Source organism: Schistocerca americana, chromosome 8 (assembly GCF_021461395.2).
Source record: "Schistocerca americana isolate TAMUIC-IGC-003095 chromosome 8, iqSchAmer2.1, whole genome shotgun sequence".
Lineage (NCBI taxonomy): Eukaryota > Metazoa > Arthropoda > Insecta > Orthoptera > Acrididae > Schistocerca > Schistocerca americana.
In genome coordinates, this window is record NC_060126.1 from 146,477,351 (window position 1) to 146,549,439 (window position 72,089).

Sequence of the window (72,089 nt, forward strand, 5' to 3'; positions counted from 1 at the left end):
TATTTAACTTCGTCTTAGGGAAGATCGATATAGAATTTACTGAAACTAATCCATAACGGATCCAATTTCAGGGTATGAACGTCACTAAACATGCAGATGACGTAGCATTAATAAGTAGTTCCAAAACAGAATGTATCAGAATGATGCAGACTTATTACAAATTCATTGAGAAAACAGGATTACTGTTAATGAATAAAAAGCAGAATATCTGGTCATAACTGAGTAAATTCAAAGTGATACACTTTTGATGGATGTGCTTTCAAGACATTTGACAGCTTCAATTACTTAGTGAGTCGCTTTAGTAACAACGGTAGAAAAGATATAGAAAGAGACACCTATGTAGCAACAGCGAGAAAAATAGCTTTTTGTTTTATCAAAATCTGAATTAGTACTAACTTCAAAATCTGCTTCTATCAATCGACTAGTATACCGGTAACATTATACCAATGAGCAGCAGTAATATTTAGAAAGAAAGATAAAGAAAAACTGTTAATATTCAAAAGAAAAATACTAACCAAATTTCTTAGACCGACGTATGATGAAGACAACATGGAGCGGAGAATAAGAAAAAATGAAGAATTAAGAGGGCTGTACAATTACCGTAACATCATCGAAGTGCTAAACAAGAGCAAGAAAGACGGAAAGTAGACCATGTAAAATAGCGTTGTGCACGACACTATATAGAACGAGAGGAAGAGGCAGATCCAGAATTAGGCGGCAATATAACATTCCAGAGAACACTGTTAGGATGGACATCAACACGGAGTGAACAAACAGTGCACTCGACAGAAAGAAATGGAAGAGACTCTTAGAGCAGCCGTATGGTCGATAAGGCCCTTGTCACATGTAAAGTCTTTTACATTTGACCTCAGTCCTGAACTTAGATTTTATATTTTTGATCGACGTATTGTCTTGGGAAAAAACAATGCTGACGAACCAAACTTAAGGGATTGGTTTGATTCATCAAAATTGTAGAACATGTTGCAAGTGAATACTGTTTCTGTTAGGAAATAACAGAAATGTACACTACTCAGAAAATTTAACACCAAACACATAAAAATAATGAAAACAATGCCGATGGAATCTGAAAATATAGTTCGTTTACAGTCCACGATCGCTGTCGCTCTACCTGTCTGAGCCAGCGAGGATTGTCCGTAGATTCACTGCCCCGTGGCTTGTGAAACCCGCTTCATCGGTAAACAGGCAGAGCTGCAACGCATTCTCTGTTAATGCCCATTGACAAAATTGCACTCGATGATTAAAGTCATCACCATGTAATTGCTGATGTAGCGACACATGAAACGGGTGAAAGCGGTGACGATGCAGTATGCGCATGACACTACTTTGACTCAGTCCACCGGCTCTCGCAATGTCCCTTGTACACATGTGTGGATTCATGGCAACAGCAGCTAACACACCAACTGCACCCGCTTCTCCTGTGACGGGCCTGTTACGGACCCGTTTACGCGCACCGACCATACCTGTTGCATACAGTTGGCGGTAGATGTTTTGCAATGTGCGGCACGTTGGATGCTCTCTGTCCGGGTACCGTTCTGCATACACCCTGCAGGCTTCAGCTGCATTTCGTCGACACTCGCCATAGATGAGTATCATCTCCGCCTTTTCAGAGTTCGAATACACCATGGTCACAGTTCCTACAACACTACACTATCACAGACGTCTGGTAACACGGTGTACTACAGTTGGTCTGCGTGCGGAGACGAATGCAGCATAACAATAGCAGCAAGCGCTACATGCGGACACTGCGACAGCTAGACCAAACCACAACAGTGCACTACAGCCACACTCGTAAACACGGTCGTCATCGTAAACATGTCCCTGCAGATGCTGCTCGCCGACCGTGGCCCGTGTTTGTTACAACACGCAACTGAACGTCGGAGGTTTCAAGCGTCAACTTTAGGTTACAATATCTCCGGATGTAATTAACATTTTACAATGCAACAAACGGCACTGATTACGTATTTGTTTATATGTTCAGATGCGCTAACAAAACTAACGTAGTTCCATTTAAAAAAACTATGAGTAGAAAACCGCGACCGAAGTGAACTATGAATCACTCGCTCCGTTCATCTTGATAAACCGTTCCTTTGGACCCGTTAGTTCGCGAACGGCCCATCTCTCATATATACTACAACGAACTGCAGCGAGTTTAATTTACTCCCTGAGATACAAAAACAATAAAATTTGGATGAAGCATACATGCTACGTGATAACTAAGGAGGTTAAAAGAGGTCCTACATTACAGTATTAAAACTACGACTTTTTTTAAACTTTGCATTTATGTGGTGCGGTCCCCAAGGTGGAGTGGCCTCCTAGTTTGCAGTTTAGATATGCAGCAATATTACCATCAGCAATTGTAGAAAGTGTTTTGGTTTTACAGGTGACGTACAGAATCAACACAGCGTACTGGCTGCTGGCTCCCATTGTCAGGAACATAATGGGTGCAATATCCAAGAATACTTCCTCCATCAGCAGAGATATTCCCGTTCCTATATGGCTGCCGTTCGATGCTCGATCCTCACCGGTCTATGAGATACTGTACAGCCTTGAACTGGCTTTTGGATTTGCTATGTCTGAGACTACAGTGCTCATCGACGGCTCCCTGATAGCCTTGATACTGCAAGTGGCCGCCGAACTGGCGGTCCTGAATGACAATCTCGCAGCTGGCGTTACTCCAACTCTAAAGCAGTCACCAAGTGGTGTTACCATCACTGAAAGTATAGTCCAGGACTCATATGTCCAGGTACTGCCGAAATCATCGCCGTTCTTGGTTGATGGAGCCTTTTCTGATTTCCTGCACTGCAGAAGTTCCACAGTCTCGGAAGCCGAAATATATCAACAGCTGATTGGGAATATTCAGCACCACCAGACCATTATAAGGTAAGTAATTAATTAGTATCTTACGTTTAGATACTTTCAGTAAATGCTACTATGAACGGAAACATGGAAGTCGAAGAAATCGGTTCATCAACGAAGGTATTCCGTTATTATTCATCTGCGCCACAACTGAAATTTTCCAACAGAACGAGATTCAAATGCAGGAACTGGACTGCACCACATATGAAGGCGTATCAACAACCATGGTAATCCAATCCGTCCTTGACTCCTGACCGTCATAATCAGTGATTAAACTCTTGGTGGTTTCGTAGGCCTCAAATCTGACGTTCTTCTCCTTTCTTCCTTGGTCATAGAACGCCCCTTCTCCCATGTTTCGGAATTCTGTATTCGCTACTCATCCATTATAGTCACATGTCCTTTTCGCCGCAAAGTGTGGCTGCGCGGTTAGAGGCGCCATGTCACGGATTGCGCGACCCCTCCCGCCGAAAGTTCGAGTCCTCCCTCGGGCATGTGTGTGTATGTTGTTCTTAGCATAAGTTAGTTTAAGTAGCGTGTAAGTCTAGGGATCGATGACCTCAGAAGTTTGGTCCGTTAGGAATTCACACACATCTGAACATTTTTTATCCCTTTCGCTTCTTTCTGTATCTTACTTTTTCTTCTTCTTTAAGATCCCATCTGAGGCTTTTATTTCTCTTCGTAAGCAGTGATGTACGATTAAGGAATTATAAATGAAAAATTGTCGATGTTCTACAGTATTATTTCGACAAATGGTTTTCCGTTTACAAGGTCATCATCAGTCTTTCATTGACTATCGTCTTCAATGAGGGTACAGTACTGATGAACAACATCAAAAAAGATATCACACATGAAGAGTGAGGTGCAAACACCAGTGACATCTATACAATTTGAATGTAGAACCCCAGCTGTCTGAACGCCCCAGCCAAAGATGCTCTATTTCGTTTCTTGCCTAATTACAACATGGTTGCCACGAAATGTCACGAGAGCGTTCAATGAAAATACTTTTTGGTTCTGCTTCCACATCAGCCTATTACATCGGATGTTTTTTTTTAAGTTCAAAGCCAGGAATAAGTAGCAATTCTTTATCACGTACAGACAGACGGAAATTTGTTTGCCTAGTCATAATATGGCTAACTATGCAGATCATAAGAATCTGTAGGCGCGCCCCTTGCTTTGAGATCAGAGTTCTACATCCAATAAGTATAGGGATCCCTGGCAAACAAAGAGTGAATGATATCTTTGACAGTGTAATAGTGACATACTCCAAAACTTTAAACAGTAAATAAATATATAGGGAACAAACCAGAAAAACATTGACACTATATAATCTTTCACAGTGTAAGGGTCATGCTCAAATGATAATGTCTCTTCCTAGTTTATTCCCTTTATATTTATTAACTGATTAACTTTAAGGTATTGAATTACGTTATCATTACATTGTCAAAACTGAAATTGAGTCTATGTTTTCAGCTTACTCCATATGCACACGAGTGCAGGAAAGGTTATGCTGACGTTCTTCTTTGACCAAGAAGGCCCCCTTCTGATTCACTTCCTGCAGGACGGGACAACAGTGAATGCCCAGCGTTACTCGCAAACCTTGACCACCCTTCGCCAAGCGATGAAATCAAAACGACCAGGAAATCTCACCCTGGGGTCATTCCATTCTACTCCACGACAATGCAAAGCCCCATACGGCCAACACGGTCGCGGCACTCTTGCAGAAATTCAAACGGGAGGTTCTCGGTCACCCTCCATACAGTCCGGAGCTCACTCCCTGTGATTACGCCATTTTTGGTCCCCGTAAAAAGGCACTGAGGGGCAAACGATTCACGTCGGACGACGTCGTCCAGCTGTACATGCGGATCTGGTTCACATTGCAGCCCCGGGAATATTATGAGACAGTCATCCACAGTGGGACAAGTGTTTCAATAGCCAGGGTCAATACTTCTAACATACAGGTAATGGTTTCTGTAATATGTCTCCGGCTCCTTTTTTTTTTTTTTTTTTTGAACGGCCCTTATACATTTCTTTTGAGGTTTGTCGCTGCAAAAGAAGTGGAAAAATCCAGTAGATGCTTTTGTGAAAGAATATCGGAAAATCAGCAGTTTCAAAAGTGAAACTTTACTAGATGTACGTTTTTACTGAGTTTAACGAAAGCGATATTGGCCTGATGTGTTCGACGATGTCCTTTGACTACACTGTCTAAAGGACCGTTGTAAGAAGTACCAAATTAAGATCAACCTGAAGATGGCTAAATAAGGCGAAACGCGTAGTTGAAAAATAAACTAAAATTGCAACCAAGACTGTTTTTAACCAATATTGTTAAGCACTGGTTCGCTGTACGCCACAGATGGATTGCAAGAATTTCGAAAATGTTTTTCTTATTAATCTATGTGCTTGATTATATGAAACGTCATGATATTAAAATATTGAAATAAAATAGTAATAATCTTCTCTGATCGTTACCAGCAGCTTTTCTTCAGTGTCTATTCACGAGTGCGTTTGGTATCATTCCAGTTATCGTTCCTCTAATTTTGGAAAGTAGTTCGTCGAAGGAAGACGTTCACATTCTGATGTCATTAAAAAAATATCCTCATAGTTTCTTACTCCTTGTAGAAGGCGATACAAACCCATTGGTAGTTCTTTTCTGCAGGGAAGGATAGCGCCCAGTATATATCTTTTCTGCTTCTGCAGTGTCTTTCCTTCTTCAAACGACGCCCACCGCACCTTCCGCAGGCACTTTCCTTGTGGGTTACTACTTACAATAACTAGAACAAAAAAAAAAAAAAATCCGTCCGTCGGTGGTATTTCGTTCGAAACAACTGAGACGGCAAGCAATGCAACGGGACCTGCAGAGTAGAGGGACAGACCAAGTCCACGCACCGCAACTGTCGGCGGTCGTCTGCAGAGCAGCCCGCAGAAATGGCAGAACCACGTTCCGCACATTGTTCCCGGTTGGCGAACCAGTACGTTGTTCCCACCAATGACCCCCGCCACCGCAGCGGGCGGCGGCCAGTGCGTTGTTGCCCTTCGTTCTTCGGCTGGTCGCGACCTCCAGTCGCGCCGTATTCTAGCGTTATAGGATACCGCTATCGATTAATTTACTCATTTCGGAATGTTCATGTGCTCGACCTGTTTTCAACTGAATACGCATTGAATTTCAAATTTCCTACATTTGGCTTCCTACATAAGCTTTACTCAGAATGACTCGTGACTCCTCTGAAAATCGGGACAGCCCGCGAAAATTGAGAGATTTGGCAAGAGTACCAATCCCCCTCCGCGTCGCATGTCGAAAGCATTGTGCATGCGCTATCTCAAAGGTGAATCGTCCTAAACGGCCTCCATTCACGATATGTCCACGTTCTAGTACCATGTATTCGCCCGCTTTGAATACGTAGTTACAACTGAAAAGCTGTGCAAGACTGGGGCTCTAATCCAGATTCCCTACTTATCGTGGACAGTCACCTTAATCACCTGGCTTTTGCCTCTAGCCTGGTCTCTGGAAATTTCTGAACGTTCTAGCAAAGAGCGTCTCGCACAGACTATATGGGGGTTGTAATTCTGAGGTGAAAGAGATGGTGGAGGGCCGTGACTTACCTTGCAAGGCGTGTTCGGATGGTAAGGTTTCAGAGTGCAAAGCGATCGTGTAGAAATACCTAAAACAACAGTGTCTCCTTGACAAGTAGGTGGAACTGGTGAAAGATTTCGCCTGAAGCTCTGCAGCACACAAAACATAAATGTCATGCGTTTCTTTCTTCAAGACAATTTTCAGCCACGCTCTGCTGGGGCAATGAAGATGCTCCTGCAGCGTTTTAGATGGAAACTGTTTGATCACCCACAAGACAGCCTTTAATTGTCTTCCTCCGTTGTTCATCTCTGCTCACATGAACCTCTGTCTACGAAGACAACATTTTGTCACAAATAACGAAAGGTAAACCAGCGTGGAGAATTGGTGGAAAGCACAAAAAATGTTTCAAATGGCTCTGAGCACTATGGGACTTAACTTCTGAGGTCATCAGTCCCCTAGAACTTAGAACTACTTAAACCGAACTAACCTAAGGACATCACACACATCCATGCCCGAGGCAGGATTCGAACCTGCGACCGTAGCGGTCGAGCGGCTCCAGACTGTAGCGCCTAGAACCGCTCGGCCACTTCAGCCGGCTGGAAAGCACAGGCGCCGGCTTTCTGTCACAAGGGTACTGGAAAGTCTCTACAACATCGCGACAAATGTCTAAGTCGGAGCAGCGACTATTTAGAGAGGTAGTTGGAAGGTGTGGCTAACTGTTGCAGATAAAATTTTTTTGATTTTCATTCGCGACCGATCTGACCTTACGTTCCGAACAGCCCTCGTATATATAGAAGTGATATCAATGAAGATGCTGTAACATTTAGTTATATCAATGTTAACAGTTTATATATGCTGACTCTAAACTGTAATGACACTACTGTATATATTCAAGACATTATGACTTCAGTATATCTCCCTCACTGCCAAGTAACATTGTCCTATGAAACTCTGATCATACATAGAAAGATCCACTGCTGTATATTGCAGAAGGTAGCTGAAAGAAATACGCAATGAGGCGAACAGAAATGATACTTCTAGTCAAAGGCAATAATTACTGTGAAGTCACGGCGATTCATAATTCACAAAAGTGTCAATACACTGATGCAATGATATCCCTCCCCACACAATAACACCCGGATCACCAAAACGATAATGTTCGACGATGCTTGACGTACCCTCGCATCGCGAGAGATGAGAACGCGCTATGCACACAGGAAAATACTATTTTACTCATTACTACTTATATTATGAACAGCATCCAAAGCGTCACTACTATCTCTTCAGTACTGTTTGCATGCAGAGTTGTGGAAAGCGCCGACTAGAGAATAAAAGTATCATTTGTGTGCGTCTCACTGCGTATTCCTTTCAGTTTCCTTCTGTACCACGGCAGTTTCTCCTTTCATAAAATGACCCTTATCTCTGCTGGGAATGATGCGATTCATATGTAGTCTCTCCTCTGTCCAGTACTGTTGACATTTGTCAAGTGCCCAATCTCCAAGATGTAACGTATTAGTTATTCTGGAACCTGTTATTTCTTGTATTTTATTTATATTATCTCGCCGCAACTAATATGCTCTGTAATGCAAGCGGGGCATATTCCTAGAGTGACGAGAAGAGCCTCTGCCGGTATGATACTGAACGCTTCCGTCATCCTTAGGAGAACCCCACGGTGTGTACATCTGAGGGACGCTCTGTGCCGTACCAAACAATGCCTGTGACCCCGAGCACATGCTGCAAAGACCACAATGGGAGCGGCATTGCATTGTGATACAGCTTTACAGCCACCATGGGGTACCTTGGCAGTACAGCCACTGGCTATTTTGTGCATGATTTTAGATGCGTTTAAATAGAGTGTATCTACAGGTTCCGAGAAAAAACTCCTAAATAGCTGCACCCAAGGCTTCGCGTAATTGGGATGTTAGGGAGAGTTTGCACTTAGGAAGCATGTACACTCCTGGAAATTGAAATAAGAACACCGTGAATTCATTGTCCCAGGAAGGGGAAACTTTATTGACACATTCCTGGGGTCAGATACATCACATGATCACACTGACAGAACCACAGGCACATAGACACAGGCAACAGAGCATGCACAATGTCGGCACTAGTACAGTGTATATCCACCTTTCGCAGCAATACAGGCTGCTATTCTCCCATGGAGACGATCGTAGAGATGCTGGATGTAGTCCTGTGGAACGGCTTGCCGTGCCATTTCCACCTGGCGCCTCAGTTGGACCAGCGTTCGTGCTGGACGTGCAGACCGCGTGAGACGACGCTTCATCCAGTCCCAAACATGCTCAATGGGGGACAGATCCGGAGATCTTGCTGGCCAGGGTAGTTGACTTACACCTTCTAGAGAACGTTGGGTGGCACGGGATACATGCGGACGTGCATTGTCCTGTTGGAACAGCAAGTTCCCTTGCCGGTCGAGGAATGGTAGAACGATGGGTTCGATGACGGTTTGGATGTACCGTGCACTATTCAGTGTCCCCTCGACGATCACCAGTGGTGTACGGCCAGTGTAGGAGATCGCTCCCCACATCATGATGCCGGGTGTTGGCCCTGTGTGCCTCGGTCGTATGCAGTCCTGATTGTGGCGCTCACCTGCACGGCGCCAAACACCCATACGACCATCATTGGCACCAAGGCAGAAGCGACTCTCATCGCTGAAGACGACACGTCTCCATTCGTCCCTCCATTCACGCCTGTCGCGACACCACTGGAGGCGGGCTGCACGATGTTGGGGCGTGAGCGGAAGACGGCCTAACGGTGTGCGGGACCGTAGCCCAGCTTCATGGAGACGGTTGCGAATGGTCCTCTCCGATACCCCAGGAGCAACAGTGTCCCTAATTTGCTGGGAAGTGGCGGTGCGGTCCCCTACGGCACTGCGTAGGATCCTACGGTCTTGACGTGCATCCGTGCGTCGCTGCGGTCCGGTCCCAGGTCGACGGGCACGTGCACCTTCCGCCGACCACTGGCGACAACATCGATGTACTGTGGAGACCTCACGCCCCACGTGTTGAGCAATTCGGCGGTACGTCCACCCGGCCTCCCGCATGCCCACTATACGCCCTCGCTCAAAGTCCGTCAACTGCACATACCGTTCACGTCCACGCTGTCGCGGCATGCTACCAGTGTTAAAGACTGCGATGGAGCTACGTATGCCACGGCAAACTGGCTGACACTGACGGCGGCGGTGCACAAATGCTGCGCAGCTAGCGCCATTCGACGGCCAACACCGCGGTTCCTGGTGTGTCCGCTGTGCCGTGCGTGTGATCATTGCTTGTACAGCCCTCTCGCAGTGTCCGGAGCAAGTATGGTGGGTCTGACACACCGGTGTCAATGTGTTCTTTTTTCCATTTCCAGGAGTGTATGTAACTTTATTTGCTGCTGTTGCTAATTTATTGCTCCTGCACTATCACCGCAATAAATTAACAATATCTGATATCGTTCACCACATTACGGTCCGGCACATTTAATACGAATCGATCTAGTCAATTAATCGCTCATATTGCCACCCTTTTTTATTCGTCACGGTGACAGGACAGAAGCTATCTGTAACACGATTGCTTGTGATTATATTTTGAAATAATAACCGTACTTATTCAAGAAACTTTTTCCGTGAGGCACAAATATTCCATACTTGACGATAGAATCTACCGTCCTACCTAATGGAGTTTAGCCTTTCCTGATTCACTTTGTCGTCGGTGGAAAAATTGTCTACCTCGTAGTAAATGTATCTTCTCTTTCTGAATACTCGAAGTCACACTGGGCCACATCCGGAGTATACGGGAAATAAGGCACACTTGTGGTGAGGACAGGTTGTTCGAAGCCTTAGACTACAACTCCAAGCGTGGCGTGTGCATACCGGTTTGTCCACGATGTATAGTGTCCTTCACATGCCGAGCTACAGAAAACGAAAGTTCCACTGCGTTCCGAATTATTCAAAATCAAACGGTAAAACTATTTTTTACTTACACTCACAAAGGTAGTTTTGTTTGTGACATCCATGATGTAATCGAAGGGTAGAATTGAAAACGTTGACATAAAACATACGTCCACTCACTGCTATCTAAAACGTTTTTCCGCCATACGGTTTTAACAAGAGTAACAACAGAGGACAGTTTCGGAAGACACTGAAACCCGTTTCACTTTCGTCTCCAGATGTCTGTTTTTCCAAGAACCATTGTTCAGGCCTAAAATAGCCTACTAAACAAATTCTGCAATGACGTGCACACGAAAAATGACCAGGTCTTTAGGTCTGGAACACACTAACACCAAATTTCTCACCAGTGACGTGAGGGCGTCTCGTTGCAAGATATGCTATGAGATAACTGCAACTAAAGAATACTTAACCAAAATACATTCCACGCCTAGCAACCAACACCGAACTTGTAACCTGGTAGGTAGAGTTGCACACAAGTTTTTATGCACACAAACCTCTAAGAACTGGTTATAAATTCAAAATAAATCAGCAGTAAGACAAAGAACCAATCCACTCAGCATTGGTAAACTGACGATATTAAAACCAGAAATAACGCAATAAACTGATTAACAACAGTTGCAGTATATTGGAAAAGTCACAAATACTCGCCAATGACATACTGACATACATTACTAAGTAACTCAAAGGATTACGATGGTGGTCAAAATACAAAATCAAATTAATTATCTAGACGTTTATTGTTCAGCAGAATAAAAAGAAATAGCTATACAAGGCTTTTCGTGGGAGGGTAGTATTTACTGGATCTCCAGAATACGTTACCTGCAGATGATGAAAATAGATACAATTAGATGCAATGTGCGGTTAAGACAAGTAGTAACAATTACATTTTATAGGTATCACAATGACATTACGAAGTTTTTTGGTGGCTAAAAATATTCCACGAACGATCAGACCACAGGAGAAGGTCGGTTGGTGTGTTGTCATTCCTAATCAGTGATCGAAAAGACTCTGGCTTGCTTGCTGTGCGGAATGAGTCACAGCAGTGCAAACTATATAATTACAATTCTCTGCACAGGTAAACGGTGTGATTCCAATGGGAACGTCGTGATACAAAGAAGAACAAATGTTTAGGCATTACGAAGACAATAATTATTGCTGTGTCAGATGTAAGAGGTACGGGTTCTGAAGATAAAGAGATGAACATTGAATTAGAGAACAGTAATTCAAACATATCTGTCATAATTGCGATGTTGGTAAACCGAGGCTTTTAATTGATGTGCGATAATCTGTTCTGAGATACTTCAAACTACGAGAACGTGTTGTAGTGCTGGTGTATAAAAACTGATCACCAGAGATATAGTCAGCTATTGTTACGTAAATGAAATACGCGAGAGTGAGTTTTAGAATAGTTAGAAGTCATCTGTCAGCCTCTGATGGTAATAAGAAGGTAGGAACGAAGAATCCACACCATCGTACGTGAGTCTTCAAAACGTTGAAACATCTGACAAATTTAGAACGTTAATTCTCGCACTAAAGCTACGGATTCGTTGATTCATTGTTTGCCTTCAAGCATAAGGAAAGTTTCTGTAGAAGTGTAGAAACTTATGGTGAACAAAAATAAAATGATTGAAATTTTGAGATTATTTTGTCAAGAAATACTAAGATGTACATACTTGTTCACTGCGTATTTTACTGTCTTGGAAGATACTCCTTTGTTGCCAAATTATACGATGAACTCTGCCCGGCCGGTGTGGTCGAGCGGTTCTAGGCGCTACAGTCTGGAACCGCGCGACCGCTACGGTAGCAGGTTCGAATCGTGCCTCGGGCATGGATGTGTGTGATGACCTTAGGTTAGTTAGGTTTAAGTAGTTCTAAGTTCTAGGGGACTGATGACCTCAGATGTTAAGTCCCATAGTGCTCAGAGCCATGTGAACCATTTGGTTTTATGCAGCTAATTACGCAGTGACAATCCCCAGAATACGAAATAATTCAGTTTCGAAATATCCAGTCTGTAGAACTTCTTCACTTGTTCTAGAGAAGCCTGTAGTCTGAATTATAAACTGGGAAAAATTGTGTAACTGAAGAAAGCACGCAAAGAGAAAGAAAAATGTCAGAATTTGAGACGTTGGTTTAATGTTAGAATAAAGGATCATCAGAAGTTCGAATAAATCTGTAATAGGGTCGCGGTTGGTTATCACGTAAATACTAAGTTCTGCATTGTAATAGAAAGAAACTCATCTCTTATCCGTTCTCTTTTCCAGCTGTGTGAGACTCCTGCGGAAAGTTCTCAGCCGCGCCACTTCCGTACTGCTCTTCTGCAACACGATCTCCATCTGTTTCCAAGTCATCGCTACTGCTGTTGTAAGTACTACACATCTGGAATAGATTAAAATGCATGGCAATTTCTATCATTATAGCATTCTTTACTTCTAATAAGTTGAGATAATTGTTGACAGACTTTCATCTTTAACGCCAACTGATGGCCTGAAACTGTGATTCATTGATAAATCACAAACGGCCATAAAAATCAACAGCCATTTGACATCAAATGTTGGATCATGGCGTCCTCTAGACTTGCAATGCGGTCGTCCTAACCCAAATTGCTCCTGCGTGTTTTCTTCTATCGTTTGTCCCCCTTCAATTTCGTCATCATCTCGACCTCTTTCTTATCTTCCTCCGTCACTCATCCATCCATCTGGTGACAGATCCCGCCCATCTCCGTTCCCCGTTCATAAGTCATGCATGGTGGACTAAATGAAACTGACCTGGAAAATATTTCATTCACCTTGAGACAGGCAAGATAACTTACATCCTTCACATTTGAGGCAGATAATTTAAGCTGGGTTGCTTATCTCAAGGTGCATGAAATATGTTCTCGGTGATCTTTATTTTGTCCAGCACGCAGTTACATTTCCAATCCAGTCTATTCCATGACACACTTGTTTGTCTTCGTGTGTCTGCTACTGATTCTCAATATGCTTCTCTTCATTATTCACATAGTAATTTTCTGAATGGGTTTTACAGTAAACAATCCAAATTATTGTCTTCTGTGCATATAATAGAAAAGACAATAAAATGATTAATGATTAATGTGTGGTACTGCCTTTTCGATGTGCTGATTATACAGTATTTTAGTTAATTTCTCAGCAGGGTACGCTGCGGCAGATTGTCACACTTGTTTCCAGAATGAGATTTTCACTCTGCAGCGGAGTGTGCGCTTTGTCACACTTGTTGGCTGTCACAAGTCTCAGATCTCAGTTGCTGCTGCTTCGTAGCGATATAGACTAAAATCGCAATACGATCATAATATTCTGAATGTTATTGGTGTATTTGTGTTTCTTTTTCGGCTTAAAGTATTCGTTTATTGGTGTAATTAACTCTCATTATTCACTCTGTACTCAGTGAAGTCCCTATACTAACTACTTTCTACTATTTAGTAACAGTTTCACAATGTTAATCTTCTTCAGCATTGAGATTTGGATCACGGTTTGTTTTTCTAACTGTTAGAGATTTGTTTGTCACAAAAAATTGCGGGGAATGGTTGCCACATGTGACAATCTATCACACCATGTTCTTTAGTAGTTTTTCGCTTGTTCCACGTAAAAGCATCGTAAAATTGTAAAAATGAGAAATCGACTACAGGTTGTTCCACGCATCAAGCATGTAGCACTAAGGAGGCAAAAAAAGAGGGATTATCAGTTCGTAAAGCTGCAGCTGATTATCAAATCAATTACTGAACTTTAACAATATATTGTAAGAAAATTCCCCAATGTGGAATTGGCGCCGAAAAGATATGAAATGAATTCATATATTGTGCATACACATTAGCAGCAACCACTCGCGACAAACGAAAATTTGTGTCGTATCGGTACTCGAACCCCGATTTCGTGCTTATTGTGAGCAGTCACCTTAATCACTTCGGTTATCCGAGCATGCCCCCAGTGCCGGTCCAACCTCCATACATCACGCCGTCACAATTCAAATGCTCTTGCATTCGTGAAATTAAGCATAGGAAGACCATTGTTATTATTTTGTATAGACATTTTAGCCCCGCTAGGCGTGATTATATAGTAAACGGCGACTGTATCTGCATGTCTGGAGGAAACTGCATTGTAATAAATGCACTTGCTGCCTCAACACAGACACTGTCGCCATTAATGATGTGAAGATAGCTTTGCATCCTTCCACCACCGATTGTTTTCCAAATAGAAAAGTTTTTTTTCTGATGACGAGGGGAAGGAATTTAAGCAATATGATCTTCAAGAAACCGATGTTTATTGCAGGCCAAAGCCAAAAGAAATCAAATTTGGCTTATGATCTTCTCATGAGATATTCTGTTAAATATCGTAACTCTTGGTAGGTTAATGGGTGTGTTGCAGATAGTTGATTCGCTGATTGTTAAGAGACATTCAACTCTCTCATTACGAAAATCAGGCGTAAGCAAGTTAGAGCGAGCTTCTAGCATAAACTGAACAAATTTCGAATATTTTTTCAATTGGTTGACAACAGTTCTCGTAAGACGTAATGTTCTACCTCAGGAAATTTCATACATGGACGAAACGGGCCTTACGTCGGTGCAGAGCTCCGATAGAGTGGGTGGTAACAGTAAACCCATGGAAAATTGGGTCCAGTGCATAGAATGTCAAAAGCAATCTCACGAATAATGAATCGTAAGGCCAAATTACTTTAATGCATATGAAAATTGTGAAATGGCGCTCGAAAGTGATTAGGCTAATGCGGAACTTGTCTTAAATATTTACTTAAATTATTATTTTAGTGTCTGAACGGGACATACATGTTTATTAAAGTTTCATCAGTAAAATGATTTAATTTTTCTACTTTTTAAAATAAATTTTCTACTCTTTTTGAACAAATAATTCCTTTTTCCTCATCTAAACAAATAATGTCTAACAACCCCAATATCTGTGGCCAACAACTCAGAGTCAGGACAGATTGTCACAAAAATTTATTTCGACAGAATTTTCTTTTCTGAAAAGCGGAATGCTAGTATCGCTTCAAATCTGTTCAATTTAACCAAGGATACATGTTATGAGATACACTAATGATAGAACTGGAAACTGCAAGTACTTTCTCTTCTAAAATTGTAAATCGTAAGTTGTGACAAACCTGCCCCGGTTTCCTAACTACTCACAAGCTTGCTTTGTTAACTTCTTCCTCTTGTTTTTAGCTCCATTTGCTGCGAAGGTAAAATGTCAACGGAAAATGAAAATGGTTCAAATACGTTCGATGAAATATATTGATACTCCGTTTTATCGGTTTAAGGACCTGAAAACTACTTCCACGAATGATGATAATAGTTTTAGATTGACACAATCTCCTTCGTGACCCATCACCAGTTTCTGAATTTTTCCCTATCCTCCTGAAATATTAATTCAATTTATAGCGTTCACGTATTTGAACTTCAGTTTACCAAAGTAGGTTGAATCAGTGCTTTGTTTCTGTGAGGCTCTTAGTATAGATTTGACAGAAATTGTTCGCACAACCTTCGTAAAGTCTGTGAATCTCATACTTGTTACCTCAAGCCATAACGGTTCCTTTCACACTTTGCAATTTATTAATAGGTCTATATTACTTCCAAAGTCAGCTTGTCCCTTTACTTGATTAAAAGCTAATGTTGATCCTGAGCGGTTGCTGTCAATTTTGATGACTGTCGTCTTCATAAAGGAGTGGAGATCGGTACACCAATATTTTTTTGTGTTTTGCCAGTGTAACGCTTGGCAGTATGTTTTGAAAGTAACATAGAATTTAGACTGAATGGTGATGTTGCGTTCTTCCGAAGTCTGATTGTTCGGAAGTCGGGTTGCGTCACAGTGACTACTGCAGAAAGGAAGTATGAAAAGTGTAATTAAAAATGGTAATACCATTTTGCTTCGGATGGTCTGCGTAGATTAATTGGGTTACCTGCGTGGATGGTCGTCTGGATCCACATCGCTTTTGGCGGACGGATGAGTCTGATGGCTGCGTACAGTATTTGTATGGGTGTTTTATATCACATTAAAAGTCGTAAATTGGACTTCGCTGAACAAATTTAGACTTGAAGCTTCGACCTTTTCCCTACCGGGCAAATGTGTACGTATTGACACGCAGATGATACGTGAATCTACCCGTCATCAAACTGATCCTTCCCAACGTAACTGATACTAAAGTGCAGCAAACTTTGTATATCATTATTGTTGTATTTAACTTATTGATTAATACAACTTTGACTAAATCTGAATTTCCGGTTATTATTATTAAAGTCCTTACAAACAAATGCAAGAGATGCTTGCACTGTGAAATGGTGTAAAATACAGACAGAAGATAGGAGACGATTCGTGCCTCCCTTATTTCGCAAAATGAACATCCAAAATAGCAAAAAAAATGGTTCAAATGGCTCTGAGCACTATGGGACTCAACTGCTGAGGTCATTAGTCCCCTAGAACTTAGAACTAGTTAAACCTAACTAACCTAAGGACATCACAAACATCCATGCCCGAGGCAGGATTCGAACCTGCGACCGTAGCGGTCTTGCGGTTCCAGACTGCAGCGCCTTTAACCGCACGGCCACTTCGGCCGGCCCAAAATAGCAGCAACGATGGCTGTAGAAATATGTAAGTAGTAATATACAATTTTATCTTTGCGGAGTGAAATAATTAATTATACCTGTCACCTCTCCTGCGAGGCAAAACAGTCACAGCTCTGTTCTAGTTTTAAGGAACTGTCTTCCTCTGCGGCAATTCTGCATAATTCTACAAGTTCCTGTTTTATTAGTTTATATCCGGTTTTAACCGTTTCTAGATTTAGCGAAACAAGTTGACGATATAGAGCTGAATACACGTTTTGAAATTGTGAAGGCAGCAGAGATAAAATACAAGGAGCGGAAAGTTGTTTACGACGTACTACATGTTCATTGCAGAAGTACCAAAGTGTTACCGACATGATCAACGAACTCCACTATCAAACGGTGCAAGAGCCTTCTACATCACAGTGTGGTTTATTAACTTCCGAGAGCGTACGTTCCTAGAAGATTCAACAAATATATTACTTCCGCTAAGTATATCGTGCAAAAAGACACTGAAGATAAAATTAGAGAGATTCGAGACCACGTGGAAGCTTACCGACGACCGTTCTTCCCACGAACTCTTCGCTACTGGAACAGGAAAGGGAGCAAGTGATAGTGGCACACTAAGAGCCCTTGCGGAATATAGACGTAGATGCAGATTTAGGTGAGTACAGAAACCAGACTGCAGTTATAAATGTCGAAGGACATGAAAGGGAAACAGTGGTTGAGAAGGGAGTGATACAGGGTTGTAGCCCATCCTCGATGTTATTCAATCTGTATCTTGAACAAGCAGTAAAGGAAATCAAGAAAATAAAACTTCAGGAAGACGAAATAAAAACGTCGAGGATTGTCGATGATACAGTAGTTCTAGCAGAAACAGCAAAAGGCTCAAAAGCGCTGTTTAACGGAGAGGGAAATAACAAAATAGTATGAGATGAACCGCAATGAAAGTAAAACAAATTTAATAGAATGTAGTAAAATTATATTAAATGGTGACGATGTACTCAGAGTAGAAAACAAGACACCAAATGAAGCTGATGAGTTTTTCTCTTTCGACAGCAAAATAAATGTGATGGCCGAAGCAAAAAGGACATAAAATGCAGAATTGTGAAGAAATTTGAAGATTCGATGCGTATAACTAGAATTTAATCTAAGTGAGGAAAAAGGAAACAGAATTTGACTAAAAGAAGAAATTGATTGATAGGACCCATCCTGAGGCATCAATAAATTGTCCACTTGGTAATGCGGGGCGCGAGAATTGTAGGGGTAGACCAAGGCAAGTTCACTTGGATGTAGATTACAGCAGTGAATCAGAAACGAAGAAACTTTTACACGGTAAATTAGCGTGGCGAGCAGCATCACACAAGTCTTCTCAACAAACATCACAAATGTCTGTTTTCTTTATTGTGATTCGTCCCCTGAACGGTACAGACATTTTTTAACAATCGACTTCTTGTACAATTTTCTGTTTTTGTTTAAATATTGTTCCACCACACTTCTTAACGGATAAATTAACTATTTGCCTTCTTCATACTTTTACTGTTTCCCAAAATAATTTTCATTGTATTCCGACAGCCCACCAAAAATACCGAAATAGAAATCGAAGCAGCATTTGAGAATGTTTGGGCAAGACTCATCATCAAGTGTGGGCATAAAATTATAACAGTATTCTTCCATCGATTACCAGACTCACCTCGGAATGTACCGAAAACTTAAGAGAAAACCTCTTTTCTCTTGCACATAATTTTCCTAACCATACTGTAAGCTCTGGAGGAGACTTCAGTCATCCAACAATCAATTGGGATGGTTATAGTTTCGTTAGTGGCAGGCTTGACACGACATTACTAGATGCCTTCTCTGAAAACTATCTAGAACAGATAGGAACACCACTCATGATGGAAATGTGTTAGGTCTAATGGCAGCAATTGGACGTGACTTTGAGAAAATCCACATCGAAATTGGTATCAATGCCTATGAGGCAGTTACAGCAATAACCAATACCAAAGTAAAAAGGACAACTAAAACAAGTAGAAAGATTTATATGTTCAGTAAACTGGACAAAGAATCGCTAGTGTCGTATCACAACAGGGAACTTGAAACTTTTGGCTTAGGACAGAAGCACGTAAAGGAACTACGGCTCAATTATAAAAGGATTGTTGACCATGCACTGGGTGGATATGTCCTCAGAACAGTTCATATATGTACCCAGAACAGTTCATGATGGGAGAGTTTCTCCATAGTATACAGTAACTGTAAAGAAACTTCTAAAGAAACAGATGCTTCTGTTCGTTAGGTATAAAAGCGAAGCAAATGGCTATAGATAGAGAGATGCTGACTGAAACACGTTTGACAGTCAAGAAAGCAATGCGTGAAGTCTTCAGTGACTATGTAGAAGATTATTTTCCAAAAATCTTCCACAATACCCAAAGAAATTCTGATCTGATAGAAAGGCTGTTAGAGGCACCAAAGTTTGTGTACAGTCACTCTTGGACAACAGGACAACACAGGAAATCAAACGGAGAGCGACAAAACAAAAGCAGAAACGCTTATCTCTGTTTCCGAATGTTCCTCTATAAAAGAAAACGCAGGAGTATTTACTTTTCTTGTCAGTGAAAAGATGACTAAAACAGATATTAATGTCAGCGGCGCTGAGTAACAGTTGAAATACGAGGGGAATCCAAAAAGGAAAGGAACTTTTACAATTTATCGCCTTAGAGCTTGCTAACACGGCTAGTATTCAGGGCTAAAGTACAGTCGTCTGCAACAGTTCTATGCAACGTGTTACTCTATTCCTGTGTTAGTCGTTGTATTGTAGCAGATCATGAAACATGTCAGCTCCACAGTCGACCTGCACCAAGGAGGAAAGGAGAGCACTGATTCCCTTGTTGTTTGCGGAAGGAGTTAAATGTGCGGAAATTATTAGCCTGATGCAAGCTCATTATGGTGTCAGCTGTTTATCCCGAAGCAACATCTACGAATAGATAGAGCGCTTCAAACAGGGAAGAACTTGTCTATTTGACGAGGAAAGATGTCAAAAATTGAGGACAATTTAGAATGGTTCAAATGGCTCTAATCACTATGGTACTTAACATCTGTCCCCTAAACTTAGAACTACTTAAACCTAACTAACCTAAGGATATCACACACATCCATGCCCAAGGCAGGATTGGAACCTGCGACCGTAGCAGCTGCGTGGTTCCGGACTGAAGAGTCTGGAACCGCTCGGCCACAGCGGACGGCTAGACAATTTAGAAGTCGTTGAGGGTGTGGTGATGGAAAACAGACGAATCGCAGCTGACGAAATTGCCAATATTTTACGTATCGGTCATGGTTCAGCGTAATCCATCTTATACGACAGACAAAATTTTCGGTCAGTGCAGTATAAGGCGCAAAGGATGGACATCTCTCGTAAACATTTAGCCCGTTATCACCGCGGGGGTGATGGATGGTCACATGAAATCGTTACTGTAGACGAAACGTGGTTGCAGCATCACGTACCGGAAGGTATTGCTGGGAGCATGTTTTGGAAACAGCTACCATCGCCAAAGCTAAGACATTTAAATGCCAATCATCAGCTGAAAAGATTACGATAACACTATTCTGGGACATAGGTGTGGTAGCCGTTCGTTTCACCCCAGTAGGCAAAACTGTGAGCAGTGAGAACTATTGTGATATGTTGCGAACTAAACTGAAACCTGCAATCAGATACAAACGTCGCGTAAAACTGTGTAAGGGTGTCATCCTGCAGCAAGGTAACGCTCGGCCACATTCTGCCAATCGGGCGACCGAAACAATAAAGGAGTTGGGACTTGAATTGCTGGAACACCCGCCATACAGTCCAGAATTGGCTGTAACGAATTTCCGTATGTTTGAACCATTTAAGAAGCGGTCAGGAGAAGAAGATTTGCATGCTATGTAGAAGTCATTGATGAGGTGCAAAATTGGTTGCGGGTACATCAAAAAACTTTTTTCCGACGGAATCAAAAAACCTGTGAAATATTGGACGAATTGCGTTGACGTTCATGAAGGTTATGTTCAAAAATAATGTATGTTTCAGTTTTCAATCATGAGGATAAATATTCCTATTCTCAAAAATCCATTATCCTTTTACTTCCCCTCGTACTTAAAACTGACCAAAGTCGCAGGACCCGATGGAATCTCTATCCGATTCTATAATGAATTTGGGGCTGAGGTAGCCTCTCTGTTAACTATAGTCTGTCGCAGATCTCTCGAACAAAAATACGTGCCCAGTAGTTGGAACAAACCACAGGTTAAACCGGTCTACAAGAAGTATATCAGAAGCGATGACAAAACTACCGCCAGTATCCTTGCTATCCATGTGTTGTAGAATCTTAGAACATGTTATGAGCTCAAATATAATGAGGTATATCGGACAGAACTACCTCCTCCATGCCAACAAGAATGGATTTCGAAAACAGAACACAGATGAGACTTTTCTCACGTAACATCCTGAAAGTCACTGATCAAGGCCGTCAGGCAGCATTACTCGATTTCCGAAAAGCATTCGAATCAGCACCTCAACTATGCTTATTACCAGAAGTACGGTCGTACGACAATCAGGCGAAATTTTTCCTATATTGATGATATCTTTATAAAGAGGACTCAGCAAATTATCTTAAATGGAGAATTGTTGACAGACGTAAAGAAATCTTCGGGAGTACCCCATGGAAGTGCTCTGGGTTCCTTGCTGTTCATGTTGTATATAATGACTTGGGACAATATTAATAGTAACGTCAGACTTTACGCAAATGATGCAGTATCTATAATGTACAGTCTGAAAGAAGCTGCCCCAATACTCAGTCCCACCACGACAAGACTTCAAAGCGGTACAAAGCCTGGCAACTTGCTATATACGTATGTTCAGGAATGTAAAATTGTGCTCTTCAGAAAAGAAAAAAAAACATTGTATCCAAATAATAGTATATTATCACTGAGCTACAGTCGTAATCCGTAAACTCACGTCAATTCCTGTGTGTAACACTTAATAAGGATGAAATGGAACGATCACGTATGCTCAGTCGTGGGTAAAGCAGGTAGCAGGCATAGGTTTGTTGGTAGAATACTAGGGAAATGCAGTGGGTGTAGAAAGGGGAATGGTTACAAATCACTCCTGCAACCTGTCCTACAATATTGCTCCATTGTGTGGGACCAGTACCAAATAGGACTAACAGAGGATGCTGAACTTATACAGACAGCACGAATGGTCATAGGTTTGTTTGATTCGTGAGGGAGTGTCGCAGAGATGCTGAAAAAACTGAGATGGGAGACCCTTGGAGACAGACGTAAACTATCCGGAGAGAGCTTACAGAGTCTCAAGAACCGGCATAAGACGATGACTCGAAGAACATAGTACATCCCCTATATAGGGGTCGTGAGCACAAAATAGTGAACAATCATTCTTCCCGCTCTCCTTACAATAATGGAACAGGAAAAAACCGTAACAACTGGTACAGTGGGACGTATCCTCTACCATGCTCTATCATGCGCTTCACAGTTATTCTACATTATCCCATTTATCGTTCGCTTGAAAGGTTTTCTCGCGTAGTCCGTCGAATTTCGTATCACAGCTGTTATGAAGGTGTTTGTGGAGCAATTGTACCGCATAATCGACCGTGAAGCATTTTTTGGTAAAGTGCTATAGCTTGCGGGTGAGTACGTAGACCTATTGCGCTGGAAATTATTTTCTCTACAATATTTCTGTCAGACATGAGATCCCAAACTTAAATCAGTTTTTCTTTACTATTCTGGTACTCACTTCTACACCTGTTGTTGTTGTTGATGTGGTCTTCAGTCCTGAGACTGGTTTGATGCAGCCCTCCATGCTACTCTATCCTGTGCAAGCTTCTTCATCTCCCAGTACTTGCTGCAACCTACATCCTTCTGCATCTGCTTCCTGTATTCATCTCTTGGTCTCCCTCTACGATTTTTACCCTCCACGCTGCCCTCCAATGCTAAATTTGTGATCCCTTGATGCCTCAAAACATGTCCTACCAACCGATCCCTTCTTCTAGTCAAGTTGTGCCACAAACTTCTCTTCTCCCCAATCCTATTCAATACCTCCTCAATAGTTACGTGATCTACCCACCTTATCTTCAGCATTCTTCTGTAGCACCACAATTCGAAAGCTTCTATTCTCTTCTTGTCCAAACTAGTTATCGTCCATGTTTCACTTCCATACATGGCTACACTCCATACAAATACTTTCAGAAACGACTTCCTGACACTTAAATCTATACTCGATGTTAACAAATTTCTCTTCTTCAGAAACGATTTCCTTGCCATTGCCAGTCTACATTTTATATCCTCTCTACTTCGACCATCATCAGTTATTTTACTCCCTAAATAGCAAAACTCCTTTACTACTTTAAGTGTCTCATTTCCTAATCTAATTCCCTCAGGATAACCCGATTTAATTTGACTATATTCCATTATCCTCGTTTTGCTTTTGTTGATGTTCATCTTATATCCTCCTTTCAAGACACTGTCCATTCCGTTCAACTGCTCTTCCAAGTCCTTTGCTGTCTCTGACGGAATTACAATGTCATCAGCGAACCTCAAAGTTTTTACTTCTTCTCCATGAATTTTAATACCTACTCCGAATTTTTCTTTTGTTTCCTTTACTGCTTGCTCAATATACAGATTGAATAACATCGGGGACAGGGTACAACCCTGTCTCACTCCTTTCCCAACCACTGCTTCCCTTTCATGCCCCTCAACTCTTCTACACCTACTGCTCTGGAATCTGATCGTTTAGAAGTGCAAGAGGAGCATTACACTTATTCTATGATAATTATTGCAACCCCATCTATTACCCTTTCTACAGACGGACGCAGTACCGACTTTCTCCAATTATGTCACATGACATTTGCTCTTAACTTCACGTATTGTTGTTATTGTTGCTGTTGTGGTCTTCAGTTCAAAGACTGGTTTGATGCATCTCCGAATAACTACTCTAACAGAATCCTTCTAAATACGCTTACTGTGCTCATCCTTTGGCCTCCATCTACAATTTAAACCTCCCCCCACTCTTCCCTCTAATACTAAATTGGCGATCCCTTGATGTCTCAGAATGTGTCCTATCAACTGATCCCTTTCTTTAGTCAAGTTGTGCCACAAAGTTCTTTTCTCTCCTGTTTAGTATCTATTTAGTGTATCCTACATAGTATCTAAACTGTTAATCGTCCATGTTTCACTTCCACACTTGGCTACACTCCATGCAAATGCCATTAGAAAAGACGTTCTAGCGTACAATATATGTTCCATGTTGAGAAATTTCTCTTCTTCAAAAACGCGGTTCATGCCATTGCCTGTCTACATTTTAAGTCATTTATAATTCGGCCACCTGCCTTAACAGCAAAATGCATCTTCTAATTTAAGTGTTTCATTCCGTGCAGCCGCTCCTCAAGTTCTTTGCTGTCTCTGACAGAATCATAATGTCATCGGTGATCTTTAAAGTTTTCGTTTGTTCACCCCGAACTTTAAACCGAACTCCAAATTTTTCTTTAGTTTCCTTTCAGCTTGCTCAATCTGCTTATTGAATAATGTCGAGGATAGGCTACAACGCTGTCTCACTCACTTCTCAACCACTGTTTGCCTTTCGTGGTCCTCTACTTTTATAACTGCCGTCTGCTTTCTGTGCAAGTTGTAAACAGCCTTCCGCTCCCTGTATTTTATCCCTGTTACCTTCAGAATTTCAAAGAGGACATTCCAGTCAACATTGCCAAAAGCTTTGTCTAAGTGATAGTAAAATACTATTGATAATACTTTTGACTGAGATAAAAAACTGTCATATTACAAGAAAATGGGATGAGTGGGGTCAAAAAGCATAAAAGTTTTAACTAATAAAAAAAGTAACACTCTATCAAACAGATTTCTATCTATTTTAACATTTCCGTCTTTTGGAGATGGCCATGTTGTTGTATTTTTGTTAAAGTCATTTTCACACTGCGAAAAATTTGTAAGTAAATATTACTTTAGCTGTTGCAGAAGGACGGGGATATAGCGCAAACTCTCAAGATGCTGATGGGTTCATCACTCTATGCATACCAGGTCGCACTATTCTGCCTCCTCGGCCAAAGGATCATCAATCAGGTCAGTGACCCTCACCCCGACCACCAGCATCTAACGATGAAGATATGGGAGAGATTTAGCTTCCAAAGGAATACGGAATCAACGCCGTCGCTCTACCTTGTCTTAAGAAAGTCTGGAGCCTCGTGCAGGCCCATCTTGACTCTAAAGAGATGTTCTTCATGGCACTAGTAAAAACTACGAGACATAGGGAAAGCGATCAGAGTGTATTGAAGGTCAGAGTGCGGTTGGATTAGAGCACTAGAAGTAAGTGAATGTGGTTACAGAGAAATCACGTGCACCCAGGCGTAGCTCTGGGCTCTCTTGTGTGAGTCGAAAGGAGATATCGGAGGTAGTTCTTGCGAAGCCGTGATGGTAAATTTAGCCTACATGTACGCGAAGAAGGCTATGCGGCTATCATGCTGCCAACGTCGTTTAGCTAATGAGAATGAAGTGGAAGATATTAGGGCACATACAAAAGCATGTAGACAGTCATTTCCCTCGATCAATATGCGATCGGAATAGAGCAAAAGCTCGATAACCTTGGTTTGATGTACCCTCTCTCATGGTATATATACACCGCCTGACAAAAGAAAGTGAAGCATCCGCACGATGAAGAGGAAACGAAATGAAACTTCATGGATTGAAAGGGAATGGGGTGTTATTTCGGTGACGATACTAGCGAGTCAGATTTACAAAGAACATGGTCGTACAATCTCACTTTTTCAACCTCTCTGGCCTCTGCACTGATTCAGTTATCCAGTTGAGAAGGGTGACAGAAAACCGTTGTATCGTCTCCTGAAGCAAGCTTGCTCACAACTCTTGTAAATGGTCCTTGAGATCTTGGATAGGATACAGTTAGCGTCCGAGCTCTTCCCACACACGTTGGCTTGAGGACAGATATGGGGCTCTTGCTCACAGTTACTATTGGTTTGCTTTTGCAATTTCTCACATTTATTTTAAGACAATAATTCCAGACTCAGCAATAAATAAAAATATCACACGTTAATAACAGGGAAGAAACAACTGTCTAATTAATAGTACTTTCAGTAAATTAAAATTTACCAAATGAGCGTAAAATACAGACACAACAAATAATATTTTGAAAACAAGGCAACGTGGTCGCAATTAGAATTTTAAGGCAAGTAACCACAGTCACGGCTGAAGGCCTTTAACGCCAAGAGTGGCAATTATAAAAAAAAAAAAAATGTATTAAACATACATAAAATACAGACACAGCAAATAATGTTTTGAAAACAAGGCAATGTGGTCGCAATTAGAATTTTAAGGCAGGTAACCACAGTCACGGATGAAGGCCTTGAACGGCAAGAATGGCAATTATTTAAAAAAAAATTTAACAGACATACTATCATACAACAATACTATAGCAAAAGTTAATTTAAAAGACAGGAAACTGATCACCAAACAGGTGAGATAAACGATGGTAACTTGGTAATACAATAATAAAACAATAACACAATAATAAAAGAATCATACAGTAATAAAACAATAACACAATAATAAAACGCAAGGGCCAATCACAGACGGTGCTCCAGTAACCGACCTCTGAGTACGTTAGGCCAAAAACACTTTCGCGAGCGATGAGAAAGGCAGCCAAGAGCTGCATTCACACCACAAGATGGTAACTCAGACTAGTGACAGTCTAACGAGTGACTAATGATAATCTTGGTGAGGCTATCTGACGTCCACTGAACCAAATGGAAAGATGTAAAAATACGCGAAAGCCGGAACCGGCGGTCTGGTTCAAATGGTTCAAATGGCTCTGAGCATTATGGGACTCAACTGCTGAGGTCATTAGTCCCCTAGAACTTAGAACTAGTTAAACCTAACTAACCTAAGGACATCACAAACATCCATGCCCGAGGCAGGATTCGAACCTGCGACCGTAGCGGTCTTGCGGTTCCAGACTGCAGCGCCTTTAACCGCACGGCCACTTCGGCCGGCCCGGCGGTCTGGACTCTGCCCGCAGAATACTGTGCTTAGAGCGCCCGGAACACGAAAGGACCACAACCACCATAGTAGAAGTATCGCCAACCAATCAACAATCAAGAAGGCTGGCAAACTTACACGCCTCACCGGACAGCAGCGGCAAGGTGAGGAAACGTACACTGCCGTTACATACACTAACCCCCAGGGCAGTTGACTGGTGCGTTAGTGGCCACCAGGCAGGAAAACACCACTTGTTGAACTTAACAATTATAGCAAGCTGAAGGTAGTAAATAGTAATTAGAAGCCCAGGAAAGCTAATCAGATCCACCTTCCCCAAGCACTCCACTCGTTGTTCTTCGCCTTGGCGACACTAAGAGCAGCAACACGAACCCAAGTCACTGGAGACTCGTGAGATTTCAGAACAGTGGAGGTTCCTCTACTCAAGTTGAAACGCACTTAACTTAAAACTTGCAGGATCCGGTTTCGACGAGATCGTGCCCCCTCGTGACCACAGCCCTTCGATCTGGCAGTTCATGCGCGCCGCCAGCAGTCCTGGCGTGTTATCGCTCTGCGCAGACCTGGGTCCTCCTGCGTCTCCAGCCGAACTGCTCACTCACACGATCCGGAAGAACAACGATGTCACCCCAAAGATAGGGCCACAGTTACTACATATCGATAACGCCGCTGCTGCCACTAGCTGACAGGCAACGCTTGCGAAACCAAGTGGCGCCAGTCAACACAAGAAGAAGACAAACGACAGCAACCATGCCGACTAAACAATACCGTGTGGCCTCCAACAGAGGCCGGAAACCTACAACAGCACCAATACCAGCATGAGCACGGCTCAGTCGTGTTGAAAAGTGGAACCACGCTAGAGGTGACACATGAGTATGCCGGATGTCCCTGACGAACAGTTTTATCTGTAGAGTTCTCTCAATCATTAACACCTGTAACCAGAAGTCACACCTGATGGTTCCCTGCATCAAGACTCAAGGAGTCACGTCGCTATTACTCTCAAAAATATTGGAAAAATACACTACTGGTCATTAAAGTTGCTACATCACGAAGACGACGTGCTACAGACGCGAAATTTAACCGACAGGAAGAAGATGCTGTGATATGCAAATGATTAGCTTTTCAGAGCATTCACACAAGGTTGGCGCCGGTGGCGACACTAACAATGGGCTGACATGAGGAAAGTTTCCAATCGATTTCTCATACACAAACAGCAGTTGACCGGCGTTGCCTGATGAAACGTTGTAACGAGGAGGAATGCGCACCATCACGTTTCCGACTTTGATAAAGGTCAGATTGTAGCATATCATGATTGCGGTTAATCGTATCGCGACATTGCTGCTCGCGTTGGTTGAGATCCAATGACTGTTAGCAGAATATGGAATCGGTGGGTTCAGGAGGGTAATACGGAACGCCGTGCTGGATCCCAACGGCCTCGTATCACTAGCAGTCGAGATGACAGGCATCTTATCCGCATGGCTGTAACGGATCGTGCAGCCACGTCCCGATCCCTGAGTCAACAGATGGGGACGTTTGCAAGACAAAAACCATCTACACGAACAGTTCGTCGACGTTTTTCAGCAGCATGGACTATCAGCTCGGAGACGATGGATGCGGTTACCCTTGACGCTGCATCACAGACAGGAGCCCCTGCGATGGTATACTCAACGACGAACCTGCGTGCACGTATGGCAATACGTCATTTTTTTCAGATGAATCCAGGTTCTGTTTACAGCATCATGACGGTCGCAACCGTGTTTGGCGACATCGCGGTGAACACACATTGGAAGCGTGTATTCGTCATCGCCATACTGGCGTATCATCCGGCGTGATGGTATGGGGTGCCATTGATTACACGCCCCGGTCACCTCTTGTTCGCACTGACGGCACTTTGAACAGTGGACGTTACATTTCAGATGTGTTACGACCCGTGGCTCTACCCTTCATTCGATCCCTGCGAAACCATACATTTCAGCAGGGACATCCGGCATCCTCATGTGTCACCTCAAGCGTAGTGCCATTAGAACTACTGACGGCACTGGGAGAGCCAGTCCTGACAAAACTCTACTATCTGGTGAGCAAGATGTATGAGACAGCCGAAATACCCTCAGACTTCAAGAAGAATATAATAATTCCAATCCCAAGCAGGTGTTGACAGATGTGAAAATTACCGAACTATCAGTTTAATAAGTCACAGCAGTAAAATACTATCACGAATTCTTTACAGACGAATGGAAAAACTGGTAGAAGCCGACCTCGGGGAAGATCAGTTTGGATTCCGTAGAAATATTGGAACACGTGAGGCAATACTGACCCTACGACTTATCTTAGAAGAAAGATTAAGGAAACGCAAACCTACGTTTCTAGCATTTGTAGACTTGGAGAAAGCTTTTGACAATGATGACTGGAATACTCTCTTTCAAATTCTAAAGGTGGCAGGGGTAAAATACAGGGAGCGAAAGGCTATTTACAATTTGTATAGAAAGCAGATGGCAGTTACAAGAGTCGAGGGGCATGAAAGGGAAGCGGTGGTTGGGAAGGGAGTGAGACAGGGTTGTAGCCTCTCCCCGATGTTATTCAATCTATATATTGAGCAAGCAGTAAAGGAAACAAAAGAAAAATTCGGAGTAGGTATTAAAGTCCATGGAGAAGAAATAAAAATTTTGAGGTTCGCCGATGACATTGTAATTCTGTCAGAGACAGCAAAGGACTTGGAAGAGCAGTTGAACGGAATGGAGAGTGTCTTGAAAGGAGAATATAAGATGAACATCAACAAAAGCAAAACGAGGATAATGGAATGTAGCCGAATTAAGTCGGGTGATGCTGAGGGAATTAGATTAGGAAATGAGACACATAAAGTAGTAAAGGAGTTTTGCTATTTGGGGAGCAAAATAACTGATGATGGTCGAAGTAGGGAAGATATAAAATGTAGACTGGCAATGCCAAGGAAAGCGTTTCTGAAGAAGATAAATTTGTTAACATCGAGTTTTGATTTAAGTGTCAGGAAGTCGTTTCTGAAAGTATTCTTATGGAAGTGAAACATGGACGATAAATAGTTTAGAGAAGACGAGAATAGAAGCTTTAGAAATGTGGTACTACAGAAGAATGCTGAAGAATAGATGGGTAGATCACATAACTAATGAGGAGGTATTGAATAGAATTGGGGAGAAGAGGAAATTGTGGCACAGCTTGACAAGGAGAAGGGATCGGTTGTAGGACATGTTCTGAGGCATCAAAGGATCACAAATTTAGCATTGGAGGGCAGCGTGGAGGGTAAAAATAGTAGAGGGAGACGAAGAGATGAATACACTAAGCAGATTCAGAAGGACGTATGTTGCAATAAGCACTGGGAGATGAAGAAGCTTGCCCAGGATAGGGTAGCGTGGAGAGCTGCATCAAACCAGTCACAGGACTGAAGACCACAACAACAACAACAACAACAATGCACGACCGCATGTTGCAGGTCCTGTACGGGCCTTTCTCGATACAGAAAATGTTCGACCGCTGCCCTGGCCAGCACATTCTCCAGATCTCTCACCAAATGAAAACGTCTGGTCGATGGTGACCGAGAAAATGGCTCGTCACAATACACCAGTCACTACTCTTGATGAACCGTGGTATTGTGTTGAAGCATGGCATTGGCAGCTATACCTGTACACACCATCCAAGTTCTGTTTGACTCAATGCCCAGGCGTATCAAGGCCGTTATTACGGCCAGAGGTGGTTGTTCTGGGTACTGATTTCTCAGGATCTATGCACCCAAATTGCGTGAAAATGTAATCACATGTCAGTTCTAGTATAATATATTCGTCCAATGAATACCCGTTTATCATCTGCATTTCTTCTTGGTGTAGCAATTTTAATGGCCAGTCGTGTAGGACCTCTTCCAAGAGCACCACCTAATCGTTTACGATGGTCATTGTGGTTAGTGAAGAGCCACGATTAATACCTGAACCCAATGCCACAACGTTCATCAGCCCTCACTGCTTCTTGGTGACAACCGTTGTGTTGTAGTGCAGCTTCAGACGGCAAGTCCCTAGTCTGGCTACTGCTAGTCTCTGTCGAGTAGTGCGGAATACACAGAATATGGCAGGGTATCCATTAGTTGTTCTCAGATGGCACACACACAGGAAGCGAAGGGGTTATGAGTCGCTTGGTGCACAATATGGCGACACCCCTTGCGATGGTCATACGCTGTAAATCGAAAAGTTGACCAGCATGCCTGCCCTCACATTCATATGCAATCCCACTTCAGCCCATTGTCACAAGTGAATGCCCCACAAATCCGGATGTTGCACGATTGGACCAGTTGGGCAAATGGAAATTCACAATGAGGCCTTCTTCATACTCTGGCAGGTACAGATAACACTCTCTCGCGCAAGTCCACACATTTGTGGATCCCTCACGACGGTCACTCAACATCTGGTGCTGTTCATGCCTCGCGTATGTCTACCAGACTTGGTAACAACACTAAACACTAATGCACTTTTGCGGCCGTTATACCTGTCACAGAGAAATGCAACTCTAATCATTCACATCCGGCCCCGGTAGCTGAATGGTCAGCGCGACTGAATGTCAATCCTAAGGTCCCGGGTTCGATTCCCGGCTGGGTCGGAGAATTTCTCCGCTCAGGGACTGGGTGTTGTGTTGTCCTAATCATCATCATTTCATCCCCATCGACGCGCAGGTCGCCGAAGTGGCGTCAACTTGAAAGACCTGCACCAGGCGAACGGTCTACCCGACGGGAGGCCCTAGCCACACGACATTTCATCATTCACATCCCCACCGACGAGTTGTATGAGTAGGAAGTCACAATGTTTCTGGGTGCTTCACTTTCTTAACCGGACGGTGTACGTAAATGTAGATGAAGCCACATTCAGGGAAAACGATAATCGAGCCCTGCTTAGACCTATCGCATTATGAAAAAAATGATGGGTTTTGTCTAAAACATGATCAAAAGACACCTTAAAAATTAAATTTAGCCTCCTTCCTCGTATTTCAAAATTCGTTAAATCACGAATAACATCGAGTCTCTCAAAAAGCCAGGGTGAAGACTTGCCCCAGTCTTAGGCCCAACCATTTCTTAAAGACAGACATCAGTAGATTGTCAAAGCCTTCAGTACTCTCAGACGATTTTTAAAATGTTTTTCCATCATCATTAAACAACTATATGTTATGAGGTGTCTTGAATACTGAATGAGTTGCACCGATTGCTGTCTTTTGTTGACTGGTGTAAACGGGGCGCTCCCCTGTATCAGCACAGATGCTAGGAATGGGTTGGTTGGTTGGTTGGTTTGGGGAAAGAGACCAGACAGCGAGGTCATCGGTCTCATCGGATTAGGGAAGGACGGGGAAGGAAGTCGGCCGTGCCCTTTGAAAGGAACCATCCCGGCATTTGCCTGGAGCGATTTAGGGAAATCACGGAAAACCTAAATCAGGGTGGCCGGACGCGGGATTGAACCGTCGTCCTCCCGAATGCGAGTCCAGTGTCTAACCACTGCGCCACCTCGCTCGGTAGGAATGGGGCTGTGTCTCTGATGGGCCTGACTCCTTGATGATGAACAGTATCAGGGGACTTAAGCCAGGGCGACCGAGCACCCACAGCACGAATAGCCATGTCAGGCTCTATAAAATTGGAGCAACATGCCCTGTTTGCTGCTCACGTCTTGGGGTTAACGCTTATAAAAATGTGTTCTTTGAGGAAGTGTGTTTTCAGTGTCCACAGGAGTACCGATGAGGCAAACGTATCAATGATATTAGCGGTTTTGAAACAGTCTTGAGCCTTTCAAATTTATAATAGTGGTTCTCATTCTAAGATCGGGAATTTTGGAAACACATTGTTCTCAGGAACACTCGCAGGCATTTCAGAAAAAAAATTTAGTAAGTATCAGTTTTCCAGCATCATAACTACTATTTACAGAAGTCATGTAATTGCACGGAAACGAGTAATGGTAAACATTCCTGAGCTTTGAACCGAGCTCCTCAGCAAAGTATTGACTGCATTTAAAAAAATAACCGTATTTGATAAAATTGATTGCTTGGATGTGACTAACTTCATGTCTGTTTCTTTTTTTTTTCTTTCAAAAAATGGGGAGGCATTCCATGCTATCCTTGTCAAATATACAGTGACGTCTATCGTCCTTTTAACTATTCTGCTTTTTATACCCTACTTCTCCGATGTTTTATCAAAGACACAACCAGATAAAATTGATAATTGCTGGCTGCAGGAGCTAAAGTATGTTTACAGGAATCCTTTTTCTGAAACTTTGATTTGCAACCTCAGACGATGACCCTAAGCACATAAAACTACAGAAATGACAATTATTTTCAAATAATGGAGTGATAAGGGCAATCTTGTAATCAGTTTTTTAAGAATTAACTGAAGCCGTAAATGTGAAATTTAAGTATTAATCATATAAAATCTCATGAGCCTAATTAAAGACAAATTTTCATGTCATAGTATGAAGGCTTTCACGACCGGATGACATATCTTCTGGTAAACCTTCTGGGATGAAAGGTCGTGGTCCATGAAACTCTTCAGCTCCTAACGTTTCGTCCAGAGCTGCGCTGGACATCTTCAGAGGGGTGTTTCTCTCTTGCCGGCAAGACTCACCGGAGGAGAAACACCCCTCTGAAGATGTCCAGCGCAGCTCTGGACGAAACGTTAGGAGCTGAAGAGTTTCATGGACCACGACCTTACATCCCGGAAGGCTTACCAGAAAATCTTCATGTGTTTAGTCGAATTGTTGGTTCTTTTTTTATGGAGTATCCACCCAGTGATCTATTTCTATCGGCTACAATGTAACAGATTCAGAACTTTGTGTCTGTTCTGAAGAACATAACATATTACTGTTTTTAAGTATCGGTAACGAAATCTGACGACGGGCGGGAGAGCAGTGTGCTGACCGCACACCCTTCCGTATACGCATCCGGTGCGCCTAAGGACTGAGGATGACACGGCAACCGGTCGGTACCATTGGACCCTCAAGGCCTATTCGGAGGGTGTTTTTTAATTGTTTTTAAGTTGTAGAATGCAAACAAACAGCTCTAATAATCGAGTTCGCAGCTTCAAGACGTTCTGTTCCATTCATAAATTCCTATCCAAAACCCAACAAAATGCTTTTATAGTCACACCGAGCGAATTGGAAAAGATCAGAATCTGTGTTAACGCGAAGGTGACCTGTGTTACGGAGAAAGTAATAGAAATTAGTCTTAACTAAGTTACTACAGTGTGTTCCAGTCGCAAAAGACGTTCAGACAGCAATTAAAACGATGTTACATCCATTATGAGGATATGTTGCAATAAAGAATCACTGTACCAATTTAAATTTTATTGAGAAAGTTTTGATCTTATATATCGGATATCTTCACTGCGTTCTACCATAAAACACATATATTTTAAAATGATGAACACATAATTTATACATAAATGTTACTATTATTGTTATTATTATTGTTATATTTATTTTGTGTTAACTGCGAATTATTTGCTATCTCTTTCGACTTATCTTTTTTTTTTTGGGTCTGTGTTGTGGGTGCTGGATTAGCTCCCTATTTTATGATGAGTGAATATCTCATTCATTGGTCAGCTACGAGGTTTGCAGGTGTGAGAACAGTAGCATCTCCTGCAACATAATTGTATTTCCTTTGAAGTGTCATCTGTGTACAGTAGCTTAAAGCTTAGATATGCTTCCAGTAACTTCTTTAGAGAAATGATCTTCACGTTATGGTTGATTCCTGTGTTTGGTGCTTTTCTGAAACGAAGTTTTCTGCATAAAATGGGTGACCAGACCATTTGTAAATAGCCTTAAGTGCTCTTCGAGCACTTCCGTACTAGAGACAAGGAATAAAATTGTCTGCAAAGAACTAGCACAGTGTAAGAATGTACAGTTCAGCTTCTGCACGGTAAAAGCAGGATGAGTCTTTCTTATGTACCTCTCTTCAGTGTCCATTTTTATTTTTACACTACAAAATTATCACGCTGGAGAGCAGCATTTGCAATTCAGACCAATAAAGGGGATACGTGTATCAGCAGCAGGATCTTAAATACTACACACTATGGTCAAAATAGGAAAACAGTAATATTTTCATTCTATTAATAAAAATGCTAGTCCTGTCACTACCAAAATCCAATAAAAATGTTCGGTCTTACTTCCTCCGATGGCCTCGTCAGTTAGAGAGTGACATAAAACTGATGAGACTAAAGAGCTTCACGATAAAATCATGAAAATTTATTCTGAAATGATTGCTATTCGGTGTTTCTTGACAACTGTTTGACTCTTGAAACAGCTGTTTTCCAATATCTCTCTAACATCCACAACTACATTTCACAAGCCACCCTACAATGCGTGACACTTCAGATACCGTATTCATTTCCTCATTTCTACTCCATTTACGAAAAAAGGAAGGAAGAAGGATTGGGTTTAACGTCCCCTCGACTTCGACGCCATTAGAGACGGAGCACAAGCTCAGATGTTGTTAGGATGGGGAAAAAATCGGCGGTGCCCTTCCAAAGGAACCATCCCTGCCATTTCCTGGAGCGATTTATGGAAATCACGCGAAAAATAAATCTGAATGGCCGGACACAGATTTCAGCCGTCGCGTCATCCTCCCGAATGCGAGTCCATTGCCAGGAAGGGAAGAGCTGGGTTTGGATTCGTTACTTGCAGTCGCACAGGATATCGTTGTAATGGCGAAAGGTGAAAATTTTTGCCATTTACGAATGGCGCGTGAGAATAACGGCAGACGGTCAGTCTCTGTTTAGCTTAAATTTTTCTACTTTTCTCGCCGTGGTCATTTTGCGACATATATGTGGCAGGAACTAATACACTGTCTGACACTTCTTGGAAAGGTTCTCTTGGAGTTTTAAACTCCTCGTGACGCACATCACCTCTTTTGCAGAGCCTGCCACTGAAGTCTGATGTGCATCTCCGCAACTCTCTCACGTTTATTTAACGAACTCGTGACGAAATGTTACGGTCTTCTTTAGATCTCTAGGAATCCTACATAAAGTGGGTCCTTGTTGATGAGATTTACCCAAGATCGGCCGAATGAGTGTTTTTGAGATCACTTCTTTCATGGATGAATTACATTTCCTTGAGGTTCTTCCAATAAATTTCAGCCTGGCATCTGATTTAACAACAACTAATTTTATCGAACATCAGTGAGCCTTTCCACCTACTTATGTGCGTTCAGCTACATTTATTTAAGCTGGTAGTCAATGTCAGTGACTTGCACCAACTGTCGATCATCTGCAGCACTTACGGCATTTCCGAGAAAGTTCATGGTACTGAAACTTGCCTATTTACATCCTCGCGAAACATTTGACGTTATTCACCTGACCACTGACATGGTCCTATATTCCACAAGGCCGCGTTTTGAGTGTAAACTGTGTCAACATCCAGTGTGGAATTCATCTTCTATCAAAGTCTTGAGTGCACTACCTCACAAGAAATGTGAAGCACCCAGAAAAGTTGGACGAAACGAAATGAAACTTCACGGTCTGCGAAGGTATTTGACGTTATTTCAGTGATAATAAAACCGAGTCAAATTGACGAAGAATTTAGCAGTAAGAGACCAGTTGAAATTATGATTAAATCAAGACCCTAAGCTGTCGACAGGCGTTGATATACATCAACGGGGACAGTTGAAAATGTGTGCCCCGATCGGGACTCGAACCCGGTATCTCCTGCTTGCATGACAGACGCTCTATCCATCTGAGCCACCGAGGGCACAGGGTATAGGGTGACTGCAGGTATTCATCCCTTACACGCTCCCCGTGAGACCCACCTTCCCAGGTTAATGTCCACACACTACATTCGTAGTGGCCCTGCCCATTACAATCATTACTCGCGGTAGACAATCTTACCGAGTCCCGTAAGAGTTCGGACAATGCGTGTGCATCCAGCGCAGAAGAATGTCAATGTCCGGTTAGTCTTAACTACATGAAGATGGTATCTGTTCTTTCGGATATGTCCGAAAGAACAGATACCATCTTCATATAATAGACCAGTTATTAGTATGACACTGTACCACATATGGTCTGCATGCACGAATTGAATCGGTTCTAAAGAGAGTCATAATGCCGTTGCACTATACGTGCAAGCTGCGAGATGCGTTCAATAAGTAATGCACCTTTTTGTGTCGGCAAATTTCGGTTGAAAAAAAAATCGGAATTTGTTGTGGGACACCGTGGAACATTCCCGCTTCAGCCATGATGTTCCGATAGGTGGCGGCCCTATACGTAGCCTACAAAATGGCGTCTGTAGCGGAGGTCCGTTCGAAGCAGAGAGCTGTCATTAGTTTTCTTTTGGTGGAAGACCATAGTATCGCAGATGTTCATAGGTTACAGAGACCTTTCACAGGACAAAAACACGGTGAGTCGTTGGGTGAGGCGTCGGTCATCATTGGAAAAGCTCACGCAATCCTGTCCCATCTTCCACGTGTTGGCCAGCCGCACACGGCTGTGACTGCTGCAATATTGGAACGTGCGGACACCGTCATTCGAGGTGGTCAACGAATCACAGTCAAACACCTCGCTGCTCAACTGAACGTCTCTATTGGTATTGTTGACCCAGTTGTCCACCAGTCTCAAGGTGTGTGACCCCTGGGTTCCTTGCCACGCAACAGAAGACCATGAAGAGCTTCCGTTTGGCCCAAAAAAGGACGCACTCCGCGGGAAGCAGTGCGTGGATGGTGGGGAGGTAACTGATGCAAGACATCGGCCAAAGGAGTAGTACCATGTCGGCATACAGGCCCTCCCAGTAATGTGGCGTAAGGCCATCGCATTGAACGGAGATTACGTTAAAAATAGTGTTTTGTAGTTAAAAGAGTGGGGAATATTGTAGTGTATTGGAATCAAGGATAAAACGTACGTGGTTTCGTTAGTTGTTGAGCGCCCCTCGTAAGTTGACAGAAGGCGCGGTGGTTGATAATCCACCGAACCGAATGTCAACTTAGTTTGCACGTGGCAAGCTGCCCCTAATGGTTTTAACTGGTCGCTGGTATCATGGGTAGTGGAACTGGGGTAGAGTTGACGGTCGAGATGGTTCCACGCGTGCCCTGTCCTTAAGTAGCTGATTGATAACTGTCTAACTGAGTATAAAATATATCCAACTGTTGTTCTAGATCATAGGTTCGCTGCCGACATATTAGGACATAACTCATAGCCGCTATATCCATAACGCTCTGTGTTACAGAGCGAACGTCTAATACGGTCGGCCTTCAGCGGTGACTGGCCGGATGGCGACGTCCGCTGCTGGCGCCTGGTGCACATGCTCTGCCTCAGCACCTCGAGGGCCCTCAGCCTCAGGATCTGCGGAATCTTCAAGCTTTCCAGGATGACTGTGCTGCAGGTATGTATCAGTGGACAACGAAAGTTATGTTTCTCGCCTCAACGTTACGAGCGTAGGAGGCAGGTCAGTAATTTTACTGTAGGCCCTGCACCATACTTGTTCCACAAAGTACGCAAAACTTAATACACGATAAAAATTATTATTAAATGTATGATAATCATGGATTTTTTTCCTTTTTGGGGGATTGATATGGACTCACTCGGCTCCGTGAGGCCAACTGAGGAGCTACACGACTGATTAATTGTAGTTCAAAGGTCATGAAACCCGACACCGAGTAGGAGAGCCGTGTGCTGACAACCGCTCCATACTGCTCACGATGACGCCATTGGGCAAGTATGACACGCTGGTCAGTCGAGCCTGACTGGGCTGCCAGAACGCGGCACATTAACATTACCTTACCTTACATATAAGCTACTGGGATAATTTTCCAACAAGCACTGCGTTTGATAACACGATGTGGTAGGATTACAGCTGTTGACAAATCCAATTACGATTCAGAAATGAGCAGCTGGAATTAGGACAATGATGTCTTTTGTACGACGGCGTCCGGAAAGCAATGCCTGCGAATTTTTTATGTGGTAGCTCTTAAAGCTTCATAAATAAATGCACTGCCTCAGAAATTTGAGTCCTACTAGCTTGTTGCTCTTGGATGCCTCCGTGTTCTGAACTGGTCCCTTCAGCTTCTAAATCCAAATATGTGGCTCTAACCTGTAAACCACGCACATGATCCATAACCTGCTCAACTTCTCGTTTCTCTGTATCCTTAAGCTCTATACTACCCAGGTCTCTCAAACGGTTCATGAAATGAATTAACTGTGCTTGAACACGACATACTTGTCTATGTGCCGGTTGATTATCGCCCAAGGAGGTAATATTTCTATCCGTCTCATCCACGGCACCCACAAGAAGTTGCAAGACGTCACGTACCTTGCCAATGATGTCGGGGGAGACAGAAACCGGGCGATCTAAAGCCGCGCGCAACCTAGCCGCTAATTCCGAGACACTTCCCGTCACCGGTTGCTCCCTGATCTTGAGCTCATACTGCAAAAACTCTTTCTTTAAATACCCAATGCCTGGACATTCCCTCAAAGCCATATCGGACGTCAAGCACCAGTGAACAGTAATGTTAAGTGAAAGCTTACAATAACACTAAATAATAACACACAAAGAACGAGTGAAAAAAATTAAGGGAAGACAATCCTACCCCTTACCCCTTGCCAACAGAACGAAAACACGCTCTGGGAATACCAGTAATGGTACGGGTTAAAAACCGGACACAATAGGAAGGACCAGGCCCATTTGCTTTTGTTCTTTTATCACTCGTTTATTACATCAGAGAAAAACACATTTTAAGACAAAATTTAACTACATGAAATATTACTCCCAGTAAAGGTTAACATAAGCAGTGACAAAACTTAGTTCTCTTAAGGGTTTCTGCTCGCAACAAATTTTAAGGAGGCAATGTAAGGTTTATATCAATTTAGCTCAAACACGTAGCTACTGATTGAATCACGACACAGACACTTTAACAATTTCGGCAACAAATAAATAGTGTGAATTTGTACTCACAGTAACCAACTAATCAACAGTCTTACCACTGAATAAGTAGTAGGCCATTTGGAACGAATTAGCAACACCCAGCAACTAGGGGAGTTAATATCAACAGTCTTTAAATGTCTTGCTCCCCATTCAATAAACAAACTTACAGTAATTAAATGAATAACAAATCAAATACACTACGCTCCACTCAAATTCTTCAGTGGAAGCCAAGCCAAAATGAAGATTCCATTAACTGACTAGCACTAAAGTCACACTAAAGCTCATCTCTGTGTTCCCAGACACACATGGGGCAAACTTATACAAGACAAGATTTTGAAGGCAGCACATCAGTAAAACCGGTAGTGGAGCTAACTCGTGTCACTGAAAATTAAGGTACTACACCGGGGCACAAGGCGGTATACAATGAGATTGCCTTAGTGCTGTACTGCGCTCCAAAATATTAATTCAAAAGGCCAATTCAAAATTAAGTACACATAAACCAGCACTAATTAACGAGGAGTGACACCAGGTCGCTCGAAGGGATGACAACCCTTAATTGAAAGGACGAATGCCGGAGGCGGCAGTAACATCAAACACCTCCTCCGAGTTTTAACCAGGAGTCACTTCCCGTTATACAAGTAAACATTTAACCAAGCACAAGGAAGGAACCCCAAAGAGAAAATTCAAATAAAACCCCCAAAAGATTATAAAAGACAGGGAACCCCAACTATTTAAAGTTAAAAGAATTAGCTCTCCCCAAAGGCAGTGTAAACGCTAAGGCCACACTTAAGAGGCCACCAAAATTGGTTACAAAAAGTCTTATACATTTGCTCATTTTCTTTAAACAAAAACACAAGGCTGCTTAACTTCTGCTGGACGGCCGGTATGGCTCGTGTAGGATACACCAGGCAGCAACGCAAGCTAGGCGGTCGCAAGGCACTGCGAGCAAAATCAGGAGAGCAGACAGGCGTCTCAGTAGGTAGCCCGAGCAAACATCAACTGCCACTCGCCCCGCGAATGCGGAAAACAGCAAGACAAGCAAAGATAAGAAACATCGAAGGATCGATAATGGACATCCAAGAGACGGGAGCGCCACGGCTCAAAACTTTATTCTACATCTTTGTTCTTCATGTCTATACATAGTCATCTTGGCAACAAACACATTTCTCCCAACGACAGACGAATTTGTTGATACCATCACTGTAAAGTGATTGACATTGTTCACGGAGCCATAACCATAATTCTGCATACACCGCTTCATGACTATGAAAGTGAAGTTCTCGAAGGAGTTCTTGAAGTTTTGGAAACAGATGTTCTCTTACAATCTGGCTCAGACTGTTGAACCCAGCTTCCATTATCTGTCACAATATGGTTAAGGACCCCATCATTCTCATGCTCGAAAAGCAAAAGAAATTGCTGACAGATGTCCTGTCTCCTCTGTTTCATGTCAGTAGTGAGCGTTCGAAGCACCCATCATTTATGTACCGCAGTTCTGCAACGAACTCGTGATATGCCGCACTTACCTGAGAGTAGTCTGTGTTATCCGACGACTTTCGTTGATGAGTTCATCATCCCAATTCCGAAGAATCTCGTCGGTTGCCGTACACGGTCATCCACTGCGAGCTCTGTCACATACTTTGAGGTGTTCGATTCCTTCGTTACGAGCACGAAAGATCCAACGTCGCAAATTACTGATGCTGATACCACCATCATCGATCACAGCTTTTATTTTTCTGTGGATTTCAATTGGGGTGACATTTTCTACTGTTAGAAACTCGATGCAGCACGCTGTTTCTCACGGACCGACATACAGTGTGACAATTAGTGAACTACATGAAATAAAATCGTCACAACCTCTAAACGGTTTGCGTTAGAACGTTCAAACGGCACGGTTGGCCCCGGAGCATAATGGGAAGTATATGCGAATGTATGATTTGTTTTAACGGCGAAACCCACTTTGATTAGGATACGTTCGTCAATAAGCAAAATTGGTGCATATGGGGGACAGAATATCCGCATTTCGCGGGTGAGAGGTCTCTATCCGTCAATGAATAACAGAGTGGCGTGCAATGTCCAGTCACGGAATAATAGGTGCACGGTAACTACCGAACGGTACGTGAAAATTTTGGAAAATGATTTCATATAGTTCAATAATTGTTACCCTGTACACACCACCGTGTTACAAGCTATAATTCGGAATCCTCCAGCAGCAGAGTATGGCATCTTACATCGGCGAAGCTGGAAAGTGACTGAGTGATAAGCACGGCATGTAATAGTACCTCAACCTATATTAAGAACATAATAAAAAAACTCGGAGGCATTGCTTTTCAGTACGCTGTCGTATCTGACAATATGAAAGACATTGCGGTAACGTTTTCCACTGACTGTGTAATTGCATCATCAGTCTCTTTTTTTTAAAGAGAGACTGCAGTATTGAATGGCGACTCAGTTTGTGTGTTCCATCGTCAGTACGAGGGTGCGAGGGTTACAATAAACGGTCAGTGGTGCATCGGAAACAAGCAATTTGACTCCCAGGAGAACGTCCATCCAGTGACCATAGCCGCGTTAGTCGCTTGGAGAGAAGGCGGATGGGGACTGAAGTATTGAATCGCGACGCAATTTGTGTGTTTTATCGTCAATACGACGGTGCAAGGGCTACAGTAAACTGTAAGCTATGTGTCGGAAGCAAGTAACTTGTCTCCCAGGAGAATGTCCACACGGTGACCGTAGGCGCGTTACTTGCTTGGCGAGAAGTCGGCTGGAGACTGTAGTATTGAGTCGCGACGCAATTTGTGTGCTTTATCGTCAATACGATGGTGCGAGGGTTACAGTAAATTGTCAGTGGTGCATCGAAAACAAGGAACTTGACTCCCAGGAGAACGTCCATACGGTGACCATAGCCGCGTTAGTCGCTTGGAGAGAAGTCGTCTGGAGACTGTAGTATAATAGCCGAAGTAGACATTAGCTCTGGTAATACAAAACGGTTGCTCATAAATGATACGAGCGTTTCCTGTTCCTTAAACGTGACTATTCCGTCTCTTTACTCATCCGCTGTTGTAAGAATGGGTTCCATCGCTGAAATTTATTTTACTCCCTAACTAACTAACGAATTCTCGGCGCTTCATAAGATCGCATGGCTTAAGCAAAAATGGAATTTGATTTTTGTTTTTACTTAATTATATTTTATGATTTACAGTTTTGAGTTATTTATAATTCATAGCTACGAACACAGAAAAAGTTGTTCTTTGAATATCTGGCGCAGAATGGGTCTTGGAACTTTCAGTTGTTGTTATCGATGGTGAATGGACAATGGACTTTATCAACACTATCTGCCAGTCTATTACGTTTTCAACAACGTGAATTCTGCGTTCGTCATAAGAATAGACCTGATGTAAACAAACGCAAACAGGACGATTTGTCAGATTTCTGGTAAGGTCTTATAGGACCAAACTGCTGAGGTCAGCGGTCCGATTGGTCAGAAGCCGTAGCACATGTACACTAGTATTGTTGCGCTCTTTGGAGTAGGTGTTACTTATGTATTAGCTGTCTTATTACTAATTTACGGTAAATGAAACTTTAAGATATGCTAATGTATTAACAGCCATCAACATGTTTGTTAATTACCCTTTAGCACTATAGTTTTTGTTTAAAAAATCGTGTACATTCCTAATCTCTGTGCTGTTGTGCTCTGATTGTTCGTGAATGGCTGACGCCGCATCATGCTCAGTACACGCGCGTGGAACACCATTAAAAAGTGGCAAGAAACCGATTATTCTCGAAGTTTTTCACAAGTTCACAGGGAAAAAAAATCAGCTTTGAAATGTTGTGGGTAATTGTATTTTCTACAGTTTAGACGTTTACAACAACGGATGCATGGTTGCATAGGTAGCATTGTAGAATGGTACTCTCATATACTCCATCGATCAATGGTTCGAGACTCGCTTTGGTTTTTCTCTTTTTTTTTTTTTTGTTCAATTTGGAATACCTATAGCTTTTAAATGTAAAATTCATCAAATTGGTGCTAATTAACACGTATCTAATCATCATTCTTATGAAAAATGTACGTCTTCTTGTTCCTCGCTACATATTGAACACAGAATTCCAGTTTTCATTGAAAATATAAATTCTTAGATAAATATAACTAATTAAATTTTTAGGACAATAATCAAAAATCAAATACACTTTATATGGACTCTGTTTTATATTACATGTGTGGTCTCACACGAGCCAGAGTGACCAGCGTCATAGAAACTTGAAAAACAATTTCACAACGTCGAGTAGACTGCAAATGCTGCATTTTTACAGTTGCCACAGTACCGTTGCAATACAACCCCAACAAAACTGATCTGGATCCAAGTTAAGGGATTTGTCGCGAGAAATAACAAAACATTTAAGGTGCCAGAACTAATGCACAAGGCTTGTCACACGTTAATGCTGATCGCTGGTGGGATACAGAACGGCATATCAAAAGAAGAGGAGGTAACGTGGCGCTTGGATGGCCTCGTGGATTCTGTTGTTGACCGAATCGTTATCAACGTAGCAGATGACAGTTCCAGTCTAAAATGTATGTCTCAGATTCGGATATGAAGGTTCAGAGGTTACCGAACGACTAACTTACGTAATACCTACAGTGGCTCCAGTATTTAAGTATACGACAATACGCTTCTTCGTTACACGTAGCTCGGTCAGAAAGATTACCCTATGTTTAAGTTAGAAATATTCAACACTCTTATTTGTAATTACGGTACAATACTACATTAGCTAAGAACGGGAGAATTTTATGCTTTCCATCTGATCCCCTAACAAGAGTGCGGTAGCGCTGGAGTTTTGCTAAATATTATTACACACTCTTTAAAAATTAAGCGACATTCGAAGCTATATTTTTTCTCTGCTCGTCTCTTTTTAAGTTTTAACTGATGCTGCTCAATGCAGATTAGTTGCACAAGGTAGCTGGCCAGCGCTGTCCGAGGCAAATGTGCCGGCAAAGCAACTGTCCTGTATTATCGCACAGACCAGATGTGCGTAACCCACTGCATAAACCGTATCCTTATTACCGCACTAGACTGAACTCGAGACAGCTTGGAGTTCGCTCAGCGAGAAACGAAATCCATTGGGATTCCAGGTAATATGGAAGAATACATGGCATAATATTTAAATCAGGTTTATTCTTATGATGGACGCAGTGTAGTACCATGATGTTTAAGCCGTTCAACATTTGACGTGAACATAGAGTAGCCAGAGTAGTGCATTTCATCGACAGAAAATTCCCAACAATTTATAAAACGTTTTTGCATAACTTTCTTGGTTCATTTAGCAATTTTTCACAACAACAACTTCCTACTGTGTTGTTTAACGCTCCATAACGACTAATGGCGGCTAACAGCAACACAGAACGATGGAAGTCGCAGTGCTGCCAATCTAATAATGCAGGAAAAGCGCGTAATCGAAATCCTGCACACTTCTTTCGATATATCACCGAGTCGGTCCTTACAAATTTCCAACGAAAACTATTGTCATGTTGCTGCATCTCCAATCTGAACTGATTTATAGAACATACGTTAAGATATTCCACATATAAATGTAGCGTACAAGATCCATGAGACCAGGCGACGAAGATATCACTGACGCACCACCAAAATAGAAAGCTTCAGATCAGTTAGCGGAAGTGCTTTATTCATTAAGTTTTCTATTGAATGGTTCGCTAGTGTATTTAACTTAGGGTTGTTGTTAGCAAAAAATTCATATTGTATACCTGTTGATTAATAAAAATTTCTCTAGATAACACACCTCTAAAAAGCGAATCACATTTTTCTTTGGACTCATTCACAAAATACTTAAGACGCTGTGTCAAAACAGAAACAATGTCGAACCTTATCAGAATATCGGAAGATCCGAGTCAAATATTCTTTAAATGAAGTGAGCAGTCCTTCGGGTTGCCAACTTGGAAACGAAAATTGTTCTGAAAAAAAAGAAAAAAGAAAAAAATATGTAACTGATATTCGTCACCGGTTTAAGACACTGAAGACCCCAGGCTTAGTGCCTAATGAGTGACTTAAACTTTAGAAAGCTTCTGTCACACTTGGGGACGAAATTCGAAACAAAATTTTTTTGTTACATGAGATCATCCTAAGAAATCCGTGGTTTTCTCGCTCTCCACGTTGGCTTTTTACAACAAAATTCGATATAGATTATTGGATTGATGACCGTTTTCACCTCATAAATAAGTTTTTAATCATCTTATCGGAAGTTAAATAATCCAGAACGACAAGATTCTACATATCGCTAGTTGATTAGTGTTACATACAGTCCAGTCGAAAATAAAACTTCCAAGACAAGTCACTAGCATTAATATTATTACACAATTAGAGAAAAATCTCAGTTTTTTTGAGACATATTGAGTCCCCGAAACATAAATATGTCCTAAAACGTCAGTAACATTATTCAGAGGAGACAAACGAAATAAAAAGAAATTTCTTTTTTCAGGAACTGTATACAACAAAATTATTTTTAAGGAAATAGCATGTTTTCTGGAAACATCCACGGGAAACTACTTATTTGGTCTCTTTGAAATGAAAATAGTTAACTTAGCGCTTTAGAACTGTTCACTGCTGACAAGGATTCACTCACTGGCACTGCAGGATCAGAAGTAAAGTTCTCCATCACTGACTTTACAGCTTCAAAGTACATAGAAAATCACCGCTTCAATCCATGTTGCCGCCTCGTCACCACTGGCTCCGGAGGCAGAGGTACATCAGGTAGCGTTGTACGCAATACGGACATTTCAAGAAAACCATCTTCGTCGCTGGTATCAGTCTATGTTACTATGAACTGATGTCAAACTATCTCTGCCAATTGTTGCAATGCTTGAGACGTACATGTAATATGCACTAAATTTGGATAATATACTTAAAGCGATTTACCTGCTTTCAACATATATGGAGTTTTCTTTATACATCAGTTGGACCTTTACTTCTTTTAAGGGGGGCAGGACGTCAAACAGGCCGACTTGGAGCAGGATAGTCAGCACAGGACATTTTAATTTCTAATGTCTATACTTTTACAAATAAATGCATAAAACTTTGTCGCCATGACCAGAAAGGATTGAGGACTCACACTCATCGCAGTGGAAGTTCAAAAATGTAGCAAAATACCTTTTTTTTACATGTGAAATTTCATCATTTTTTCACTTATTACTGGCTGCGTTTGTTGCTATAGGTACACTTTTCTTCCTAAGTAAGAGAGATTCTTCGATGAATTTTTCATAGCATACAAACAGTAGTTACAGGTGTATGAAACTCTAGAATTTTCCAAATCTATTAAAAACTGTGGAAAAATTGAGATAATTAACTATAAAACTTGAATTTTTTCTAACATGAAGTTTAAAATGTAACAGTTCATTCATTTTTTCATAAATTAAATAACTTCTAGACTTTCATACACCTGTAACTATGGTTTGTATGCTGTGCAAAACTCATCGAAGAATCTCTCTTACTTAGGAAGAAAAGTGTACCTGTAGGAACAAATGCAGCCAGTAGTAAGTGAAAAAATGATGAAATTGTGTTTTGTTACGTTTTTGAGCTTCCACTGCTTTGAGTATGAATCCTTCCTGGTCATGCTGTTAAACTTTTATGAATTTATTTGTAAAAGTATAGGCAGTGGAAATTAAAATGTCCTGTGGTGCCTCTCCTGCTCCAAGTTTGACGTCCTACCCCAATTAAGTTATCTGAATCTAGCAATTGTTGAACTATTTGTTGTTACAATAAATAAAAGATGGCTTAGATGCAGCCTCAGTGTCCAACTTCGCAACTTAGATTAGCGATTAAATGGCCTACAGCATCCATCACCGGCCGGCCGAAGTGGCCGCGCGGTTCTGGCGCTGCAGTCTGGAACCGCGAGACCGCTACGGTCGCAGGTTCGAATCCTGCCTCGGGCATGGATGTGTGTGATGTCCTTAGGTTAGTTAGGTTTAACTAGTTCTAAGTTCTAGGGGACTAATGACCTCAGCAGTTGAGTCCCAGAGTGCTCAGAGCCATTTGAACCATTTTTTAGCATCCATCACCTCTGAGCAGAAATCCGTATAGGTGTTTTGCAAATGATAACCCAATTTTTTTCTAAAGTGTCGACACAGCAAGAATCCCGTTAATTCTTCCTGAGAGTGGACTCGTTGGAAATATTGCGGTTGCAGTATTTCTGTAAGAAATGTTTAACATCAAGTGCCTGAAGTTCGTTCCGGGGTATGTCCCCTGAAACGAATGCAAAACACAATTTTTTGTAAAATTCACTATTACATGATGTAGGCTGTCCCTGAAACTGTGTTTAAGGAGAGCCTGTTTCTTTCAAGAAATCCGTTGTTTATCCCTAATATGTAGATTGTTTCGTAAATGATGTTCAGCTTGACATTTCATCGTGTATCCTATACGTTTATCACTAGTTTTTTTGACAGAGGTATATTTTAGCGTTATTGGTTAAATAACTGTCGATAGAAATCCATGTTTTCAGCTTTGGTGACAACGAAGATGCATCCGGCGCCGTGGTTAATTTAGGTGGAAGTGAGTGTTGCAAATTGGGAAGCGTTTGAGAACGACAAAGTAAAGCGTTTCAAACGAGCCGTTGTTGTTTGCATTAAACTTGTGCAGTATAGCTTTGAGTGTAATGGGACTGACGACATTATGAGAAAAACAAGTAAAAATGGTGTCTGGTTGTGCCAAACGGGGTTTTGCTAGGATTTGTAATTCAATAAACCAAGAGGAAAATATTATCATAACTTTTCGTCATTAATGTCGGTATTAGGGAGGGCGGGTAAGGAAGACTCCCTTCATAGAATGACATTAAGGAATAAATGTAAATTTATAACCTTCCAAAAGCAAACATCCTCTATCACCACGTCAAGTGAAATTCTACTTCGTATCCAGCAATAAGACACTTTGCTTTCTTTGTTAGAAGGGGCGATATTCTACTAGTCCTCCGGCAGGGAATTGCTGGTAAAGAAAATCGATCGAGTTCTCTTCAGAGGCATCATCCCGCCATTTGCCTTAAGTGATTTAGGAAACAATGGGCAATCTATAACTGAATGCGTCTTTGATATTACGTCCTCCCAAATATTCAGTGCCTTGTCAACGCGTAACATCTTGTTTAATTACGGCTGGGTCGGAAATTTTCTCCGCTCAGGGACTGGGTGTTGTGTTGTCCTAATCATCATCATTTCATCCCCATCGACGCGCAGGTCGCCGAAGTGGCGTCAAATCGAAAGACCTGCACTAGGCGAACGGCCTACCCGACGGGAGGCCCTAGCCACACGACATTTCCATTTTTTACCACGAGGAGAATCCCACGTAATAGTTCACTGTAGTTTTGAAGGCAAATGTTAGGGCTGTGACGATCCAGGCAGTAAACAACAGTCTCTGCACAGTTAATCAGGCCTATAGGGGTCCATTTAGACCAACAGTACACACCGTGCAGTACCTTCCTACACGCGGGAGGTGGGTGAGGGAACAACCTGTATGGGACTTCAATCAGTGATGTCCGGTTCCGCTCAGCGACCAGTGCAAGATTTGTCTGGCACCTTATTAGCGACTTGGAAGTGTTTGAAGGTGGCTATGTGCTAATTAACTTGGAAGGGATGCCCTCTGAACTGTTTCACTGAAGAAAATCGCAAGGTGATTCTTTCTTTAAATCGTCGCAAGAACGTCAAAATGGCAGGGATCGAAATTAGTGTCCATGGAATAGAAGATCTACTAGAAGCACTGAAGGCTACTTATCGCGACGCTATACCAATGCGATTCTGCATAGAGCACGCGAAATTACTTTCTCTTCTTCTATCAGTTGTGTACTTCTGGACGCTGAGAAACTAAGAGTTCATAATGAGTGGAAAAAATGCGTATCATTGTCGTACACAAGCACAATACTGTAGGCCTATATCTCTGACGTCAGTCTGACGTAGAACTGACGGAGTTCAAATCTCCATCTGGCCATTTATATTTACGTTTGCTGTAACTGAACGCCGTATAAAAGATATTTTCTGTTTCCTTTCCTTTCTGTTTTCTGTCTAAGCTTGTGATCTGTCTTCAGTGAACTCGGAGTCAACCAGGCGTAGAACTCAGGTCTTCGTTCCCTTCTTTCTTGCTAAACTTATCAAGGAGTGCCTCATTCAGAAACCCGTGTTTATCGTCTTTAGGCTTACAGATAATGAAATGTTGGCAGAAATGCCAACACCGTTTTGCTAGAGGAGGCCGAAATGCACGCGTTCAATTACATGCAGACTGGCGTGACGTCTGGAACAGGACAATGTCTTGAGAATTGCAATAAAGTACGAAAATCTTGTAATACTTAACTTTAATCCACAATTGTAGAACATCGCTCTTGATGATACATGCTTCATATAATAAATATCAAATGCTAGGGCGCCTTGCTAGGTCGTAGCCAATGACTTAGCTGAAGGCTATGCTAACTATCGTCTCGGCAAATGAGAGCGTCTTGGTCAGTGTGAAACGTCCCCTTTCCAAGTGCTTCTTTTTTTTAAAGAATGTGGATCACAAAATTATTATTTAATAGATCTGTTGACAGAAAGTGTTCACATTAGCAAATGCATTTAATTTTATTTTATGAAACCAATGCTGCAACACAGCTGGAAAACAGATGTCAAATGAAATAAGCAATTACGCAAACCAAAGCATAAAAATATCATTCAATAGTCATGTGACATTTCATAAGTCAGTAGCTCTCTCAACTCTCATAGAAAGACGCTTGTCATAATCAGGTGTGCAGATGTAAAAATATTTCTTGTCATTTTATTAGGCATTTCAGTAAATATCATAAATTACGAGCTCCACAGTATGCTTTCAACAAGGAAATGTCAGTAGCATGGACAATGGCCTCCTCTTTTTTTTTCTACCTGTGCCGCTGAAAGGCTAATAGCTTTTTTTTTTTTTTTTTTTCGGGTGGGTGTCCGCAACGCATTACGTGCAGGTGGTCACTTAACTTTCTTACGGAAATGTTTACGACAGCAGTTTCCACTACAGTGACAGTCTCACATAAAAATATTTCACAGGTCAAGAAATAGCGTTGCAAATCTGTAGAAACAAAATCCTATAAATATAAGTGTCCAAAAAAATTTTCGCCGCCATTGTGATACATTCATGCATTTACACACATTTCATAACTCTTAAAGTACGATTCTTGGTTTCCAACATCCTGTTTCACAAGTCAAGAGTCCCTACCCACTATTCATTACTCCTTACCTTATTACAGATATACGTATCCATCGACACTCGTCAATATTTTGTCATTATAAATATGAAGCATAATCAAATAACTCATATAGCCTCAGCCTATTAATCATAAACGTACCTCAGCAGCACAATACACATCTTCGTCGTAAAAATAACATCATAACACCTCAGTCAAATCTCAAAATCGTCGTAGCTTCCTCCAATAATTAAAAAAATTCTCTGCTCATGTCAAAAGTGTCATCTGCCTCAAACGTACTTTAAAAATCATGAATCCATACCAAATACATCATTCAAAGCTCTCATAGTATCACAATGGTTCCGAAAAAATATGAAGAGTTCACACAGTACAGACAAAATACAATTTCGTAAGTGTGAAGTTATCCAACGGTGTAATTACGTAAACATGTGTCACTGACATAGTAAAAAACATGCTTATCTCTCAGTTAAATGATCAGATCGCTGTGTAATTTATGTTTTAGAGAAATATGGTACCGATGTGTAAAGTTGTATAAGCAAATACCATATTAGCTAGGGTTCCTTGTGCTTGCCAAACACATGGTACACAAAGTAGGCGTGTACCCCCCTGAGGATTAATGTAATTATACCCTCAGGTGTTACAGATTATTGCAATGGAATGAAATGTATCACGGAAAAACTTCATATCACTGTACTTCAAATATGTTTAAAAATAAATGTTTTAAGTACAAAATTAATCACTCAAATGCGTGTCCTGTAGCGCTAAATGTGCGTCTTGCTGTAAGATAATTCTGTGGAAGTGTCGTAATTATCGTCCTCCGAAAGCTAAGTTCTGTAGAAGTCAATGTACTTACCTCATGATAAACAAAAGTGAAATGCTTTGGTTTGCGTAATTGCTTATTTCATTTGACATCTGTTTTCCAGCTGTGTTGCAGCATTGGTTTCATAAAATAAAATTAAATGCATTTGCTAATGTGAACACTTTCTGTCAACAGATCTATTAAATAATAATTTTGTGATCCACATTCTTTAAAAAAAAGGAGCACTTGGAAAGGGGACATTTCAAGTGAACTGTTGCTAGCTACGTCGGCTGTACAACTGGGGCGAGTGCCAGGACGTCTCTCTAGACCTGCCGTGTGGTGGCGCTCGGTCTGCAATTACTGACGGTGGCGACACGCGGGTCCGACATATACTAACGGACAGCGGCCGATTTAAAGGCTACCACCTAGCAAGTGTGGTGTCTGACACCACAGATAATAATAGCAATCTCCGAACGACTAGTAGATAATATTCTCAATTCCAGAACGACACCGCAGTTTTTTTTTGTTAAAATTTCTGCTTTCATAATTTCCCCCCGTCAATTAACACATCACAACCACACACACACACACACACACACACACACACACACACGAACACACACACATTCAGTCTTAATTTTTGTTTTCGACAACGTTGTCTCAAAGCCAATTTAAAACCAGTTCTAATCCCGTGGGTTTTCGGTTAGTAATCAGGCTAAGGCCGGAACTGGAAGTCCGTTTCCCATATTCCCAGTTGAGAACTCTTATTCTCCATTCATAGCTATAACTGGCGGAAAAAAACCAAGTTCTGCAACATATGAACCTGGTCTCGTGCGAACGATAGGTGAGGCAATTGTCAACTGCGTTTTATCTCGAGGCGAACCGTGTATGACAAAATTGTCTCCGTATAAAATATACAGGGTGAACACAAAGTCTTGCCCTGATTATAAAGATTTATTACAGAATAACCGTTTGACATAATAATTTACATTTGAGGCCGTTACATAGGTTAGTGTTACTTTTTTTTTTTTTTAGACCACTTACGTTAGTAAACCTCAACGTGTGCACCCTAGGTAGTGCGGAGAATGTCGAGGCGGCATTGAGAGTCACCCACATGCCTTGCTCATACTGTGGCATCAAGCAGTCAGGCCTGCAAGATGAGTGGTCTGCCAAGCGAGTGGATTCATTCTTATTGATCGAGTAACATGAACTCTAGTACTCACAATTAAGTTAAAAATTATTCACCTGTATGAATATTACGCAACGGAAACGCACTCTGACTATTAGTAATTTACACTACTCTGACTGTTCGCTACGCACTGGCAATACCACATTTTCTTTTTTTATTTAACGGCTTTTATCAACACGCGGCCATCGCACTGCATATGAATGGCGCACACATTATAAATTCTGGATATCGTGACAACATACAATTCGAAGGAAAAGGCCACCAATCTTTTTCTTTTCACTATCTCATGTATTCCGATAAATTCTATAACCTAAACACACAAATTCCAAAACCTACAACAATAACACATGAGAAATTCCTCCCAGTGGGCATGGCTTTACATTGGTGATTGTCAATCTTATGGTCTCTTAATTATTTAATGCTACAGTGCACTTTCTGGATGGGATGGTGGATCTTTTACTATATCTCACAGATCGACTCTCACAACCATCATCACGAAACTTTCCTCCAGACCGAGAGGTACAAAAGGAACATGAATAACCCACTACCCCTGAAACTATCTTGGTACTCTCCCATGCAAACCATACATACTTAAATTACATGACATACACCACACTGCAACATGGAATACAACACAAGGAATAGTCACAACATTATAATCACATCACTTTCAGCTTTCCCACTTCAATTAGTATTTATCCCAGTTTCACACGACACTGCCCCACTTCGTAATTTTTCTTTCCCACTAAGAACTCTGGAGGATACATGCACGTCTTCCTGTGCAATGCAACACAAGTGACGTTGCTGGATAGACGGCTGACTCACCTTGCTTCTCTCTCAGAGTATTATAGTTTGAATCAAACGTCACACGCAAACATAACGCGCAAAGTAATATTAAGAACATATTCAACACACACGCGAGTCCTCAACTAATACCATGGACGAGTACTTCTCTTTATCCTTTGTCTCATACACAGATTGAGACTCACACAGTACTCACCACACGGAAGTACTTGTCTCTAATTTCAAGTCCTGCACACGCCATTTCTTAAATATTTCCAACTTATAATACACACGCTAGTAATTCAGCTTAACTTAAGCACTCTGAAGTATTTCAACTTATTGCTACACGTGGCTTCATTGTGACCGTTGGTCACTTCCGAAGATTACTACGATCCCCTTAATATTACCTGCCTGACATTTAGTTCTCCCCACAAAAGTTCCTGAAATAGAGAAATTATTATTCCAAACTACTCTTAAGTATTTCACATGCATACCATGTCTCCACTCTTTTGTCTCTACGGAGCACACCTAAGACAGGTCTTACCAACACTAGATCCACCGGCAGAGTGCTGAAACATGGCCGTTCTTCAGGTTCTCTCGCACCTCTGCCGAAGTGGGGGAGCACCTTGCTACCATATTGGTCAGCCACATTTCAGGCGCTCAAAGCTCAGGTAAATTTTATCTCTTTGGTCTCACCAAAGGTGACCCAAGTACCGTCTCAAAGATGATCATATATTCACATTCACTATCTGCGGTTAGCAGACGACCATACATTCATTCATTTCACAGATCTCACCAAACTGGATGTTTGTGGGAGTGCACATTCGATAAATTAAATAAATAAATTGTCATTCTTTCCCACACTGGCATCCGGCTTCGCTGTATTAATTGAAATTGAGTTATTTTTACAAAAAATGTGTTGTTCTGACAAGAATAATGAAGTATGTTGTACCTATTTTCAATGTCGGGTGGTACTGTACTCTTTCAGCATTCCAGTTCCCTCCAGGTGTTTCGTAACATGTGTTCTGTCACAATACCCACAGCAGCTTCTATCCGAGCTTTCAGGTCGTTGACGTCAGCAACTGGTATAACGAAGACTCTGTCTTTGATATAGTCCCAGAAAAAAAGTCAGGGGGCGTAGTTCTTGAGAGGGGAGTAATTTCAGGATCAGTGGATTGGAAGGAACGGTCCAACACCCTGGCCACCCCTGATCGGTGGATTGTCAGGAACAGTCCAACACCCTGGCCATCCCGGATCGGTTGATTGGAAGGAACGGTCCAACACCCTGGCCACCTCTGATCGGTGGATTGGCAGGAACAGTCCAACACCCTGGCCATCCCAGATCGGTTGATTGGAAGGAACGGTCCAACACCCTCGCCACCCCTGATCGGTGGATTGGCAGGAACAGTCCAACACCCTGGCCATCCCTTATCGGTTGATTGGAAGGAACGGTCCAACACCCTGGCCACCCCTGATCGGTGGATTGGCAGGAACAGTCCAACACCCTGGCCATCCCGGATCGGTCGATTGGAAGGAACGGTCCAACACCCTGGCCACACCGCTCTCCAGACATTACTCCCCTTGGCTTTTTTTTCTGGGGCTATATCAATGACAGAGTCTTCGTCACACCAGTTGCTGACGTCGACGAACTGAAGGCTAGGATACAAACTGCTATGGGTACTGTGACAGAACCCGCCTCGACATTCTCCAAGCTACGAAGGGAGCACACATTGACGTTTACTAAAGTAAAAAAAACTAGCAATACTAACATATGAAATGGCATCAAATGCAACTTATTATGTCAGACGGTTATTCCATTAAAAAATTTTATAATCAGAGCAAGACTTTATGCTCACCCTGTAAATCACAGACTTGTTATCTTCTTAATTTCATTTCATTTATATGTAGTAACAGTTATAAGAGTTAGTACCACTTACGGAAGTGTCTACAGATTTTCTAACAATTGGGATCTTTTGTTTCACAGATACTAAATGTTTCGTACAGTCTGCTGAACTTCATATACCAGACGAAGGCAGAACAGAACGTTGCCGAAAAGGAGCTGTGACACCACAAGGAAGGAAGAAATCTGCAGGATAAAATTAGTCGTACTAAGCTTCTCTACAGGAGCAGCTTCTGAATGTAAAACTCGCTACTCATGAGTAACTCCGAGATTTCTCTAAAATGTATACAGAAAACGCTGTTTCTGCGTAAATTGGTCAAATGCTGTAAACTATCGACGGTAGGTGCAGTATAGACATTGTTATATTTCTCATTATGTAACAAATATTATAATTTTCATGTTTGTGAATAAAAACTCATCACAACACTTTATATACAAGAATGCCCTTTTTATTGTTCTTTATTTCTATAATTTGTGTTTACCATTCCTTCAGCACGTTACGTTTTAGCAGATTTCAGTCCTATATTTGATATGTAACAACTATTGTTAAGGAAGACCCAGAAAAGAGAAGAGAAAACTGTGTTGACTAAATAGTGTGCGGGATGTACAGCTTATAGTCAGCTAACATAATTTAGCTGTTACTACTTGTTAACGGATGTGAAGATGGGACGTATATTGTCTGTGGTGAATTTGTAGGACAGTATGCATGAAGAGGAAAATCACTATTAGCAGTTCTGTCAGTGTGTGTGTGTGTGTGTGTGTGTGTGTGTGTGTGTGTGTGTGTGTGTGTGTGTATGTATGTGTTTGTGTGTGTGTGTGTGTGTATTTGTATGTGTGTGCGTGTTTTGTTTTGTGTGTGTATATTTATGAATCAGTACTCTGGTTTTTTATATTTTGTAGCGTTGTTGGTTCCTCTGCAAAAGATAAACACAGATGCAGCTTATGTTTTTGATTTATTTTGCCTGAAATAATGACCAACCAGATAGCAAAAAATAATAAAATATTGTACTGTGTAAGCATATAGAAAAATAAATATAATTTGTATTTACCATTCCTTCGGTACGTTACGTTTTAGAAGATTTAAATCCTCCATTTCATTAAGATACGTAACAACTTTTGTTAAGGAAGACCCAGAAAAGAGAAGAGAAAGCTGTGTTGTCTAAATAGTGTGTGGGATGTACAGCTTATAGACAGCTAACTTAATTTAGCTGTTACTACTTGTTAACGGAAGTGAAGATGGGACACATATTGTCTATGGTGAATTGGTAGGACAGTACTCGTGAAGAGGAAGATCACTATTAGCAGCGCAAAGGTGTAAGATATGTACGCCATTAAGTACATTACTGACAGGAACGACAACTATTTTTCATTCTCCATATACAGCTGTATGTGTAACGAATATTTTGTATTTGTTGAGTCGGCTAACCGGATTAGGTCCTCCAAAGAAGTCTTCTCCGTTTTGACGCCCACATCGCATTATTCGCAATAACATTTTCTAGCTGTCGACTGCTGTCTTGTCTAAAGGTCTAAAACCGCCAACTATAGGGTTGACTTTTTTATGGTATTCGTCGCTCCCCGCCACGTGGGAGCTTGTCAGTAGCCGTGCTGCCGCTTTTAACCCAACAAAATTAACATAGACGTGGCTCTGTAGCTATGTTGTCAGTGTAGATGGCTGCGATGAGAATGATCCATGATCGATTCCCGGTTCTGCCAAGGATTTTTACTAGATGGGAGGACTGGTACGGGGTGCACTCAGCCTCATGGTGCCGACTGAGGAGCTATTTAAATTAGAAGCACTGGTTTCATGGTCTGAAAAGCCCACAAAAGGGCTGAAAGTGTAGTGTACTGAGTGCGTGCACCACCATACCGCGTCCGCATGATGTAGCAAGGCAGAGGACGACACAGTGGGCGGTCAAAATCCTTTGGATCTTCAGGGCCTGGACGAGGAAGCTCCCTTTTGCATAGACAAAATGAATAATATCATGGGATTATATTACATTAATGAATTAATAATGATTTTGAAGATACTACTATAAAATCACAGAGAGTGCTGGTGTGTGGTGCTGCAATATGTATAATGATGCTTCTGGAAGTCCGTGACGTTATTTCGCAATAAGTGTTGTAAGAGAAAGAAAAGAGGATGGATGGATTAGGGGCAATACCGGTGGACTGCGATATGTGAAAGAAGCTGTTGACCTGGGAAGTATCTAATCGATAAGTCGGGGCCGGAACGGGAGGAAATCATGGTGGGGACCTGGATGCCACGAATCTGGGAGGGGTACAGTAGACTCGACCCGAGGAAGAAATTGGGGGATGGGGCTGTAATTGGTGGCACGCATAAATGGCAGCAAAGAGTTCGGCGTCAGGGAAAGAGGGATCGTTGAATTTTCCTTACTTCAGGGTAAGGAAGGTGTGTTGGTAAGGCTATATTCTTTCTCAACAAAAAGTTTCGAACGCTAGGCATCTTTTTTTAGTTATAGAAGGCGTTTGATTGTCTTGATCACAAAATACTGCTCCAGAAGTTTGACCATTATGGAATATGGGGGGCAAAAAATGGTTCAAATGGCTCTGAGCACTATGGGACTCAACTGCTGAGGTCGTTAGTCCCCTAGAACTTAGAACTAGTTAAACCTAACTAACCTAAAGACATCACAAACATCCATGCCCGAGGCAGGATTCGAACCTGCGACCGTAGCGGTCTTGCGGTTCCAGACTGCAGCGCCTTTAACCGCACGGCCACTTCGGCCGGCCTATGGGGGGCAGCTCACAATTAGTTCATGTCTTACTTTAAGAACACACAAAGAACATTCTCCACAGTACTGAGAATAGCTATGATGTGGGGTCTGAATGGGGTACAGTCAAATGGGGGATGCTCCAGCAATCTGTTCTGGTGCCACTCCTGCTAATTATTTATATAAATGCTATGCCTTCTAGTACTACATGTGATCCTAAAATATTTCTGTTTGCTGATGACTCTACCTTGGTAGTAAAAGATATTGCGTGCAACATTGGCACTGTTTCAAATAGTGCAGTTGAGGACATAAGTTAATGGCTTATAGGAAATAAACTGCCGCTAAATCACAGTAAGTCTCAGTGTTTACAGTTTCTGGCACACAATTCAACAAAACCTCAGTTCTAACTACACAGAACGCTCATGTGATTAGTGAGAATGAACAGTTCCAATTTCTAGGTGTTGAAATAGATAGCAAACTGTCGTGGAAAGTTCATGTCCACGATCTTGTTCAAAGACTTAATCCTGCTATTTTTACTATTAGAATAGTATCTAAACTAACTGATAGTACGACACAAAAAGTAGTGTACTCTGCTCAATTTTATTCGCTTGTGACGTATGGTATTGTATTTTGGCATAACTCTTCTCATTGCCATTTTTAGCTCAGAAACGGGCGGTTCGGGCGATTGTACGTTTAAGTTCGCGAATCTTTTACCGACTTTTGTTCATTAGTCTGGGTATTCTGACATTGGCCTCTTAATATATGTATATATTGTTTAATGTCGTTTCTTGTTAACAGTATCAGCTTATCCCCAAGAATTATCAGCTTTCACTCAGTTAATAGTAGGCAGAAATCGCACATCCTTGACTCCTGTGCAGAAAGGCGTGCAGTCTTGTGCTGCAACCATTTTCAGCAATTTACCACAAGAATTCAAATATCTTAGCAGTAATTCACGCCCGTTCAAATCTAAACTGAAGACTTTGCCTCACGGGTCACACCTTCTGGTCTGTGGAGCAGTTCCTTTAAAAATTAAGCTAACTTATGTGTTAAATTGTTGATTGCGATTATATAAGCTTACAACTTGTCGTCTTTTAGGATTGATAAACGTTCTTTATCTCTTATGCATTGGTAGAGAAATATTGCAATATATTCCACGAGTAATGAAAAATGTGTCAAAGAATTCAGTTTGCTTGGCATGTTGATTACTATATGGAGCAATATTAAAATAAGTATTCACATACCACTGAACATTTATTGTTAACTAGGAATATAGCTTTTAATGGTTTATAAACAGATAGTCACTTGTTTTAAATTATTACTTAAATTACAATAGGAGCCCTTCGGGGCAAATTAAAAAAATGCAAATTACTCTGTGAAACGGTAGTGATATACTTTTACGCAGAGGTAGTTACGTTGCAAAGTTTGGAACAATATAATGAACAAATGGTAAATTAATACATCTGAAATCTAGCTTAGCTAGGCAGTGTATTAAGTATATTCGTCTGGTCGGGTGGGTTAGGTCGTAATATACCTGAGTTTACTATCTTGATCCACGTAACGCACAGTTTATTTCAATTATATAGCATATGGTACATACAATTGATATAAAAGTAAACATTTTTTCCAGAATATTTTTGTCTTAACTACGTTTGTGAGTGATTTATACAGATGAGATGGTGAAATGCTTTCCAATACTTTCTTCGTTTTGGGGGAAGTGCTTTGGTGAGCTTTTCTTTGTTTGTAGGAATGTAATATAACCCTCTACATGCGGTTCCCGTAGAGAGCGTGAGGACGAGATAAGATTAATTACAGGATGCACGGAACCATTTAAACAACCATTCTGCCTGCAGTCCATATATGAATACAACAGGGAAAAGCGCTAATAACCGGTACAGAGGAACTTACCATCTGCCATGCACTTTACAGTGGTCTGCAGAGTATGGATATAGATGTAGATAAATCAAGGAGTTTCTTTGCCTGTCGCTGCTTACCGTATTTTGGAGTTTTATGTGAAAGTGCCTCTAGTATGAAGGAAGGGTTCAAAGAGTCGACAGGATTCTCTTAGGAGCAGGAATGTGGGGCGAGTGGAAGCTGGTGGGGATATACTGGGTGAGGAAGGATATGAGTGGGTATGGACTAAGACAAGGTATGTTTCAGGGAGGTTGCAGTGAGGGGTAAATCATCAGGTTTTGCAAGATAATTCGTTGGCGTTTGATCTGGTTACGGACAGAGTTCCAAAAGGCATTCCATTACTTGTAAGAATAGTTAATTCACTCAGTCGTCGCCCTGACTACCATACTAAAAGTGGTTTCTGCAATAGTACGTGTTGGGTGGTCCCAGGCAACAATTTGTTCGATTTATCTTCCTCCACAGGAAACACTAGACAGAGAGATGCTCTTTAAGATGATCGACGATCTGTTCCCCTCCTTGCCCCGTCTCCTCCCTCCGTCCGCCCCCTCTCCCTAACATTAGTCCTTACACGGAATATCAATGCCCAAAGTGCTTTATGGGCTGTTCATTCCACTTGCCTCAGTAGTCGAGCGTTGAGAACCTCTTAAGATCGGAAGAATACGCCTCCTGAGTGCCTGCAAAATAACATATTTTTTTCCCTTCAGCGGGGGTCTATTTCCGTCATTGATCTCTGGTTCTGGCAGGTTCTGCTCAGTGTGAAATGGTAAACGCTGCCAACTCCAGTGACCACTTCCCAATTTCTGTGCACCCTGTTCAAAGAACAGAGTCAGAAATTAAACCAACCGGACTGATGCTCAATAAGGCAAACTCTGCACAACCGGTTAGCCGTACCTGAGGAGACGTCGGCCAGAATTTGGCGAATCACATTACATATGAGATGCCCTCCACCGCTGATTCATCCACGCCAAAATCTTCAGGACCTTATTGAAGACAGCTTGTCTCTTGATGAAACGGACAGCGTAGTTCGGCAATAAGGAACATGCGTACAGCACTGTGAAGATTCAAGCGCAGTCCATCTACAGATAATCCTGAAGCCCTCCGTTAGCGAGAGTAAAGGCCCAACGGATAGTTGAAGCTAGCGCGAACTTCTAAAATCCATCAGCAGGTCAACATCTGCCAATGCAGTGTGGGGATCACTACGGAAGACATCTATAAAAAGGATATGTTGCCTATTAGCTGTTATACAGGTCAAAGGAGTCTTAAAAGTCACAAAAGTGGAAACAGCTTTATCCATGACGTGGTACTTTTACCACTTTCCGTGAGTCTAATTCCAAGTTTCCAGAACGACAGAGAAGCTAGAGAGAGAGAGAGACAGAGAGAGAGAGAGAGAGAGAGAGAGAGAGAGAGAGAGAGAGGAAAAGTAACTGAACAATGAAGAGGCTATAGAGCCTATCCTCCTCGATGTGGGAATTGGTCACAGCGTCACTTGAAACGCGTGGTACTGCTTCTGGGACAGTCATAATAAATTATGCCGTTATGCGGCACCTTAAATCTGAATCTAAATAAATCCTCATTGAATTTATAAAATAAAAGGGGGACAATGGTCAACATCCCGACTCTTGGAGGGAATCAATAATGACTGCACTTCTTAAACCAGGGAAGAACCAAGCATAGCCAGGCAACACTCATAGTCTCACTCTTGCTAGTTGTATAGAGAAACAGAAGAGCGGATGATCAGTTCCCATCATGTCTGGACACTACAATGTACAATGTAGATGCCTCAAAGGTCACTTGCAATGTGGATTCAGGAAATATCATACTACTCTTGATAACCGAACCCTACTGGAGGCAGCTTACCAATATGAGCGTCATCTAAAATATTTTGCGATACTGAGAATGCATACGGCACTACGTGGAGACACAATATCAACTGTCAATCACGCGAATGAGGATTCAGTGATCGGTGGTCGTCTCTCCACTTTTGAGGTCTTTTTTTGCTGGACGTCATTTTAGGTACACGTCAGGAATCAATGCTAAAATGTATGCTCAACCGCTTTTCAAACTACAAAAGTATTAAACCTGACGCATTTCGGAGGAATTAGGTTTAATCTTCAGAAAGATTGTACAAGAATGTTACAAAAGCGATAAAGATCAAAATAATGTAAATTCGTGGTCATTTCTCTTGTAAACTTGTCTTCCGAAACCGTACATCAAAATTATTGGTCCAATCCATAAAATAAACTAAAATGAACCGAAGTATGCAGTCCGTGAGTATCGCCAGCGTCATAGCGACAGCTATAAACGTGCACAGTCCATTTACCTCCAATAAACACACACCCAGAAACGTCTGCACACTTCCTGAGGTACCTCTACAGAGATACTCGGGATTTCGAACTTCCGAATGTACGGAATGTTAGCAGTATTTCTACAATTGAAATAGCTAACTGAAGACTAAGTTTAAAGCAGTCCACAAAGTATTTAAAAAGTTGTTTGTAGTTTCATTTTTCCTCAGTGTATCCTAATCTCAAACTGTTCCTGTAGATCCAGTTTTCTACACTTATCCTCTGTTTGCAAAATTGTCAGGTCTTCTAGAATTCCCAACGAGAGGTTGCCAGTTTCACAGCTGTGCGTGGCTACAGTCGACGTTTGGAAATCATTAAACCGAAAAGTGTTGCTGAGTTCCTTGTGCCTCAGCTTGAAGAACCTACCTGTCTCACATACGAGGGGCGACAATAAAGTAATGAGACCGATGTGAAAAAAATATTGCTTACCGTTTTAATCAAGTTTAGTGTTGCCTTCTTCAAAGTTGTTCCCTTCTGATTGTACACACTTTTTCCAGTGCTTCTGCCATTGATGTTAACATTTCTGGAACTCTTGCAAATAGAAAAAAGTCGCATGGAGCGATATCTGGTGAATAAGATGGCTGTGGTAGTACTGAAATTGATATTGAGGTTAAAAATTGCTGTACTGACAGAGTGGTATGGGATGGCGCATTATCGTGATGCAGAATCCAATTATCAGCAATGTTGGCACAGACACGAAGAACTCTTTTACGAAGTCTTTCTAAAATTTCTCTGTAGTAAATATGGTTAACTGTTTTTCCAGGAGGAACCCAATCTTTATGAACAAATCCCTTGGAATCAAAGAAGCACACGAGCATTCATTTCACTGTTGACTTTGACATGCGAGCTTTTTTGGTCTGGGTGATTCCTTTGAGCACCATTGCGAACTTTGGCGTTTTGTTTCTGGATCACACTGAACAAACCAACTTTCATCACCAGTGATAATACGGTTCAATAATTCTGGACTGATTTCAGTTTGCTCTAACAGATTGGCTGCCACATTTTTCCGTGTTTCTCGCTATTATGGTGTTAGATTTTTGGTAACCATTTTTGCACAAATCTTTCTCATGCCAAGATCTTCAGTTATTATTAGACGAACCATTTCTCGATTGATGTTCAGTTCTTCTGCAATCATTTTCACGGATAATCTTCGATCACATCGTACGAGTTCACGCACCCTGGCGAAGTTGACATCCGTTCGTGAGGTTGACAGTTGTCCACTGTGGTCTTCATCTTCAACATTCGTTCTGCCTTCACTAAACATTTTATGCCAATGAAAAACTTGAGCTCTTGACATAAACTCCTCTCCAAAAGCCTTCTGAAGCTTACTGTAAGTTGTCATCGCGTTTTCACCCAATTTAACGCAAAAAGAAATGGCATACCGTTGCGCAATATTATGCGGTTCCATTTCTGTGACGAGTGACAGAAACACGTGTTAATTTATTACAGCACAACTCGGGACTGAACAGTTGCATCGATGTGCCGCTTGGATTAGAAGCAGTTTATAGACCAAAGTCAAAGATATTGTGCCTATGCAAGCCCACAGGGTTGCCACATCTTGCAAAGAAAATCAGTCTCATTACTTTATTGTCGCACCATGTATGTAGTTCTCATTACCAGTGTTACATTGATTTTTGTGGATACCAGCTTTATCATATTTATTAAACATTTGTTTTAAATTATTTTTCAATACACCAAGTAGAGTATTGTTGGTTTTAAATGGGAATTCAGTTTTAAAAACTTATAAATGTTATGTAATTTTTGAGATAAATTACTGAATTAGGGAATCATATCATTCTTAGCATCCTGTATGGACGTTCCATTTATCTCTAAGCGCTGTTTCTCTTGTATTTATTTCTCCACGGTATCCATTCATTCAGGCTAACTGTCATAATACCATTAAAATTCTTCTTGGCTTTCGAGCCGCGTTATAAAAATGTAAAATTGTCCGTCGTTTCGGCCACTTGCAACAGTGGGCGACACATAAGACAGTTTTATATATTTACAATGCGCTCAAGCCTACACTTGCATTTAGCTATCATACTATTTGACTCAGTCATTCTGTCCTATTTTCTAATCTAACATACATCCCTACCATTTTCAGCATGCACAGAGGAGACTTTGCAGACATGACTTTCCTTACTTTAGGTACACCTTAATTTCTTACTGCCTAATGGACTCTAATACCTGTTGTCAAGTTGCTTTTCGTGACAAAGTTGTCAATAAACACCTGAAATAGAAGCTGTGGAAACTTATGTACTGTGCTATACTGACTTACCAGCTGTGACACCAAACATATTTGATGCTGTGGAGTAAGGTCAGTATGATCCATATTGTTTCTGTTAAAGTGTAACGTTTCCTCAGACATATAATTATTGACTTGTGAAGAACTCTTAGAGCTTCCCTCTTCTTTTTCCTTTATTCTTATTTTATTCCTTCGCCTGTCAGGGGTCTAGCAATGATATATAGCCACCCTCTTCTGAAATCTTTCATGATTAGTGTTAATTCGATTGCTTTGTTTTTCATTATGTCACAAATAACTGAACTGATTGAAATGTTCCTTGTTTCTTTGTAATGAGAGGATTTTGTAATGTTTATTTTTGAAGCCTTTCAGAGTTTGATTTCTCATGAACGATTTTCTTTGGAGTAAAACTCACCTCGGTGATTCATTGTAAACTTATGAAGAATTTGTCGTGTGTGCATTGCACCTTATGCCACACGAAGTGACATACTATATCTGACAACCAAAAACGAAGAAATTAATTGGGAGTAGTCTATTTCACTTTGGCTGCTGCACTTACTGATTTGCATTTGCTTTCGAGAACGTCAGCACTCCTGACAAAAAACAGCATGCTGAGCAAGATGTAAGTCATTTCTATTTCAGTCAGATCTCACCTTGCATTCTTGAACAAAGAGCATGTAGCCAGGATTGTCAAGTGTAGCGCTAAATAGTACATTAATTTTCAACGAACAATGCTCGTTATTTCAAACAGTTATTTTCTTCTTTTGTGTGTGTTCCAACTCAAACATTGCACTTCAAATCATGCAACGTTCATAAAGTACTTTGGTACTGAGTTTCGGTTATATAATTTTCATTGTGCATACAATTAGTGTCTCTTGGTATTTAATTTTGTTCATTTTCTTTATTTCAAACTTTGAATTTCATGAAGTTCAAAGTTTTATTTAATGACAATGTTCACATTTGCAACACAGGTCCAGCCAAAAGTCAGCTTTGCTCAGCAATTGAATTCGATACCTAAAGAGCACCTTACATGAGGAAAAAGTTTTGAAAACAATATAGTCAATTTCCTCAGATACAGTCAGTTTTTAATGGACAACTTCCAAATACGTAGATAATTAAGGATAAGCTTTGTTTTTTATAACCTCTTCTTCATCTACCCCGAGGTGCTTGAGAGCAACATCTATCAGAGCTGTATCTTGGCTAGGGATCTTGAGAAGCAGATGAAGGGCGCCTCTCTTAGTTTCATAAATGTTTCATGCGATTTCTTTTGATTATATGTGCCAGGTGCATGAAGAGGAAAGAAAAAAACGTTTAAAGACATCGGTGCTATTCACCATAAGAAAATCGGCCTAGTCCTAAGTTCCTAATGAGTAGCCCTATAGCCAGTTCTATGCACGTCTCATTTAATCAGCCCTAAGTGTCTCCTTCGCGTCTCTGAGAACCCCTACACTCACTTGTAAGTATTTGTGATGTACGAATGGAATGCATATACAGGTGAGGGCGCTGCACCAATTAATATGTGGTCAGACGCAACAAGCTTTCATTTGTTCCGATTCCCTGGATACCAGGCCGAATCAGAATCTAAATAAAATAACTGAAAGAACCTGCAACCAAGAAAGCATACAATTTTTACTGTGTCGTTCTGTGTGCTATCTCCTATATTGCTTTTATTAATTATTGTACAATGAGCGGCTGGAAATGATAAGTTCAAAATCCACAACGCAGCCAAAGTGAGCAAGAGCATTCAAGAACTCTTTTGACCTCTGTGTGAAATCTCAAGTCATAGAAAAAAATTACCAGTAGTTATACATATTATGTTAATTCAACAGCCTCACTAAAATCAGTCAACATTATGCAATTTATACGTGTTTGTGCGATGTATTAAGCGTTTCTCTTTTATTTTAAACATAATATTCATTTTATAAATATAATATATTAGGATACAGTTGATCCGCTAAGGCATTTAGCTTCAGCTGGTCTTACCCTAAGAATAATTTCGAGCTTTGGGCACACAGAAATCAGTAATTGTACATAATTTGCCGACTTCAATTCAGTATCGTAATGTGGGGTAATATTAAGGTGTAACTCCCCACTTAGGTAAAAATTATTCGTGACACAAAAGAACGTAATTTGAATCGTCTGTGGAGTTCACACATCTACACTGGGGAAAGAGATCGCAGCACCAAGAACGAGTTGTGCGACCTGATGTCTACTCTGATCTCACGCCAGTCGCATAAGAGTGGCGCTAGTGGTGCAACTATGAGGATGCAAATCAGGTTTGTTTTAAATACACACTCTAACGGTCGTGAGTGTTAGTTGGCGTATGTGAATCACTCCCACGGCTCACCAAAGGTAGCTCATGCCTGTCACAGGTTAATTACAAGCTTCCAAATGGCCTGGCATGTGGGTTGCAAGTTTCGTTTAACTGACACATTCCATTTCATAACGTTTATCGTAGCTACAGTCTATGAGTGATAGGTCTAACTCCGTAATTATCGGTCGCCCCTGCTGTGCTCTGCTATTTGCGCTAATGACCTTACAGTCTTATGCCAAGCAGTAATAACGCTGGTGAAAACACCCATCTGTTAATTTGTCAGTTCAAAACGCCAAATAGTAGTAGGCTGCCCGATATTGACTTTAGAGAGGGCAGTCAATGGTTTGAATGAGATTTATTCTCTGTTTCAGGCACGGCGCAAAACTCTCGAGCATCTTATTAATTTCTGCTTCTTCTCACGTCTCATCCTCAAAGTCTTACATTTTCTAATGTAACTGACTAATACTAACATGAAACACGTATTTTGAGTCTCAGAATTCATTACGTGTTTTCACAGATTATTGTTTCATGCTGTAGTTTTTAAAAATTTACATTGAAAATCTTATTGTTTTTTTGTTTTTCTTCTGCTTTGAATGGTGTAATTCACAGCCTTATTTTACTTAAATGTGCTAGGGTGTTGATGACAATGGAACATACGGCTACCAATATCCATAAAAGCAATACACACTAAACTATTTATTAGTCAATAACGCTCTTAATACTTACAGTGATTGGCTCTGACCTCCAGTTGACGTAGTAATGGAAAACTTCCCCTTCAGTTCTGAGCAAATAACATCTCATCCAGCCGGATATTAAGGTACTGAAGTTTTCATCAACATCACATTACAGCTCAACATTACCCAAATATAAGAATTTTTTGTTGTTCTGTACATTACTCTATCTTAATGTAAATGATTTATCATCCATGTTCCAATTGTAAAAAAATCACCCAATACTCAGTGAGAACCCAATTTCTTCTTCTGGACATCAAATGTTGATCACCAGTACAAGAACACACGTAGCCAGCACACTCAATAAACTCTTAAGCCCAACAGCTTTACGTATTGGTACATCCATGCTAGTTACATCAGCCATTATGAAGAATGCACTGTCTCTAAAATCTGTCAGATAACTAGCAGTCCTCTCCTGTTAGGATAATAACATTGTTCGAGTTGAACCAATGGTAACTGTCAACTGGTACACAGAATCATATTTGAGTGCTTTTGGAAAGCGTCAGAACTGGTTGTAGCTTCTAACATCACGAACTGGGACTAACTGACAGAGAGAGGCATTCTTTTGAAAATCCGCTTGCATGAACACGTGCTCCCCAACTAAAGACTTACTTGTGCTTTCTCTATTTATTGGGAAAACTAAATGCAACACATACTGTCAGTTTACCTGACATTTGAAGCCAGCCCAAATTGACGATTTACAGTGACAGAACTTTCTTAATACAAGTGATTGACAGAACCTCCAATTCTGGATAAAATCCATCTTCAATCATAATTCTTTTCCAACCGAAAATGTATTATGTACACTATTCACTTACAGTTAAGAGCTGCTTACAGACACGTCATACTCTTCTATCAGATTTTGATCATTTCTCAAATTACGTTTTTTCACTTAACTGCAAATGTAGTTTAATTATATTTTATTGTTCAGCTTCAAGTACAACTGTCACAAACGTTAACAACTACATTTTATGCATATTTAATTGTATAATACTAAAGTTATCACAGACATACATTGTTTTTGATTACTGAGTGGCATCCAGGGAAAACATGTCTATGTATAATACAACAATCTGCCACAAAGGTGTTCTGTCACTGCAGTCGATTCCATGGCCATATCTTTCTGTCAGCTTTGTACTAAAAGGTTACACTTTGTAGAGTTAGTATCAAAAAGTTTAGGTTGCACCTCAACACACATATACTATCATACCAGAATGAGATTTTCATTATGCAGCGGAGTGTGCGCTGATATGAAACTTCCTGGCAGATTAAAACTGTGTGCCAGACCGAGACTCAAACTCGGGACCTTTGCCTTTCGCGGGCAAGTGCTCTATCATACCAGTTTGACACTGTAGGTGCCTTACTACAGGCAGCAAGTGGATCCATAAAATGTTAATGATCTGACTCCTGAATTCATGCACCATCTGAATGTATTAACAGTCTTAATTATTAGCATCTTTAATTTTGTCACAATATCTGAAACGTGTACTGTTCGCTTTCTAATACTGAGTTGTTGCACTAACACTGCCTGTGCTATATTATGAAGAGTCCACCCCACAAACACAAAACAGATTAAGACTCACGAGATTAAACAATAACTGATCATTTTGTACATCTATATAGCATTGAGAATACATGTGATAATGATAATATTAATTGGGGATCCAGATGAATTTGACTGCCTTCTGCATTAAAACAAGTGGCTGTCATTGATTTCTCCCCAACAAACTGTACTGTGGTGTCTGGCTCTTATCCAGCTTCAAATATACTACACAGACCGTTATAATAATCGCAGGTCTGCTATTCTGTTCAAAAGGTCGTCACTTTTTTGTTGTAAATTCTGAGTGAGCAGATACTTGTTTGGCCTTTGTAGTGTTATGTTACGAAGATGTGGACGTTCTACACTGCTTATATTTGAAAATATCAAAGGAAAAGTTCAATGATATGTAAAGAATACTCCAGTTTTTTTCAGTGAAATTAGCAGCTTCTTCTACTTATATTACTTGCCATTAGAAAGTCTGAGTAGGTTTATGTTATCACCAGTAAAACATGTTTTGTTGACCCAAGCTTTACTTAAAAAGTTCTGCAGGTAAACGACTTTCCCTTTGTTATCTTGTTACATCTAAACCAACACTTATTTAGTTGATTTAATTCTTTATAAAAGAAAAGTTACTGCAGTAAAGAACAGAATGGATGAAAACTCATTTAGCTTCTCGATTAGAGTGAGAAAAGGATTGCTTCCTTCAGGGAGATCACTTGTCTTGAGAAAAGTATGTCTGAGGCACCACTTCCAAATCATAAAATACTCTATACTTAGCAATGTATATTTATTTTTCATCATGTAGCTGTGATACAATATACATAAAACTTTTATAAACACACATCGATTTGTTATTAGAAGATGCAAATTTTTACTATCAACAGATTTTATTTTTAAAGCAACAAAAATAAAGAGGAGTAATAACACAATATATTGAAGAAGACCTATAATTTTACATGCTTTACTTTGCAGTGCCTAGGATAGCTAAGCTATGAATGAGTGTGTATGTGTTAGTGTGAGTGTAAGTGGAATGAGGAGTGGGTGTGTGCAATCGATTTTTTAAATTCAGTTACATTGAGAAATGTTCATAGTATTGGATAATTTACATGGTTTAATATTTTTATGCTTAGAAGCATTTTTAAATAAATGATACTGAGAAATCAATGTGTCACATTGATTAGCAATAGTTCATTTATTTACAAAAAATATGTAGTAGGCTGAATGTATAATAAATGTGACCTCACGCATATCGTCGTTATTCCCATTTAGTGACACTTTGATCCGACTTTGTTTGGTATATGAAGTTCAGCAAACTGTATGAAACGTTCAGGATCTGTGAAACAACAAATTACTGGAATAAAAAAGGCAAAAGTCATCAGCATTATTATTATTACTTATATATTTGTATATAAATAGGAATTTACAAGCTTGCCTCTATTGTACTTATATAAATGTATATAACAGTAAATTACACAGTGGTGTCTGTGTAGGCAGCTCTCACAACTGCGACTATGATGTCAGTGGCTTAATTATAAATGTTATTGTTTCAATCCACAGATCATCTGTGCAGTTCTCAAAATTCCGTTGAAATATTTTCGATTATACTTGAGTCCTAAACATTAGTTATGATTTAGATCAATTGCTTTATAATTGTTTCACTCAATCATTTTCACTAACTTTAGTAAGAGGTAGATACAACTGAACTTTATCCTAGATTGTAAGGCACTCAGTATCACTTCCCAGATTTCATAATAGCTTTCTCAAATACTTCTTTACTAATTTTTTTACATCTTTTATCTATAATTTGGTTCATATCCTCTCAACAGTTTAACTCTCAGTTATCTGTCTTTCATATTTATTATTACTTTGCTGATTGAGTTCACCTGTTTAGCCCATTTTTCATGAGAAGTTAATATGTCATATTAACAATTTTTAAATTTCGTATCTCTTGGCATTTTAGAAGTTAACATCACATAATTTAAGAATATTCAAAAATTTAAACTGCTCGACTATCCCCATAATTACAAATCCGTTTTATATTTTAAAGTATATAGTAGCATATTCAAATACATACTTACATTTTTCTGCTGTCTGTGTTTGTAAAGCTGTCTCTGAATTTTTGATGATCAGTTATTTATCCAGTTATTTTTTTAAACAAGAGTTGTTTTCTTCATGAAATGTAGATAACACTTTCTTTATAATGAAGGAACGATTTCTGGTGAATTTATTCACAAATAACTTCATTTATTTGCAATAAATATTTTCTGCTACTATTTTTTCCCGTTTTCATAAAGATAATCCAAATAATACTTAAACAACGCTTTAATTATTCATTCTGAACTTGACTCACATACTTGAACAGTAAAAGAACTAAACTGTTCTAAATGTATAATTATTAATACAGGCTTTTAATGGAAACAAGGCAATGTCTAACAGCATTCTGCAGTCATTACATTTTTGTTTCTGAAAAAGATTACGTTAATATACTAATGAGCGAGA